This window comes from Rutidosis leptorrhynchoides, chromosome 3 (genome assembly GCF_046630445.1).
Source record: "Rutidosis leptorrhynchoides isolate AG116_Rl617_1_P2 chromosome 3, CSIRO_AGI_Rlap_v1, whole genome shotgun sequence".
In the NCBI taxonomy this organism is placed as follows: Eukaryota; Viridiplantae; Streptophyta; class Magnoliopsida; order Asterales; family Asteraceae; genus Rutidosis; species Rutidosis leptorrhynchoides.
This window is the reverse complement of record NC_092335.1, coordinates 416,665,810-416,737,898: the sequence shown is the minus strand read 5'-3', so window position 1 is coordinate 416,737,898 and position 72,089 is coordinate 416,665,810. Positions and strand designations below refer to the sequence as shown.

Genomic DNA, 72,089 nt, shown 5'->3' with positions numbered 1-72,089 from the left:
GACTTTTGTCTATCTTGTGCCGCTTTAAGTCGAGCCTGAATTATCTCAATCTTACAATTCGTCTTCAAAACCAAATCGGAGCTCCCGATCTCTCTTTGACCCACTTCTCCCCAATAAATGGGAGTTCAACACCTACGCCCATAAAGCATCTCATACGGTGGCATTCTAATACTAGTGTGGTAACTATTATTGTACGAGAATTCCACCAATGGCAAGTGCTCATCCCAACTTCCACCAAAATCAATAATACACGCCCTTAACATATCCTCCAACGTTTGGTTCGTACGCTCGGTTTGACCGTCCGTTTGAGGATGATACGCCGTGCTCATTTTCAATTGAGTACCCATATCTTCATGAAACTTGTTCCAAAATCGGGACGTTAAACGAGTATCTCGATCCGAAATAATAGATATAGGAACTGTGATGACCCGGGAATTTCCGACTAAATTTAAACTTAATCTTTATATGATTTTGATACGATAAGCAAAGCCTGTAATGTTGAGTCTCGAAAGTTTTTGAAACTATATTCATACGATCAATTACCTTTGACTAATCCCGACGATTCACGAACAATTATGTATAAATAAATATGTATATATATAAATGTAAATATGGGTGTATATATATATATTTAAATATATATATATATATATATATATATATATATATATATATATATATATATATATATATATATATATATATATATATATCATAATACTAAAATACCCTTTAATCAATTAGAATGAAAAATGTAAAATAATAAATAAAATAAGTAAGTTACTATTATGATGAATATATATAAATATATATGATTTATACTAATAATTAATTGTAATATGTAAAATATATATAAATATTAAATAAGTGTTATCAAATAATGTAATATTATATAATTGTAATATTAATGTATTAATTTACAAGTTAAACTATAGTTGTTATATTAATGACTTCATTATTATTATTAATATTAATATTAGTATTATATCATTATATATATATATTACATAGATATGAAATTCGATACATTTTATTTGTTATAATATTATTAATGCTAATATTATTATTATCATTATTAATATCAATATTATTAGAATTATTAGAAGAAATATGATTTTGGTTATTATTATAGATATCATTATTACTCATTATTATTAAACTTATTATTATCATTAGAATTATCATTTTTTTATATTATCATATTATTATTTTTAATATCTTTATCAGTAATAATAATAATATTATTATTATTAATTAGTATTATTGTTATTAATATTATAATTATTATTATTATTTGTAATATTGTTATTAAGATATTAATTATTAATATATATATATATAATAAAATATAAAATATATTATACAGATGATTCCAAATCAGTTAATATCGTGATCAACTTTTGATATGTTTGTTTTTATCTCTAAATTCTTTCTAGCCAGATTTTAATCCATAATTCAAGGGAAATTCGTACAAATCACGATCACCCTTTATTTATTTTTTTCATTATATTTTGTTTCTGTCAGAATCCTGTCTCTAATCTGTTAGACGTCCAATTCAGACACTATATTACAATTTTGATCGTATTGTTACTGCTTTGCTTCTTAAATCACGTTATATAAATCATTGACTGCAATACAAGAGTTAAAAACCAAAAATTTAAAAGAAAAAGCTTCATTACCTCTGTTCTTGACTCAAATTACTCTTAACTCGATTTTGTATAAATTTTAAAAATCTATCAATGCAATTGTGTTAGGAATCATCAACTAAAACTATCTGTGAAGTTTCATATTCTAATTCTTGATATCGAGCAAGAATTTTTGAGTCAAAGTTTTTAAGGAAAAAAGTCAAATTGTTGTTCTTGAGCAAATTCGAATTCAATGTTATGTTTTGAATTTAATTGATGGTTCCTAAAGCTTCTAAAAACGATTTACAATCTACTTCATGTAGAAAACTTCTGTTATTATGACCTTAAACTCAAAATCAATGATCAAGTTGTCTTCATGTTCAGCGACGGGTTTTACATTTTTTTTTTATTTTTTTTTTTTCGTTTTCTAAAGAATAACATCACTAAACCTGGATGTTCTAATTAGTGCAACAAACCAAAGGTTGTTTTGTAATTGAATCACTGATATGAATTAATCGAGGTCGACTGATTTGTTATGAGAAGTAGAAGATAAAGGGAAAACAGATAGTATAGTATATATAAATTGAATGGAGTATTTAATCAAGAAAGACAGAAATGGTTCATTGGTTCATGGTGTTGTCGGGGAGTTAGAGGTCTTGGGTTCGAGACCCGGTAGGGGTGTTTAATTCTTTTTGAGACTCATTTCATTAAGGTAGTTCTTCAAACATTTTAACTATTATGTTATTATTATTATTATTATATTATTAATTATTATTGTTATTTGTATTATTATCATTAGTTATTATTATTATCACATGTATTGTAATTGTTATTAATATTAACACTAAAATAAGTATTAGTTATCATATTTATGATTAGGATATTATTATTATTATTATTATTATTATTATTATTATTATTATTATTGTTATTATTATTATTATTATCATTATTATTATGCTATTCATTATTAGTAATATCATGATTATCATTATAAGTTATATTATTATCATTACTAAGTATATTTATTACTAATATTACTATCATTCCCGGTATTATTATTATGTAGTAATATTATTAATGTTATCATAGTATTATTTTAAGTATTACTAAAAATATAATTTTTACCATTTTAGTATTAGTATCAAAATTATGATTTCGATTATTATCATTAGGAAAATGATACAAATTATTATTATTTTTTTTTTGTAAATATGATTATTAATATCTTTTTATAAATAATAGAATTGTAATATTAACATATGTAATATTATTTATATTATCACGTGTATTATTATTATGTAATTATTAAAAATCAATATCAAAACTATCATTAACAGTAAAATTAATATTTTTACAAGTATTATTAATAATATCATTGTTATTATCATTAATAGAGTTATTGTTAACATAAGTATATTACTAATGTTATTATCATTATTTTTACTAATATTAACTTAGTATAATTAGAACTACTGTTTTGATAAACAAATTAATACATACATAAATATATATATTTAACACATATAACATAACAAAAATTTAATATTTATATATATATATATATATATATATATATATACATAATGAACATATAACACACACACACACACACACACACACACACATATATATATATATATATATATATATATATATACACACACACACACACACACACATATATATATATATATATATATATATATATATATATATATGTATATATATATATATATATATATATATATATATATATATTTATATATTACTAACATGAAAATGATATATCTAATACAATTATACATATATATATATATATATATATATATATATATATATATATATATATATATATATATATATATATATATATATATATATATATATATATATATATATATATATATATATATATATATATATATATATATATATATATATATATATGTGTGTGTGTTCAATTACAACTATAAATATTAATAAATATACAAATGATATAGGTTCGTGAATCCAAGGCCAACCCTATACTTGTTCAATGTCGTTCTATGTATTTTTACTACAAAATACATTAGGTGAGTTTCATTTGATCCCCTTTTACTCTTTACATTTTTGGGGCTAAGAATACATGCAAATGTTTTATTAACTGTTTTACAATAAATACATTAGGTGAGTTTCATTTGCTCCCTTTTTAAATGCTTTTGCAATATATATTTTTGGGACTGAGAATACATGCGCTGCTTTATAACTGTTTTACGAAATAGACACAAGTAAATGAAACTACATTCTATGGTTGAATTATTAAACCGAATATGCCCCTTTATATTAAGTCTGGTAATCTAAGAATTAGGGAACAGACACCCTAATTGACGCGAACTCTAAAGATAGATCTATCGGGCCCAACAAGCCCCATCCAAAGTATCGGATGCTTTAGTACTTCAAAATTTATATCATGTCCGAAGGAGGATCCCAGAATGATGGGGATATTCTTATATGTATATTGTGAATGTCGGTTACCAGGTGTTCAATCCATATGAATGATTTTTGTCTCTATGCATGGGACGTATGTTTATGAGAATTGGAAATTCTGAAATCTTGTGGTCTATTAAAATTATGAAATGATTCTTTATGATAAACTAATGAACTCACCAACCTTTTGGTTGACACTTGAAAGCATGATTATTCTCAGGTACGAAAGAAATCTTCCACTGTGCATTTGCTCATTTTAGAAACATTACTTGGAGTCATTCTTGGCATTTTTCAAAAGATGTTGCATTCGAGTCGTCGAGTTCATCAAGATTAATATTAAGTTAATTATAGTTAGATATATTCTGAAATGGTATGCTTGACGTCAATTTTCGTTGTAAAGAAAGATTGTCTTTTAAAATTGAATGCAATGTCTTTTAAAATTGAATGCAATGTCTGAAATGGGAGCTCCTGTTTTGTTTGTCAAGAAGAAAGATGGTACATTCAGGTTGTGTATCGACTACCGAGAGTTGAACAAACTTACCATCAAGAACCGCTACCCACTATCGAGAATTGACGACTTATTTGATCAACTACAAGGCTCGTCTGTTTATTCAAAGATTGACTTACGTTCCGGGTATCATCAAATGCGGGTGAAAGAAGATGATATTCCAAAGACTGCTTTCAGAACACGTTACGGTCATTACGAGTTTATGGTCATGTCGTTTGGTTTAACTAATGCACCAGCTGTGTTCATGGACCTTATGAACTGAGTGTGTGGACCATACCTTGACAAGTTTGTCATTGTTTTCATTGATGACATACTTATTTACTCAAAGAATGACCAAGAACATGGTGAACATTTGAGAAAGGTGTTAGAAGTATTGAGGAAGGAAGAATTGTACGCTAAGTTTTCAAAGTGTGCATTTTGGTTGGAAGAAGTTCAATTCCTCGGTCACATAGTGAACAAAGAAGGTATTAAGGTGGATCCGACAAAGATAGAAACTGTTGAAAAGTGGGAAACCCCGAAAACTCCGAAACACATAAGCCAGTTTTTAGGACTAGCTGGTTACTACAGAAGGTTCATCCAAGACTTTTCTAGAATAGCAAAACCCTTGACTGCATTAACGCATAAAGGGAAGAAATCTGAATGGAATGATGAACAAGAGAAAGCGTTTCAGTTATTGAAGAAAAAGCTAACTACGGCACCTATATTGTCATTGCCTGAAGGGAATGATGATTTTGTGATTTATTGTGACGCATCAAAGCAAGGTCTCGGTTGTGTATTAATGCAACGAACGAAGGTGATTGCTTATGCGTCTAGACAATTGAAGATTCACGAACAAAATTATACGACGCATTATTTGGAATTAGGCGCGGTTGTTTTTTGCATTAAAGACTTGGAGGCACTACTTATATGGGGTCAAAAGTAGTATATATACCGACCACAAAAGTCTTCAACACATATTTAATCAGAAACAACTGAATATGAGGCAGCGTAGGTGGATTGAATTATTGAATGATTACGACTTTGAGATTCGTTACCACCCGGGGAAGGCAAATGTGGTAGCCGATGCCTTAAGCAGGAAGGACAGAGAACCCATTCGAGTAAAATCTATGAATATAATGATTCATAATAACCTTACTACTCAAATAAAGGAGGCGCAACAAGGAGTTTTAAAAGAGGGAAATTTAAAGGATGAAATACCCAAAGGATCGGAGAAGCATCTTAATATTCGGGAAGACGGAATCCGGTATAGGGCTGAAAGGATTTGGGTACCAAAATTTGGAGATATGAGAGAAATGGTACTTAGAGAAGCTCATAAAACCAGATACTCAATACATCCTGGAACGGGGAAGATGTACAAGGATCTCAAGAAACATTTTTGGTGGCCGGGTATGAAAGCCGATGTTGCTAAATACGTAGGAGAATGTTTGACGTGTTCTAAGGTCAAAGCTGAGCATCAGAAACCATCAGGTCTACTTCAACAACCCGAAATCCCGGAATGGAAATGGGAAAACATTACCATAGATTTCATCACTAAATTGCCAAGGACTGCAAGTGGTTTTAATACTATTTGGGTAATAGTTGATCGTCTCACCAAATCAGCACATTTCCTGCCAATAAGAGAAGATGACAAGATGGAGAAGTTAGCACGACTGTATTTGAAGGAAGTCGTCTCCAGACATGGAATACCAATCTCTATTATCTCTGATAGGGATGGCAGATTTATTTCAAGATTCTGGCAGACATTACAGCAAGCATTAGGAACTCGTCTAGACATGAGTACTGCCTATCATCCACAAACTGATGGGCAAAGCGAAAGGACGATACAAACGCTTGAAGACATGCTACGAGCATGTGTTATTGATTTCGGAAATAGTTGGGATCGACATCTACCGTTAGCAGAATTTTTCTACAACAACAGCTACCATTCAAGCATTGAGATGGCGCCGTTTGAAGCACTTTATGGTAGAAAGTGCAGGTCTCCGATTTGTTGGAGTGAAGTGGGGGATAGACAGATTACGGGTCCGAAGATTATACAAGAAACTACCGAGAAGATCATCCAAATTCAACAACGGTTGAAAACCGCCCAAAGTCGACAAAAGAGCTACGCTGACATTAAAAGAAAAGATATAGAATTTGAAATTGGAGAGATGGTCATGCTTAAAGTTGCACCTTGGAAAGGCGTTGTTCGATTTGGTAAACGAGGGAAATTAAATCCAAGGTATATTGGACCATTCAAGATTATTGATCGTGTCGGACCAGTAGCTTACCGACTTGAGTTACCTCAACAACTCGCGGCTGTACATAACACTTTCCACATCTCGAATTTGAAGAAATGTTTTACTAAAGAAGATCTCACTATTCCATTAGATGAAATCCAAATCAACGAAAAACTTCAATTCATCGAAGAACCCGTCGAAATAATGGATCGTGAGGTTAAAAGACTTAAGCAAAACAAGATACCAATTGTTAAGGTTCGATGGAATGCTAGTAGAGGACCCGAGTTCACCTGGGAGTGTGAAGATTAGATGAAGAAGAAATACCCGCATCTATTTCCAGAAGATTCGTCAACACCTTCAACAGCTTAAAATTTCGGGACGAAATTTATTTAACGGGTAGGTACTGTAGTGACCCGAAATTTTCCATGTTTATATATATTAATTGAGATTGATATTTACATGATTAAATGTTTCCAACATGTTAAGCAATCAAACTTGTTAAGACTTGATTAATTGAAATATGTTTCATATAGACAATTGACCACCCACGTTGACCGGTGATTCACGAACGTTAAAACTTGTAAAAACTATATGATGACATATATATGGATATATATATATATAGTTAACATGATACTATGATAAGTAAACATATCATTAAGTATATTAACACTGAACTACATATGTAAAAACAAGACTACTAACTTAATGATTTTTAAACGAGACATATATGTAACGATTATCGTTGTAAAGACATTTAATGTATATATATCATATTAAGAGATATTCATACATGATAATATCATGATAATATAATAATTTAAAATCTATTTTGATATTATAAACATTGGGTTAACAACATTTAACAAGATCGTTAACCTAAAGGTTTCAAAACAACACTTACATGTAACGACTAACGATGACTTAACGACTCAGTTAAAATGTATATACATGTAGTGTTTTAATATGTATTTATACACTTTTGAAAGACTTCAATACACTTATCAAAATACTTCTACTTAACAAAAATGCTTACAATTACATCCTCGTTCAGTTTCATCAACAATTCTACTCGTATGCACCCGTATTCGTACTCGTACAATACATAGCTTTTAGATGTATGTACTATTGGTATATACACTCCAATGATCAGCTATTAGCAGCCCATATGAGTCACCTAACACATGTGGGAACCATCATTTGGCAACTAGCATGAAATATCTCATAAAATTACAAAAATATGAGTAATCATTCATGACTTATTTACATGAAAACAAAATTACATATCCTTTATATCTAATCCATACACCAACGACCAAAAACACCTACAAACACTTTCATTCTTCAATTTTCTTCATCTAATTGATCTCTCTCAAGTTCTATCTTCAAGTTCTAAGTGTTCTTCATATATTCTACAAGTTCTAGTTACATAAAATCAAGAATACTTTCAAGTTTGCTAGCTCACTTCCAATCTTGTAAGGTGATCATCCAACCTCAAGAAATCTTTGTTTCTTACAGTAGGTTATCATTCTAATACAAGGTAATAATCATATTCAAACTTTGGTTCAATTTCTATAACTATAACAATCTTATTTCAAGTGATGATCTTACTTGAACTTGTTTTCGTGTCATGATTCTGCTTCAAGAACTTCGAGCCATCCAAGGATCCGTTGAAGATAGATCCATTTTTCTCTTTTCCAGTAGGTTTATCTAAGGAACTTAAGGTAGTAATGATGTTCATAACATCATTCGATTCATACATATAAAGCTATCTTATTCGAAGGTTTAAACTTGTAATCACTAGAACATAGTTTAGTTAATTCTAAACTTGTTCACAAACAAAAGTTAATCCTTCTAACTTGACTTTTAAAATCAACTAAACACATGTTCTATATCTATATGATATGCTAACTTAATGATTTAAAACCGGGAAACACGAAAAACACCGTAAAACCGGATTTACGCCGTCGTAGTAACACCGCGGGCTGTTTTGGGTTAGTTAATTAAAAACTATGATAAACTTTGATTTAAAAGTTGTTATTCTGAGAAAATGATTGTTATTATGAACATGAAACTATATCCAAAAATTATGGTTAAACTCAAAGTGGAAGTATGTTTTCTAAAATGGTCATCTAGACGTCGTTCTTTCGACTGAAATGACTACCTTTACAAAAACGACTTGTAACTTATTTTTCTGACAATAAACCTATAATTTTTCTGTTTATATTCATAAAATAGAGTTTAATATGAAACCATAGCAATTTGATTCACTCAAAACGGATTTAAAATGAAGAAGTTATGGGTAAAACAAGATTGGATAATTTTTCTCATTTTAGCTACTTGAAAATTGGTAACAAATCTATTCCAACCATAACTTAATCAACTTGTGTTGTATATTATGTAATCTTGAGATACCATAGACACGTATACAATGTTTCGACCTATCATGTCGACACATCTATATATATTTCGGAACAACCATAGACACTCTATATGTCAATGTTGGAGTTAGCTATACAGGGTTGAGGTTGATTCCAAAATATATATAGTTTGAGTTGTGATCAATACTGAGATACGTATACACTGGGTCGTGGATTGATTCAAGATAATATTTATCGATTTATTTCTGTACATCTAACTGTGGACAACTAGTTGTAGGTTACAAACGAGGACAGCTGACTTAATAAACTTAAAACATCAAAATATATTAAAAGTGTTGTAAATATATTTTGAGCATAATTTGATATATATGTATATATTGTTATAGGTTCGTGAATCAACCAGTGGCTAAGTCTTACTTCCCGACGAAGTAAAAATCTGTGAAAGTGAGTTATAGTCCCACTTTTAAAATCTAATATTTTTGGGATGAGAATACATGCAGGTTTTATAAATAATTTACAAAATAGACACAAGTACGTGAAACTACATTCTATGGTTGAATTATCGAAATCGAATATGCCCCTTTTTATTAAGTCTGGTAATCTAAGAATTAGGGAACAGACACCCTAATTGACGCGAATCCTAAAGATAGATCTATTGGGCCTAACAAACCCCATCCAAAGTACCAGATGCTTTAGTACTTCGAAATTTATATCATATCCGAAGGGTGTCCCGGAATGATGGGGATATCCTTATATATGCATCTTGTTAATGTCGGTTACCAGGTGTTCACCATATGAATAATTTTTATCTCTATGTATGGGATGTGTATTGAAATATGAAATCTTGTGGTCTATTATTATGATTTGATATATATAGGTTAAACCTATAACTCACCAACATTTTTGTTGATGTTTTAAGCATGTTTATTCTCAGGTGATTATTAAGAGCTTCCGCTGTCGCATACTTAAATAAGGACGAGATTTGGAGTCCATGCTTGTATGATATTGTGTAAAAACTGCATTCAAGAAACTTATTTTGTTGTAACATATTTGTATTGTAAACCATTATGTAATGGTCGTGTGTAAACAGGATATTTTAGATTATCATTATTTGATAATCTACGTAAATAATTTTAAACCTTTATTGATGAAATAAAGGTTATGGTTTGTTTTAAAATGAATGCAGTCTTTGAAAAATGTCTCATATAGAGGTCAAAACCTCGCAACGAAATCAATTAATATGGAACGTTTTTAATCAATAAGAACGGGACATTTCAGTTGGTATCCGAGCGTTGGTCTTAGAGAACCAGAATTTTGCATTAGTATGTCTTATCGAGTTTGTTAAGATGCATTAGTGAGTCTGGACTTCGACCGTGTTTACTTAAAAAATGATTGCTTAACAAATTTTGTTGGAAACTATATATTTTTAACATGTGAATATTATGTGATATATTAATCTCTTAACGCGTTTGATATTATGTGATAGATGTCTACCTCTAGAACAAGTCCCATTGACTCACCTAATAATAATGAAGAGTCAAATGTAAATTGGAATGATTCGTAGACTGATTCACAAGTTCCCGAAGAGGAACCGGAAGAAGAGTCGGAACCGGAAGAAGAATCGGAACCGGAAGAAGAATCGGAACCTGATGAAGAAATAGAACCGGTGGGGGAAATAATAAAATGGTTAAGTAAAAGAAAATCCTCAACCAACCGACCAAGATTAATTATGGTCAATGGTGTTTCCGCCAAGGAAGCAAAATATTGGGAGGATTACCAATTCTCCGATGAATCGGATTTCGACGAGAATTCCGATGATGTTATAGAAATTACCCCAACTGAATTTAAAAAGGCAAAAGAAAATAATAAGGGAAAGGGCATAAAAATAGAGAAATCTAATTCCAACCCCGATGAACTTTATATGTATCGTCAACCCCCGAAGTCCTTAAGTTTCAACAATGACCCGGGAACCTCTAAACCACCAGGTTTTTCTAAACCAATGTGGAAAACGACGGCTCGTATTAGGGGAACATCATATATCCCTAGAAACTTGGCAAAACGAACCAAAACCAAAGAAGAAGAAACAAGCGAGTCGGAATAAGATAGTTGTATTCGTGTGGTGTAATATATGTAATATAGTGTGCTTATACTTTATGATATATGTAAAAATTGCTTGTATTAATAAGTATTTTTTTTTTTTTGAATCTAACTCTTGTCTATTTTACAGTATAAAAACACAAAATGGATAGACAACCCAATATTTTAAGAGACCTACCCGGAGACATGATTGATGAAATCTTGTCTAGAGTCGGTCAGAATTCTTCGGCACAACTATATAAAGCGAGATCAGTTTGTAAGACATTCGAAGAACGTTCCAAGAATGCCTTGGTTTATAAAAGGCTTTCGTTCGAAAGATGGGGGATATCACATTGGGAAATCCATAAGTTACGATGTGTTTACTTTGACGCATATATTGCGGGGAACCCAAATGCTATTTTACGCAATGGGTTAAGAAATTATTTTGACTCAATATATCCGAATATTGGACTTCGTGATTTAGAAAAAGCGGCTAACATGCAACATAAAGAAGCATGTTATGCTTACGGATTAGTAATGTTCGCTTCTCACCAAAGTGAGAACAAGAACATCGGGCTACAACTATTAAACAAAACGTTCCCACAAGTGACGGAGTCGGTAATTGGGGTAAGAAATGAGGTTTTTAGATTGTTACGGGACTGTTGGACATTACGTAACCCTCGTCCCTTTGACAACATTACAACACGCTGTCTTATCAACAGCCATAACGGTTATGTTCCACAAGACCAAGGATGGGAAGTAATCCTAGTAAAACCAGAATGCATGACTTGTTTCTGGACGTATAAATTACGTGTCTTTATTGCCTTTGCTGAACGACTTGTGTACTAGCTAGAATTATCTTCACAACCATCTTGTATCAAATTTATTGTGTGATATATTTCATGCTATATGTAAAATAAGCGGTATTGTAAGTTTGTAAAATATTGTGTAAAAGTTTGAACGCGAAATATTATTATAATCAGTTTTTCATATAGAATTGTAGTAGTTGAATTGTATATTAGCTACTAAGTATGAACTTAACGGGTAGGTACTACCCGAATTTAAACTTATAAAACGCTAATATGAAGAAAAAGCTTTTATAAATGAGTTCATATTATGCTACGAAATACTATTAACTACTCTTAATATTCTGTATGATTAACTTGTTCCATTTGACTATTTTGAAGGAAATGGCACCGACTACTCGACACACCGTGAATATGAATGAAGAGGAATTCCGTACTTTTCTAGTTTCAAACATAGCCGCAGTACAGGCTGCGCTACATACCAACAATAACCTTGGATCTAGCAGTACAAGAAATCGTGTAGGATGCACCAACAAAGAATTCACTGCCTGCAAACCTTTGGAATTTGATGGAACCGAAGGACCGATCGGATTGAAACGGTGGACCGAGAAGGTCGAATCGGTGTTTGCCATAAGTAAGTGTACTGAAGAGGACAAAGTGAAGTACGCTACGCATACCTTCACAGGTTCTGCGTTAACATGGGAGAATACCTATCTAGAGCAAGTGGGACAAGACGATGCGTACGCACTACCGTGGTCATTCAAGCACTTGATGAATGAGAAGTACCGTCCCAGAACCGAGGTCAATAAGCTCAAGACAGAACTTAGAGGGTTACGTGTAGTGACCCGAACTTTTCCATGTTTATATATATTAATTGAGATTGATATTTATATGATTAAATGTTTCCAACATGTTAAGCAATCAAACTTGTTAAGACTTGATTAATTGAAATATGTTTCATATAGACAATTGACCACCCAAGTTGACCGGTGATTCACGAACGTTAAAGCTTGTAAAAACTATATGATGACATATATATGGATATATATATATAGTTAACATGATACTATGATAAGTAAACATATCATTAAGTATATTAACAATGAACTACATATGTAAAAACAAGACTACTAACTTAATGATTTTTAAACGAGACATATATGTAACGATTATCGTTGTAAAGACATTTAATGTATATATATCATATTAAGAGATATTCATACATGATAATATCATGATAATATAATAATTTAAAATCTCATTTGATATTATAAATATTGGGTTAACAACATTTAACAAGATCGTTAACCTAAAGGTTTCAAAACAACACTTACATGTAACGACTAACGATGACTTAACGACTCAGTTAAAATGTATATACATGTAGTGTTTTAATATGTATTTATACACTTTTGAAAGACTTCAATACACTTATAAAAATACTTCTACTTAACAAAAATGCTTACAATTACATCCTCGTTCAGTTTCATCAACAATTCTACTCGTATGCACCCGTATTCGTACTCGTACAATACACAGCTTTTAGATGTATGTACTATTGGTATATATACTCCAATGATCAGCTCTTAGCATCCCATGTGAGTCACCTAACACATGCGGGAACCATCATTTGGCAACTAGCATGAAATATCTCATAAAATTACAAAAATATGAGTAATCATTCATGACTTATTTACATGAAAACAAAATTACATATCCTTTATATCTAATCCATACACCAACGATAAAAAACACCTACAAACACTTTCATTCTTAAATTTTCTTCATCTAATTGATCTCTCTCAAGTTCTATCTTCAAGTTCTAAGTGTTCTTCATATATTCTACAAGTTCTAGTTACATAAAATCAATAATACTTTCAAGTTTGCTAGCTCACTTCCAATCTTGTAAGGTGATCATCCAACCTCAAGAAATCTTTGTTTCTTACAGTAGGTTATCATTCTAATACAAGGTAATAATCATATTCAAACTTTGGTTCAATTTCTATAACTATCACAATCTTATTTCAAGTGATGATCTTACTTGAACTTGTTTTCGTGTCATGATTCTGCTTCAAGAACTTCGAGCCATCCAAGGATCCGTTGAAGCTAGATCCATTTTTCTCTTTTCCAGTAGGTTTATCCAAGGAACTTAAGGTAGTAATGATGTTCATAACATCATTCGATTCATACATATAAAGCTATCTTATTCGAAGGTTTAAACTTGTAATCACTAGAACATAGTTTAGTTAATTCTAAACTTGTTCGAAACAAAAGTTAATCCTTCTAACTTGACTTTTAAAATAAACTAAACACATGTTCTATATCTATATGATATGCTAACTTAATGATTTAAAACCTGGAAACACGAAAAACACCGTAAAACCGGATTTACGCCGTCGTAGTAACACCGCGGACTGTTTTGGGTTAGTTAATTAAAAACTATGATAAACTTTGATTTAAAAGTTGTTATTCTGAGAAAATAATTTTTATTATGAACATGAAACTATATCCAAAAATTATGGTTAAACTCAAAGTGGAAGTATGTTTTCTAAAATGGTCATCTAGACGTCGTTCTTTCGACTGAAATGACTACCTTTACAAAAATGACTTGTAACTTATTTTTCCGACTATAAACCTATACTTTTTATGTTTAGATTCATAAAATAGATTTCAATATGAAACCATAGCAATTTGATTCACTCAAAACGGATATAAAATGAAGAAGTTATGGGTAAAACAAGATTGGATAATTTTTCTCATTTTAGCTACGTGAAAATTGGTAACAAATCTATTCCAACCATAACTTAATCAACTTGTATTGTATATTATGTAATCTTGAGATACCATAGACACGTATACAATGTTTCGACCTATCATGTCGACACATCTATATATATTTCGGAACAACCATAGACACTCTATATGTGAATGTTGGAGTTAGCTATACAGGGTTGAGGTTGATTCCAAAATATATATAGTTTGAGTTGTGATCAATACTGAGATACGTATACATTGGGTCGTGGATTGATTCAAGATAATATTTATCGATTTATTTCTGTACATCTAACTGTGGACAACTAGTTGTAGGTTACTAACGAGGACAGCTGACTTAATAAACTTAAAACATCAAAATATATTAAAAGTGTTGTAAATATATTTTGAACATACTTTGATATATATGTATATATTGTTATAGGTTCGTGAATCAACCAGTGGCCAAGTCTTACTTCCCGACGAAGTAAAAATCTGTGAAAGTAAGTTATAGTCCCACTTTTAAAATCTAATATTTTTGGGATGAGAATACATGCAGGTTTTATAAATGATTTACAAAATAGACACAAGTACGTGAAACTACATTCTATGGTTGAATTATCGAAATCGAATATGCCCCTTTTTATTAAGTCTGGTAATCTAAGAATTAGGGAACAGAAACCCTAATTGACGCGAATCCTAAAGATAGATCTATTGGGCCTAACAAACCCCATCCAAAGTACCGGATGCTTTAGTACTTCGAAAATTATATCATATCCGAAGGGTGTCCCGGAATGATGGGGATATTCTTATATATGCATCTTGTTAATGTCGGTTACCAGGTGTTCACCATATGAATGATTTTTATCTCTATGTATGGGATGTGTATTGAAATATGAAATCTTGTGGTCTATTATTATGATTTGATATATATAGGTTAAACCTATAACTCACCAACATTTTTGTTGACGTTTTAAGCATGTTTATTCTCAGGTGATTATTAAGAGCTTCCGCTGTCGCATACTTAAATAAGGACGAGATTTGGAGTCCATGCTTGTATGATATTGTGTAAAAACTGCATTCAAGAAACTTATTTTGTTGTAACATATTTGTATTGTAAACCATTATGTAATGGTCGTGTGTAAACAGGATATTTTAGATTATCATTTTTTGATAATCTACGTAAAGCTTTTTAAACCTTTATTGATGAAATAAAGGTTATGGTTTGTTTTAAAATGAATGCAGTCTTTGAAAAACGTCTCATATAGAGGTCAAAACCTCGCAACGAAATCAATTAATATGGAACGTTTTTTATCAATAAGAACGGGACATTTCAGTTGGTATCCGAGCGTTGGTCTTAGAGAACCAGAATTTTGCATTAGTGTGTCTTATCGAGTTTGTTAGGATGCATTAGTGAGTCTGGACTTCGACCGTGTTTACTTGAAAAATGATTGCTTAACAAATTTTGTTGGAAACTATATATTTTTAACATGTGAATATTATGTGATATATTAATCTCTTAACGCGTTTGATATTATGTGATAGATGTCTACCTCTAGAACAAGTCCCATTGACTCACCTAATAATAATGAAGAGTCAAATGTAAATTGGAATGATTCGTGAACTGATTCACAAGTTCCCGAAGAGGAACCGGAAGAAGAGTCGGAACCAGAAGAAGAATCGGAACCGGAAGAAGAATCGAAACCGGATGAAGAAATAGAACCGGTGGGGGAAATAATAAAATGGTTAAGTAAAAGAAAATCCTCAACCAACCGACCAAGGTTAATTATGGTCAATGGTGTTTCCGCCAAGGAAGCAAAATATTGGGAGGATTACCAATTCTCCGATGAATCGGATTCCGACGAGAATTCCGATGATGTTATAGAAATTACCCCAACTGAATTTAAAAAGGCAAAAGAAAATAATAAGAGAAAGGGCATAAAAATAGAGAAATCTAATTCCAACCCCGATGAACTTTATATGTATCGTCAACCCCCGAAGTCCTTAAGTTGTAACAATGACCCGGGAACCTCTAAACCACCAGGTTTTTCTAAACCAATGTGGATAACGACAGCTCGTATTAGGGGAACATCATATATCCCTAGAAACTTGGCAAAACGAACCAAAACCGAAGAAGAAGAAACAAGCGAGTCGGAATAAGATAGTTGTATTCGTGTGGTGTAATATATGTAATATAGTGTGCTTATGCTTTATGATATATGTAAAAATTGCTTGTATTAATAAGTATTTTTTTTTTTGAATCTAACTTTTGTCTATTTTACAGTATAAAAACACAAAATGGATAGACAACCCAATATTTTAAGAGACCTACCCAGAGACATGATTGATGAAATCTTGTCTAGAGTCGGTCAGAATTCTTCAGCACAACTATTTAAGGCGAGATCAGTTTGTAAGACATTCGAAGAACATTCCAAGAGTGCCTTGGTTTATAAAAGGCTTTCGTTCGAAAGATGGGGGATATCACATTGGGAAATCCATAAGTTACGATGTGTTTACTTTGACGCATATATTGCGGGGAACCCAAATGCTATTTTACGCAATGGGTTAAGAAATTATTTTGACTCAATATATCCGAATATTGGACTTCGTGATTTAGAAAAAGCGGCTAACATGCAACGTAAAGAAGCATGTTATGCTTACGGATTAGTAATGTTCGCTTCTCACCAAAGTGAGAACAAGAACATCGGGCTACAACTATTAAACAAAACGTTCCCACAAGTGACGGAGTCGGTAATTGGGGTAAGAAATGAGGTTTTTAGATTGTTACGGGACTGTTGGACATTACGTAACCCTCATCCCTTTGACGACGTTACAACATGCTGTCTTATCAACGGCCATAACGGTTATGTTCCACAAGACCAAGGATGGGAAGTAATCCTAGTAAAACCAGAATGCATGACTTGTTTCTGGACATATGAATTACGTGTCTTTATTGCCTTTGTGGAACGACTTGTGTACTAGCTAGAATTATTTTCACAACCATCTTGTATCAAATTTATTGTGTGCTATATTTCATGCTATATGTAAAATAAGCGGTATTGTAAGTTTGTAAAATATTGTGTAAAAGTTTGAACGCGAAATATTATTATAATCAGTTTTTCATATAGAATTGTAGTAGTTGGATTGTATATTAGCTACTAAGTATGAACTTAACGGGTAGGTACTACCCGAATTTAAACTTATAAAACGCTAATATGAAGAAAAAGCTTTTATAAATGAGTTCATATTATGCTACGAAATACTATTAACTACTCTTAATATTCTGTATGATTAACTTGTTCCATTTGACTATTTTGAAGGAAATGGCACCGACTACTCGACACACCGTGAATATGAATGAAGAGGAATTCCGTACTTTTCTAGCTTCAAACATAGCCGCAGTACAGGCTGCGCTACATACCAACAATAACCTTGGATCTAGCAGTACAGGAAATCGTGTAGGATGCACCTACAAAGAATTCACTGCCTGCAAACCTTTAGAATTTGATGGAACCGAAGGATCGATCGGATTGAAACGGTAGACCGAGAAGGTCGAATCGGTGTTTGCCATAAGTAAGTGTACTGAAGAGGACAAAGTAAAGTACGCTACGCATACCTTCACAGGTTCTGCGTTAACATGGTGGAATACCTATCTAGAGCAAGTGGGACAAGACGATGCGTACGCACTACCGTGGTCAGCATTCAAGCGCTTGATGAACGAGAAGTACCGTCCCAGAACCGAGGTCAATAAGCTCAAGACAGAACTTAGAGGGTTACGAACCCAAGGATTTGATATTACCACGTACGAAAGACGATTCACAGAATTGTGCCTATTGTGTCCGGGAGCATTCGAAGATGAGGAAGAGAAGATCGACGCGTTTGTGAAAGGATTACCGGAAAGAATCCAAGAAGATATAAGTTCACACGAGCCCGTCTCCATACAACAGGCATGTAGAATGGCTCACAAACTAGTGAACCAGATTGAAGAAAGAATTAAAGAACAGACTGCTGAAGAGGCCAATGTGAAGCAAGTCAAAAGAAAGTGGGAGGAAAACGGTGATAAGAATCACCAATACAACAACAACAGTAATTACAACAATAATCGCAACAATTATCCCAACAATCGTAACATCAATCGCAACTACAACAAACGGCCCAACAACAACAACAACAACAACAACAACAACAACAACAACAGCAACTACAACAATCATCCCAACAACAATAATAACCGCAACAACAACAACAACAATCAGAAGCAGCTATGCCAAAGGTGTGAAAAGTATCACTCGGGGTTCTGCACCAAATTTTGCAACAAGTGTAAAAGAAATGGTCATAGCGCGGCGAAGTGTGAGGTCTACAGACCAGGGGTTAATAGAACGAAAGGAACAAATGGTGTCGGAACGAGTAATGGCGGAGCAAGTAGTGTCGGAGCAAGTTATGCCAATGTAGTTTGTTATAAATGTGGAAAACCGGGCCACATTATTAGAAATTGCCCGAACCAGGAGAACACGAATGGACAAGGCCGCGGAAGAGTTTTCAATATTAATGCAGCAGAGGCACAGGAAGACCCGGAGCTTGTTACGGGTACGTTTCTTATTGACAATAAATCTGCTTACGTTTTATTTGATTCGGGTGCGGATAGAAGCTATATGAGTAGAGATTTTTGTGCTAAATTAAGTTGTCCATTGACGCCTTTGGATAGTAAATTTTTACTCGAATTAGCAAATGGTAAATTAATTTCAGCAGATAATATATGTCGGAATCGAGAAATTAAACTGGTTAGCGAAACATTTAAGATTGATTTGATACCAGTAGAGTTAGGGAGTTTTGATGTGATAATCGGTATGGACTGGTTGAAAGAAGTGAAAGCAGAGATCGTTTGTTACAAAAATGCAATTTGCATTATACGAGAAAAAGGAAAACCCTTAATGGTGTACGGAGAAAAGGGCAACACGAAGCTACATCTTATTAGTAATTTGAAGGCACAAAAACTAATAAGAAAAGGTTGCTATGCTGTTCTAGCACACGTCGAGAAAGTACAAACTAAAGAAAAGAGCATCAATGATGTTCCCGTTGTAAAAGAATTTCCCGATGTATTTCCGAAAGAATTACCGGGATTACTCCCACATCGATCCGTTGAATTTCAAATAGATCTTGTACCAGGAGCTGCACCAATAGCTCGTGCTCCTTACAGACTCGCACCCAGCGAGATGAAAGAACTGCAAAGCCAATTACAAGAACTTTTAGAGCGTGGTTTCATTCGACCAAGCACATCACCGTGGGGAGCTCCTGTTTTGTTTGTCAAGAAGAAAGATGGTACATTCAGGTTGTGTATCGACTACCGAGAGTTGAACAAACTTACCATCAAGAACCGCTACCCACTACCGAGAATTGACGACTTATTTGATCAACTACAAGGCTCGTCTGTTTATTCAAAGATTGACTTACGTTCCGGGTATCATCAAATGCGGGTGAAAGAAGATGATATTCCAAAGACTGCTTTCAGAACACGTTACGGTCATTACGAGTTTATGGTCATGCCGTTTGGTTTAACTAATGCACCAGCTATATTCATGGACCTTATGAACCGAGTGTGTGGACCATACCTTGACAAGTTTGTCATTGTTTTCATTGATGACATACTTATTTACTCAAAGAATGACCAAGAACACGGTGAACATTTGAGAAAGGTGTTAGAAGTATTGAGGAAGGAAGAATTGTACGGTAAGTTTTCAAAATGTGCATTTTGGTTGGAAGAAGTTCAATTCCTCGGTCACATAGTGAACAAAGAAGGTATTAAGGTGGATCCGGCAAAGATAGAAACTGTTGAAAAGTGGGAAACCCCGAAAACTCCGAAACACATACGCCAGTTTTTAGGACTAGCTGGTTACTACAGAAGGTTCATCCAAGACTTTTCCAGAATAGCAAAACCCTTGACTGCATTAACGCATAAAGGGAAGAAATTTGAATGGAATGATGAACAAGAGAAAGCGTTTCAGTTATTGAAAAAAAAGCTAACTACGGCACCTATATTGTCATTGCCTGAAGGGAATGATGATTTTGTGATTTATTGTGACGCATCAAAGCAAGGTCTCGGTTGTGTATTAATGCAACGAACGAAGGTGATTGCTTATGCGTCTAGACAATTGAAGATTCACGAACAAAATTATACGACGCATGATTTGGAATTAGGCGCGGTTGTTTTTGCATTAAAGACTTGGAGGCACTACTTATATGGGGTCAAAAGTATTATATATACCGACCACAAAAGTCTTCAACACATATTTAATCAGAAACAACTAAATATGAGGCAGCGTAGGTGGATTGAATTGTTGAATGATTACGACTTTGAGATTCGTTACCACCCGGGGAAGGCAAATGTGGTAGCCGATGCCTTGAGCAGGAAGGACAGAGAACCCATTCGAGTAAAATCTATGAATATAATGATTCATAATAACCTTACTACTCAAATAAAGGAGGCGCAACAAGGAGTTTTAAAAGAGGGAAATTTAAAGGATGAAATACCCAAGGGATCGGAGAAGCATCTTAATATACAGGAAGACGGAACCCGGTATAGGGCTGAAAGGATTTGGGTACCAAAATTTGGAGATATAAGAGAAATGGTACTTAGAGAAGCTCATAAAACCAGATACTCAATACATCCTGGAACGGGGAAGATGTACAAGGATCTCAAGAAACATTTTTGGTGGCCGGGTATGAAAGCCGATGTTGCTAAATATGTAGGAGAATGTTTGACGTGTTCTAAGGTCAAAGCTGAGCATCAGAAACCATCAGGTCTACTTCAACAACCCGAAATCCCGGAATGGAAATGGGAAAACATTACCATGGATTTCATCACTAAATTGCCAAGGACTGCAAGTGGTTTTGATACTATTTGGGTAATAGTTGATCGTCTCACCAAATCAGCACACTTCCTGCCAATAAGAGAAGATGACAAGATGGAGAAGTTAGCACGACTGTATTTGAAGGAAGTCGTCTCCAGACATGAAATACCAATCTCTATTATCTCTGATAGGGATGGCAGATTTATTTCAAGATTCTAGCAGACATTACATCAAGCATTTGGAACTCGTCTAGACATGAGTACCGCCTATCATCCACAAACTGATGGGCAGAGCGAAAGGACGATACAAACGCTTGAAGACATGCTACGAGCATGTGTTATTGATTTCGGAAACAGTTGGGATCGACATCTACCATTAGCAGAATTTTCCTACAACAACAGCTACCATTCAAGCATTGAGATGGCGCCGTTTGAAGCACTTTATGGTAGAAAGTGCAGGTCTCCGATTTGTTGGAGTGAAGTGGGGGGTAGACAGATTACGGGTCCGGAGATTATACAAGAAACTACCGAGAAGATCATCCAAATTCAACAACGGTTGAAAACCGCCCAAAGTCGACAAAAGAGCTACGCTGACATTAAAAGAAAAGATATAGAATTTGAAATTGGAGAGATGGTCATGCTTAAAGTTGCACCTTGGAAAGGCGTTGTTCGATTTGGTAAACGAGGGAAATTAAATCCAAGGTATATTGGACCATTCAAGATTATTGATCGTGTCGGACCAGTAGCTTACCGACTTGAGTTACCTCAACAACTCGCGGCTGTACATAACACTTTCCACGTCTCGAATTTGAAGAAATGTTTTGCTAAAGAAGATCTCACTATTCCGTTAGATGAAATCCAAATCAACGAAAAACTTCAATTCATCGAAGAACCCGTCGAAATAATGGATCGCAAGGTTAAAAGACTTAAGCAAAACAAGATACCAATTGTTAAGGTTCGATGGAATGCTCGTAGAGGACCCGAGTTCACCTGGGAGCATGAAGATCAGATGAAGAAGAAATACCCGCATCTATTTCCAGAAGATTCGTCAACACCTTCAACAGCTTAAAATTTCGGGACGAAATTTATTTAACGGGTAGGTACTGTAGTGACCCGAACTTTTCCATGTTTATATATATTAATTGAGATTGATATTTACATGATTAAATGTTTCCAACATGTTAATCAATCAAACTTGTTAAGACTTGATTAATTGAAATATGTTTCATATAGACAATTGACCACCCAAGTTGACAGGTGATTAACGAACGTTAAAGCTTGTAAAAACTATATGATGACATATATATGGATATATATATAGTTAATATGATACTATGATAAGTAAACATATCATTAAGTATATTAACAATGAACTACATATGTAAAAACAAGACTACTAACTTAATGATTTTTAAACGAGACATATATGTAACGATTATCGTTGTAAAGACATTTAATGTATATATATCATATTAAGAGATATTCATACATGATAATATCATGATAATATAATAATTTAAAATCTCATTTGATATTATAAATATTGGGTTAACAACATTTAACAAGATCGTTAACCTAAAGGTTTCAAAACAACACTTACATGTAACGACTAACGATGACTTAACGACTCAGTTAAAATGTATATACATGTAGTGTTTTAATATGTATTTATACACTTTCGAAAGACTTCAATACACTTATCAAAATACTTCTACTTAACAAAAATGCTTACAATTACATCCTCGTTCAGTTTCATCAACAATTCTACTCGTATGCACCCGTATTCGTACTCGTACAATACATAGCTTTTAGATGTATGTACTATTGGTATATATACTCCAATGATCAGCTCTTAGCAGCCCATGTGAGTCACCTAACACATGTGGGAACCATCATTTGGCAACTAGCATGAAATATCTCATAAAATTACAAAAATATGAGTAATCATTCATGACTTATTTACATGAAAACAAAATTACATATCCTTTATATCTAATCCATACACCAACGACCAAAAACACCTACAAACACTTTCATTCTTCAATTTTCTTCATCTAATTGATCTCTCTCAAGTTCTATCTTCAAGTTCTAAGTGTTCTTCATATATTCTACAAGTTCTAGTTACATAAAATCAAGAATACTTTCAAGTTTGCTAGCTCACTTCCAATCTTGTAAGGTGATCATCCAACCTCAAGAAATATTTGTTTCTTACAGTAGGTTATCATTCTAATACAAGGTAATAATCATATTCAAACTTTGGTTCAATTTCTATAACTATCACAATCTTATTTCAAGTGATGATCTTACTTGAACTTGTTTTCGTGTCATGATTCTGCTTCAAGAACTTCGAGCCATCCAAGGATCCATTGAAGCTAGATCCATTTTTCTCTTTTCCAGTAGGTTTATCCAAGGAACTTAAGGTAGTAATGATGTTCATAACATCATTCGATTCATATATATAAAGCTATCTTATTCGAAGGTTTAAACTTGTAATCACTAGAACATAGTTTAGTTAATTCTAAACTTGTTCGCAAACAAAAGTTAATCCTTCTAACTTGACTTTTAAAATCAACTAAACACATGTTCTATATCTATATGATATGCTAACTTAATGATTTAAAACCTGGAAACACGAAAAACACCGTAAAACCGGATTTACGCCGTCGTAGTAACACCGCGGGCTGTTTTGGGTTAGTTAATTAAAAACTATGATAAGCTTTGATTTAAAAGTTGTTATTCTGAGAAAATAATTTTTATTATGAACATGAAACTATATCCAAAAATTATGGTTAAACTCAAAGTGGAAGTATGTTTTCTAAAATGGTCATCTAGACGTCGTTCTTTCGACTGAAATGACTACCTTTACAAAAACGACTTGTAACTTATTTTTCCGACTATAAACCTATACTTTTTATGTTTATATTCATAAAATAGAGTTCAATATGAAACCATAGCAATTTGATTCACTCAAAACGGATATAAAATGAAGAAGTTATGGGTAAAACAAGATTGGATAATTTTTCTCATTTTAGCTACGTGAAAATTGGTAACAAATCTATTCCAACCATAACTTAATCAACTTGTATTGTATATTATGTAATCTTGAGATACCATAGGCACGTATACAATGTTTCGACCTATCATGTCGACACATCTATATATATTTCGGAACAACCATAGACACTCTATATGTGAATGTTGGAGTTAGCTATACAGGGTTGAGGTTGATTCCAAAATATATATATAGTTTGAGTTGTGATCAATACTGAGATACGTATACACTGGGTCGTGGATTGATTCAAGATAATATTTATCGATTTATTTCTGTACATCTAACTGTGGACAACTAGTTGTAGGTTACTAACGAGGACAGCTGACTTAATAAACTTAAAACAACAAAATATATTAAAAGTGTTGTAAATATATTTTGAACATACTTTGATATATATGTATATATTGTTATAGGTTCGTGAATCAACCAGTGGCCAAGTCTTACTTCCCGACGAAGTAAAAATCTGTGAAAGTGAGTTATAGTCCCACTTTTAAAATCTAATATTTTTGGGATGAGAATACATGCAGGTTTTATAAATGATTTACAAAATAGACACAAGTACGTGAAACTACATTCTATGGTTGAATTATCGAAATCGAATATGCCCCTTTTTATTAAGTCTGGTAATCTAAGAATTAGGGAACAGACACTGTGTTCACCATATGAATGATTTTTATCTCTATGTATGGGATGTGTATTGAAATATGAAATCTTGTGGTCTATTATTATGATTTGATATATATAGGTTAAACCTATAACTCACCAACATTTTTGTTGACGTTTTAAGCATGTTTATTCTCAGGTGATTATTAAGAGCTTCCGCTGTCGCATACTTAAATAAGGACGAGATTTGGAGTCCATGCTTGTATGATATTGTGTAAAAACTGCATTCAAGAAACTTATTTTGTTGTAACATATTTGTATTGTAAACCATTATGTAATGGTCGTGTGTAAACAGGATATTTTAGATTATCATTTTTTGATAATCTACGTAAAGCTTTTTAAACCTTTATTGATGAAATAAAGGTTATGGTTTGTTTTAAAATGAATGCAGTCTTTGAAAAACGTCTCATATAGAGGTCAAAACCTCGCAACGAAATCAATTAATATGGAACGTTTTTAATCAATAAGAACGGGGCATTTCATTACGAACCCAAGGATTTGATATTACCACGTACGAAAGACGATTCACAGAATTGTGCCTATTGTGTCCGGGAGCATTTGAAGATGAGGAAGAGAAGATCGACGCGTTTGTGAAAGGATTACCGGAAAGAATCCAAGAAGATATAAGTTCACACGAGCCCGCCTCCATACAACAGGCATGTAGAATGGCTCACAAACTAGTGAACCAGATTGAAGAAAGAATTAAAGAACAGACTGCTGAAGAGGCCAATGTGAAGCAAGTCAAAAGAAAGTGGGAGGAAAACGGTGATAAGAATCACCAATACAACAATAACAGCAATTACAACAATAATCGCAAAAATTATCCCAACAATCGCAACATCAATCGCAACTACAACAAACGGCCCAACAACAACAACAACAACAACAACAACAACAACAACAATCATCCCAACAACAATAATGACCGCAACAACAACAACAATCAGAAGCAGTTATGCCAAAGGTGTGAAAAGTATCACTCGGGGTTCTGCACCAAATTTTGCAACAAGTGTAAAAGAAATGGTCATAGCGCGGCAAAGTGTGAGGTCTACGGACCAGGGGTTAATAGAACGAAAGGAACAAATGGTGTCGGAACGAGTAATGGCGGAGCAAGTAGTGTCGGAGCAAGTTATGCCAATGTAGTTTGTTATAAATGTGGAAAACCGGGCCACATTATTAGAAATTGCCCGAACCAGGAGAACACGAATGGACAAGGCCGCGGAAGAGTTTTCAATATTAATGCGGCAGAGGCACAGGAAGACCCGGAGCTTGTTACGGGTACGTTTCTTATTGACAATAAATCTGCTTACGTTTTATTTGATTTGGGTGCGGATAGAATCTATATGAGTAGAGATTTTTGTGCTAAATTAAGTTGTCCATTGACACCTTTGGATAGTAAATTTTTACTCGAATTATCAGATGGTAAATTAATTTCAGCAGATAATATATGTCGGAATCGAGAAATTAAACTGGTTAGCGAAACATTTAAGATTGATTTGATACCAGTAGAGTTAGGGAGTTTTGATGTGATAATCGGTATGGACTGGTTGAAAGAAGTGAAAGCAGAGATCGTTTGTTACAAAAATGCAATTAGCATTATACGAGAAAAAGGAAAACCCTTAATGGTGTACGGAGAAAAGAGCAACACGAAGCTACATCTTATTAGTAATTTGAAGGCACAAAAACTAATAAGAAAAGGTTGCTATGCTGTTCTAGCACACGTCGAGAAAGTACAAACTGAAGAAAAGAGCATCAGTAATGTTCCCATTGCAAAAGAATTTCTCGATGTATTTCCGAAAGAATTACCGGGATTACCCCCACATCGATCCGTTGAATTTCAAATAGATCTTGTACCAGGAGCTGCACCAATAGCTCGTGCTCCTTACAGACTCGCACCCAGCGAGATGAAAGAACTGCAAAGCCAATTAAAAGAACTTTTAGAGCGTGGTTTCATTCGACCAAGCACATCACCGTGGGGAGCTCCTGTTTTGTTTGTCAAGAAGAAAGATGGTACATTCAGGTTGTGTATCGACTACCGAGAGTTGAACAAACTTACCATCAAGAACCGCTACCCACTACCGAGAATCGACGACTTATTTGATCAACTACAAGGCTCGTCTGTTTATTCAAAGATTGACTTACGTTCCGGGTATCATCAAATGCGGGTGAAAGAAGATGATATTCCAAAGACTGCTTTCAAAACACGTTACGGTCATTACGAGTTTATGGTCATGCCGTTTGGTTTAACTAATGCACCAGCTGTGTTCATGGACCTTATGAACCGAGTGTGTGGACCATACCTTGACAAGTTTGTCATTGTTTTCATTGATGACATACTTATTTACTCAAAGAATGACCAAGAACACGGTGAACATTTGAGAAAGGTGTTAGAAGTATTGAGGAAGGAAGAATTGTACGCTAAGTTTTCAAAGTGTGCATTTTGGTTGGAAGAAGTTCAATTCCTCGGTCACATAGTGAACAAAGAAGGTATTAAGGTGGATCCGGCAAAGATAGAAACTGTTGAAAAGTGGGAAACCCCGAAAACTCCGAAACACATACGCCAGTTTTTAGGACTAGCTGGTTACTACAGAAGGTTCATCCAAGACTTTTCCAGAATAGCAAAACCCTTGACTGCATTAACGCATAAAGGGAAGAAATCTGAATGGAATGATGAACAAGAGAAAGCGTTTCAGTTATTGAAGAAAAAGCTAACTACGGCACCTATATTGTCATTGCCTGAAGGGAATGATGATTTTGTGATTTATTGTGACGCATCAAAGCAAGGTCTCGGTTGTGTATTAATGCAACGAACGAAGGTGATTGCTTATGCGTCTAGACAATTGAAGATTCACGAACAAAATTATACGACACATGATTTGGAATTAGGCGCGGTTGTTTTTGCATTAAAGACTTGGAGGCACTACTTATATGGGGTCAAAAGTATTATATATACCGACCACAAAAGTCTTCAACATATATTTAATCAGAAACAACTGAATATGAGGCAGCGTAGGTGGATTGAATTATTGAATGATTACGACTTTGAGATTCGTTACTACCCGGGGAAGGCAAATGTGGTAGCCGATACCTTGAGCAGGAAGGACAGAGAACCCATTCGAGTAAAATCTATGAATATAATGATTCATAATAACCTTACTACTCAAATAAAGGAGGCGCAACAAGGAGTTTTAAAAGAGGGAAATTTAAAGGATGAAATACCCAAAGGATCGGAGAAGCATCTTAATATTCGGGAAGACGGAACCCGGTATAGGGCTGAAAGGATTTGGGTACCAAAATTTGGAGATATGAGAGAAATGGTACTTAGAGAAGCTCATAAAACCAGATACTCAATACATCCTGGAACGGGGAGGATGTACAAGGATCTCAAGAAACATTTTTGGTGGCCGGGTATGAAAGCCGATGTTGCTAAATACGTAGAAGAATGTTTGACGTGTTCTAAGGTCAAAGCTGAGCATCAGAAACCATCAGGTCTACTTCAACAACCCGAAATCCCGGAATGGAAATGGGAAAACATTACCATAGATTTCATCACTAAATTTCCAAGGACTGCAAGTGGTTTTAATACTATTTGGGTAATAGTTGATCGTCTCACCAAATCAGCACATTTCTTGCCAATAAGAGAAGATGACAAGATGGAGAAGTTAGCACGACTGTATTTGAAGGAAGTCATCTCCAGACATGGAATACCAATCTCTATTATCTCTGATAGGGATGGCAGATTTATTTCAAGATTCTGGCAGACATTACAGCAAGTATTAGGAACTCGTCTAGACATGAGTACTGCCTATCATCCACAAACTGATGGGCAGAGTGAAAGGAGGATACAAATGCTTGAAGACATGCTACGAGCATGTGTTATTGATTTCGGAAACAGTTGGGATCGACATCTACCGTTAGCAGAATTTTCCTACAACAACAGCTACCATTCAAGCATTGAGATGGTGCCGTTTGAAGCACTTTATGGTAGAAAGTGCAGGTCTCCAAATTGTTGGAGTGAAGTGGGGGATAGACAGATTACGGGTCCGGAGATTATACAAGAAACTACCGAGAAGATCATCCAAATTCAACAACGGTTGAAAACCGCCCAAAGTCGACAAAAGAGCTACGCTGACATTAAAAGAAAAGATATAGAATTTGAAATTGGATAGATGGTCATGCTTAAAGTTGCACCTTGGAAAGGCGTTGTTCGATTTGGTAAACGAGGGAAATTAAATCCAAGGTATATTGGACCATTCAAGATTATTGATCGTGTCGGACCAGTAGCTTACCGACTTGAGTTACCTCAACAACTCGCAGCTGTACATAACACTTTCCACGTCTCGAATTTGAAGAAATGTTTTGCTAAAGAAGATCTCACTATTCCATTAGATGAAATCCAAATCAACGAAAAACTTCAATTCATCGAAGAACCCGTCGAAATAATGGATCGTGAGGTTAAAAGACTTAAGCAAAACAAGATACCAATTGTTAAGGTTCGATGGAATGCTCGTAGAGGACCCGAGTTCACCTGGGAGCGTGAAGATCAGATGAAGAAGAAATACCCGTATCTATTTCCAGAATATTCGTCAACACCTTCAACAGCTTAAAATTTCGGGACGAAATTTATTTAACGGGTAGGTACTGTAGTGACCCGAAATTTTCCATGTTTATATATATTAATTGAGATTGATATTTACATGATTAAATGTTTCCAACATGTTAAGCAATCAAACTTGTTAAGACTTGATTAATTGAAATATGTTTCATATAGACAATTGACCACCCAAGTTGACCGGTGATTCACGAATGTTAAAACTTGTAAAAACTATATGATGACATATATATGGATATATATATAGTTAACATGATACTATGATAAGTAAATATATCATTAAGTATATTAACAATGAACTACATATGTAAAAACAAGACTACTAACTTAATGATTTTTAAACGAGACATATATGTAACGATTATCGTTGTAAAGACATTTAATGTATATATATCATATTAAGAGATATTCATACATGATAATATCATGATAATATAATAATTTAAAATCTCATTTGATATTATAAACATTGGGTTAACAACATTTAACAAGATCGTTAACCTAAAGGTTTCAAAACAACACTTACATGTAACGATTAACGATGACTTAACGACTCAGTTAAAATGTATATACATGTAGTGTTTTAATATGTATTTATAAACTTTTGAAAGACTTCAATACACTTATCAAAATACTTCTACTTAACAAAAATGCTTACAATTACATCCTCGTTCAGTTTCATCAACAATTCTACTCGTATGCACCCGTATTTGTACTCGTACAATACACAGCTTTTAGATGTATGTACTATTGGTATATACACTCCAATGATCAGCTCTTAGCAGCCCATGTGAGTCACCTAACACATGTGGGAACCATCATTTGGCAACTAGCATGAAATATCTCATAAAATTACAAAAATATGAGTAATCATTCATGACTTATTTACATGAAAATAAAATTACATATCCTTTATATCTAATCCATACACCAACGACCAAAAACACCTAAAAACACTTTCATTCTTCAATTTTATTCATCTAATTGATCTCTCTCAAGTTCTATCTTCAAGTTCTAAGTGTTCTTCATATATTCTACAAGTTCTAGTTACATAAAATCAAGAATACTTTCAAGTTTGCTAGCTCACTTCCAATCTTGTAAGGTGATCATCCAACCTCAAGAAATCTTTGTTTCTTACAGTAGGTTATCATTCTAATACAAGGTAATAATCATATTCAAACTTTGGTTCAATTTCTATAACTATAACAATCTTATTTCAAGTGATGATCTTACTTGAACTTGTTTTCGTGTCATGATTCTGCTTCAAGAACTTCGAGCTATCCAAGGATCCGTTGAAGCTAGATCCATTTTTCTCTTTTACAGTAGGTTTATCCAAGGAACTTAAGGTAGTAATGATGTTCATAACATCATTCGATTCATACATATAAAGCTATCTTATTCGAAGGTTTAAACTTGTAATCACTAGAACATAGTTTAGTTAATTCTAAACTTGTTCGCAAACAAAAGTTAATCCTTCTAACTTGACTTTTAAAATCAACTAAACACATGTTCTATATCTATATGATATGCTAACTTAATGATTTAAAACCTGAAAACACGAAAAACACCGTAAAACCGAATTTACGCCGTCGTAGTAACACCGCGGGCTGTTTTGGGTTAGTTAATTAAAAACTATGATAAACTTTGATTTAAAAGTTGTTATTCTGAGAAAATGATTGTTGTTATGAACATGAAACTATATCCAAAAATTATGGTTAAACTCAAAGTGGAAGTATGTTTTCTAAAATGGTCATCTAGACGTCGTTCTTTCGACTGAAATGACTACCTTTACAAAAACGACTTGTAACTTATTTTTCCGACTATAAACCTATAATTTTTCTGTTTAGATTCATAAAATAGAGTTTAATATGAAACCATAGCAATTTGATTCACTCAAAACGGATTTAAAATGAAGAAGTTATGGGTAAAACAAGATTGGATAATTTTTCTCATTTTAGCTACGTGAAAATTGGTAACAAATCTATTCCAACCATAACTTAATCAACTTGTATTGTATATTATGTAATCTTGAGATACCATAGACATGTATACAATGTTTCGACCTATCATGTCGACACATCTATATATATTTCGGAACAACCATAGACACTCTATATGTGAATGTTGGAGTTAGCTATACAGGGTTGAGGTTGATTCCAAAATATATATAGTTTGAGTTGTGATCAATACTGAGATACGTATACACTAGGTCGTGGATTGATTCAAGATAATATTTATCGATTTATTTCTGTACATCTAACTGTGAACAACTAGTTGTAGGTTACTAACGAGGACAGCTGACTTAATAAACTTAAAACATCAAAATATATTAAAAGTGTTGTAAATATATTTTGAACATACTTTGATATATATGTATATATTGTTATAGGTTCGTGAATCAACCAGTGGCCAAGTCTTACTTCCCGATGAAGTAAAAATCTGTGAAAGTGAGTTATAGTCCCACTTTTAAAATCTAATATTTTTGGGATGAGAATACATGCAGGTTTTATAAATGATTTACAAAATAGACACAAGTACGTGAAACTACATTCTATGGTTGAATTATCGAAATCGAATATGCCCCTTTTTATTAAGTCTGGTAATCTAAGAATTAGGGAACAGACACCCTAATTGACGCGAATCCTAAAGATAGATCTATTGGGCCTAACAAACCCCATCCAAAGTACCGGATGCTTTAGTACTTCGAAATTTATATCATATCCGAAGGGTGTCCCGGAATGATGGGGATATTCTTATATATGCATCTTGTTAATGTCGGTTACCAGGTGTTCACCATATGAATGATTTTTATCTCTATGTTTGGGATGTGTATTGAAATATGAAATCTTGTGGTCTATTATTATGATTTGATATATATAGGTTAAACCTATAACTCACCAACATTTTTTTGATGTTTTAAGCATGTTTATTCTCAGGTGATTATTAAGAGCTTCCGCTGTCGCATACTTAAATAAGGACGAGATTTGGAGTCCATGCTTGTATGATATTGTGTAAAAACTGCATTCAAGAAACTTATTTTGTTGTAACATATTTGTATTGTAAACCATTATGTAATGGTCGTGTGTAAACGGGATATTTTAGATTATCATTATTTGATAATCTACGTAAAGCTTTTTAAACCTTTATTGATGAAATAAAGGTTATGGTTTGTTTTAAAATGAATGCAGTCTTTGAAAAACGTCTCATATAGAGGTCAAAACCTCGCAACGAAATCAATTAATATGGAACGTTTTTTAATCAATAAGAACGGGACATTTCACGAACCAAGTCTTGCATTAGTATGTCTAACTGATAGTCGTTAGGATGAATTAGTGAGTCTGGACTTCGACCGTGTCTGCATGTCAAAAGTTTTGCTTATCATTTTTGTCGGAAATCATCTGCTTATCATCCTTAGAAAATTAACTGCTCATTATTCTTAGTCTAGACATATCATATTGCAATGATTGCATGAATAGTGTATAGACAAAATTCATATCTTAGCGTATCTGTTATTGTTACCTTTGCCTGACAGATTCCGTAGATTCCTCTGTAACTTATGAGATTTTAGTATTATATATGCATATGTAAATTATGTACTGCAGGATACTAATCTAAATCATATAATCTATTTCTTATCGAAAATCCTTCATCTGATCGTACGAGATGAATCCCTCAACCAGTTCGAGTCCCTCAGATTTCGATAGTTATTCCGATAGTTATTCTGACATCTATTCTGACATGGATATTCACCTAAGCTCCGAAAGCGGTGTCACCAGAATGAATCAATCAATCAGCCATCCCCAATTCATCTGATGAGTTCGTAGTCTACTTAATCATTGGAGACAAGTAGAAGCGATCCCTTTCATCCGCCATATTGTCCTCTTGACGATGAACCTGAAGCACTTATCGGCAAATCTGTTCGAGACACCATTTTCTCTCATTTCCAGAGTATCTCGTCACGATTATATACTATCTCAGAATCTAAACCTTATTCATTCACTAGTTCCTACCGACCATCATCCTGGAGTAATAAGTTAACAAGTTTCGCGCACGAAAGGAAGCTTTGGAAAATATGGTGCAAAACGTACCAGCTTCAACAATATCACCGGCACCAACAGTATCATCAATATCAATACCAGTACCACCAACAACCCAAGCTTCAACATCACATACCTCAACATCTTATTCTGTACCTCGAGTATAATCATTGTTCTACATGACGTTCTACATCTTCGTTCTTCATGACGATTATGTAATCTCTAATGTTTTAGAGATTACATATTCTTGTTTTAACGGTAAATCAAATGAGTTTAATATCATATTAACTCATTAAATCCATGATTACATCTAAAGAAAATATATATGTATATATGTTTTCATAAAGATTGTAATTAAAAATTCTTTTGTACAAACTGTTAATGGTGAAAATATTTTAACGGGTAGGTAATACTCGAGGAATATTTAGATTTCATATTAATAAGTACACTGTACATTCTTTCAAATCTGATTCAACAAGTCATTTACTATCCTATTTACATCCACCGATGCACGTATCCTTCACCACAGAATAACCATTTTTATTCAATTTCATATTTGGATTTTAACCTATCAGAATCCGACAAGTGGCATAATGAAGAAAATATTGGACAAAATAAAATTTGTTAGAAACAAACAATTTAACTATGGGAAATTTTGTTAAGAATCCACGCTAATTGTTCCTAGCTAATTGTTCCCAGCTAACTGATTACACTTTATTTATCGCAATTTACATTCTCGCAATTTTATTTATCATCATTTAATTTCTGTTATTTATTTTACGCACTTTATTTATCGTCATTTAATTTTTGTTATTTATTTTACGCACTTTAAATATCAGGACACGTATACAAGGTTTTGACATATCATATCGACGCATCTATATATTATTTGGAATAACCATAGACACTCTATATGCAGTAATGATCGAGTTCTCTATACAGGGTTGAGGTTGATTCTACAATAATATATATAGTTTGATTTGTGATCGAGTCTGAGACGAATACGGGTCACGATACGTAGTAATTAATTCGAATATATTATATATTAAACTATATATGAATTATTGAATTGCTAACTGTGGACTATCAACTGTGGACTACCAACAATGGACAATTAAAATGAATTAAAATATTGACTATAACATATGAAACTAAACAATTCTTCAAGTTTGCCACTTGATTTCGTCTTAAACATCATTTGTATCTTCACGATTACATTCTATGTTCAACCCTTTCATGATTCTTGAAAACACCTCAATCGAGAGGATGAACCAACCGCACTTCATTTACGGGAGAAAAGATTGATGCATATAGTTATGCACCTGAAAACACTCGGAACCTAAGTAAATGTTTAACACGTAGTTGTGCTAATTCCTTTAGCGTTATTATTACCGAAAATAACTTTACATCTGCTGTTCGAGATAGCCAGTTTTGTCACAGCTCCAGCAAGACAACTTCGACTTTTCGTACGAAACAACCTTATTATAACGTTGATATATACGCGTGCTCTTTTATTGTTACCGGGGAACCTTTTATTATATTCCACCATATTACCAACAGATGTACCAGCAACCTCGTCGCTCCTTGGTTTAAATCTCTCCGACAAATCAATAAATTTATCTATTGAAGTCTCATCATGTACTCATTCCGCACCTTGTAACGAGAATTGCCATACCAAATACCGAGAATCAACAATCAGTATTTTGAAATCTCGCAGCATGTCTATATCAACAGTTATATGAAACATATAACATTTATCTCTAGAATTATGATCTTCCATTCTAAAATTCTGAAAAAGCTGAAATACAGCAGCACAAACTGTACACGACCTTAACTGTCGAAAATTTGATGATAAAGAATGGAGTTTTGGAAACACTCAATAGAAAATTTAGTACTGGAAAGTGGATTATGCGAAACTATGAAGGAAGCCGTGGACAAATCACAAAGAATAAGTTTGACTTCAAAGAATCCAAATGATTATGTTTCTGATGAAATCTTTAGCGAATACCTTGCTTCCGAATCTAAACCCTTACGGATAAATCTTCTTCATCATCCATCGATATTATAAATTCCAAGATATCATCGTATCTTTCATTATAAATATCCCCCATATTTCTGAAGATATTTTCATAACTATTCTTATCTGAAATCAATAATCTATTCGTGCTATCAATGTTACATCATATTGAAACTATTAGTTTCTATATTCTGTAAACTTTCGAGCTTAAAATATGAATGTTTTTGAAGTACTGTTGGGAACTGATGCATGAGTTAGTATAATATAATGACACTTGATCAACGTGATTATATTACAGTAAGTCATGCTGAGTTTCTAATGAAACGTGATGATGGTTCACAATAGATTATACCATCATCATGTGTCATGTTACATAACTCTTTCATTCTACATAACTTCCGAACATATCAAGAAGAATATATTCTTGATAGTTCTATCGTCTGTATTTTTGATAAATTTGAAAATCAAATCGTGCTATCACGTTCCACCCTGCTTAGAACATTATAATCATTCAAAACTCTATATCTACAAATTCTGGACCATTATTCGCTTGACTTGGAGTCGGGAAAAGAAAACAAGAGCATGGAGCTCCGAAAAATAAAGGAAAATATAAAGCGGTTCATAAACATAGGAATTACAAACCGTGTATATCAATGTTTATCGCCACATAAAGACACGGGAGAATCAAAAACACTATAACCCCAAGGGCGAAGTAGAAGAAAACATATTCCTCTGGTGAAAGTTGGAAAAGGAGAATGATTGTGGCGATAGTCATGATAAGGACAAGGATCAGAACTGGATTAAGCATTTTCACAATCTTTTGGATGTATGAACTAAGAAAGAAAGTATAGGAATGGTGAGGATAATGGAACGGAAGAGCTTAATTTATAGTGGAAATATCATACAGAGTAATCGAGACAGATCACCGTATTTAATAATAGAGATCTTAATTTCCTTACTCGCCGAAGAATCAAATCTTTTAGATTTCGAAGATTTTCTTTAAATCCCTTAAATTCTGGAATTCAACCCTGACTACGTCAAAAGTTAAGACGCACCTTATTTTCTAAATTTAACCCTGTTTACGTCAAAAGCTAAGGAAAATCTTATTTTTCTTCAATTCACTCTTTTGCGATAGCTTCATTCGTATCCTTAGAATAATCAAATTATTTTATCATTATTATTCAATGATGATAAACCTCTAATTATCCACTCATATGGGTCATGAAAACATTTTTATTGTTAGCCATGACCACCGCACTCAAATTTCGGGACGAAATTTCTTTAACGGGTAGGTACTGTGATGACCCGAGAATTTCCGACTAAATTTAAACTTAATCTTTATATGATTTCGATACGATAAGTAAAGCCTGTAATGTTGAGTCTCGAAAGTTTTTGAAACTATATTCATACAATCAATTACCTTTGACTAATCCCGACGATTCATGAACAATTATGTATAAATAAATATGTATATATATAAATGTAAATATGGGTATATATATATATATATAATATATATATATATATATATATATATATATATATATATATATATATATATATATATATATATATATATATATATATATATATATATATATATATATCATAATACTAAAATACCCTTTAATCAATTAGAATGAAAAATGTAAAATAATAAATAAAATAAGTAAGTTACTATTATGATGAATATATAAAAATATATATGATTTATACTAATAATTAATTGTAATATGTAAAAAATATATAAATATTAAATAAGTGTTATCAAATAATATAATATTATATAATTTTAATATTAATGTATTAATTTACAAGTTAAACTATAGTTGTTATATTAATGATTTCATTATTATTATTAATATTAATATTAGTATTATATCATTATATATATATTACATAGATATGAAATTCGATACATTTTATTTGTTATAATATTATTAATACTAATATTATTGTTATCATTATTAATATCAATATTATTAGAATTATTAGAAGAAATATGATTTTGGTTATTATTATAGATATCATTATTACTCATTATTATTAAACTTATTATTATCATTAAAATTATCATTTTTTTATATTATCATATTATTATTTTTAATATCTTTATCAGTAACAATAATAATAATATTATTATTATTAATTAGTATTATTGTTATTAATATTATAATTATTATTATAATTATTTGTAATATTGTTATTAAGATATTAATTATTAATATATATATAAAATAAAATATAAAATATATTATACAGATGATTCCAAATCAGTGAATATCGTGATCAACTTTTGATATGTTTGTTTTTATCTCTAAATTCTTTCTAGCCAGATTTCAATCCATAATTCAAGGGAAATTCGTACAAATCACGATCACCCTTTATTTATTTTTTTCATTATATTTTGTTTCTGTCAGAATCATGTCTCTAATCTGTTAGACGTCCAATTCAGACACTATATTACAATTTTGATCGTATTGTTACTGCTTTACTTTCTAATCACGTTATATAAATCATTGACTGCAATACAAGAGTTAAAAACCAAAAATTTAAAAGAAAAAGCTTCATTACCTTTGTTCTTGACTGAAATTACTCTTAACTCGATTTTTTATAAATTTTAAAAATCTATCAATGCAGTTGTGTTAGGAATCATCAACTAAAACTATCTGTGAAGTTTCATATTCCAATTCTTGATATCGAGCAAGAATTTTTGAGTCAAAGTTTTTAAGGAAAAAAAGTCAAACTGTTGTTCTTGAGCAAATTTGAATTCAATGTTATGTTTTGAGTTTAATTGATGGTTCCTAAAGCTTCTAAAAACGATTTACAATCTACTTCATGTAGAAAACTTCTATTATTACGACCTTAAACTCAAAATCAATGATCAAGTTGTCTTCATGTTCAGCGACGGGTTTTACATTTTTTTTTATTTTTTTTCCCGTTTTCTAAAGAATAACATCACTAAACCTGGATGTTCTAATTAGTGCAACGAACTAAAGGTTGTTTTGTAATTGAATCACTGATATGAATTAATCGGGGTCGACTGAGTTGTTATGAGAAGTAGAAGATAAAGGGAAAACAGATAGTATAGTATATATAAATTGAATGGAGTATTTAATCAAGAAAGACAGAAACGGTTCATTGGTTCATGGTGTTGTCGGGGAGCTAGAGGTCTTGGGTTCGAGACCCGGTAGGGGTGTTTAATTCTTTTTGAGACTCATTTCATTAAGGTAGTTCTTCAAACATTTTAACTACTATGTTATTATTATTATTATTATTATTTATTATTATTGTTATTTGTATTATTATCATTAGTTATTATTATTATCACATGTATTGTAATTATTATTAATATTAACACTAAAATAAGTATTAGTTATCATATTTATGATTAGGATATTATTATTATTATTGTTATTATTATTATTATTATCATTATTATTATGCTATTCATTATTAGTAATATCATGATTATCATTATAAGTTATATTATTATCATTACTAAGTATATTTATTACTAATATTACTATCATTCCCGGTATTATTATTATGTAGTAATATTATTAATGTTATCACAGTATTATTTTAAGTATTACTAAAAATATAATTTTTACCATTTTAGTATTAGTATCAAAATTATGATTTCTATTATTATCATTAGGAAAATGATACAAATTATTATTATTATTTTTTGTAAATATGAGTATTAATATCTTTTTATAAATAATAGAATTGTAATATTAACATATGTATTATTATTTATATTATCACGTGTATTATTATTATGTAATTATTAAAAATCAATATCGAAACTATCATTAACAGTAAAATTAATATTTTTACAAGTATTATTAATAATATCATTGTTATTATCATTAATAGAGTTATTGTTAACATAAGTATATTACTAATGTTATTATCATTATTTTTACTAATATTAACTTAGTATAATTAGAACTACTGTTTTGATAAACAAATTAATACATACATAAATATATATATTTAACACATATAACATAACAAAAATTTAATATATATATATATATATATATATACATATATACATAATGAACATATAAAACATATATATATATACATATATATATATATATATATTACTAACATGAAAATGATATAACTAATACAATTATACACATATATATATATGTGTGTTCAATTACAACTATAAATATTAATAAATATACAAATGATATAGGTTCGTGAATCCAAGGCCAACCCTATACTTGTTCAATGTCGTTCTATGTATTTTTACTACAAAATACATTAGGTGAGTTTCATTTGATCCCCTTTTACTCTTTACATTTTTGGGGCTGAGAATACATGCAAATATTTTATTAACTGTTTTACAATAAATACATTAGGTGAGTTTCATTTGCTCCCTTTTTAAATGCTTTTGCAATATATATTTTTGGGACTAAGAATACATGCGCTGCTTTATAACTGTTTTACGAAATAGACACAAGTAAATGAAACTACATTCTATGGTTGAATTATTAAACCGAATATGCCCCTTTTTATTAAGTCTGGTAATCTAAGAATTAGGGAACAGACACCCTAATTGACGCGAACTCTAAAGATAGATCTATCGGGCCCAACAAGCCCCATCCAAAGTATCGGATGCTTTAGTACTTCAAAATTTATATCATGTCCGAAGGAGGATCCCGGAATGATGGGGATATTCTTATATGTATATTGTGAATGTCGGTTACCAGGTGTTCAATCCATATGAATGATTTTTGTCTCTATGCATGGGACGTATGTTTATGAGAATTGGAAATTCTGAAATCTTGTGGTCTATTAAAATTATGAAATGATTCTTTATGATAAACTAATGAACTCACAAACCTTTTGGTTGACACTTGAAATCATGATTATTCTCAGGTACGAACGAAATCTTCCGCTGTGCATTTGCTCATTTTAGAAACATTACTTGGAGTCATTCTTGGCATATTTCAAAAGACGTTGCATTCGAGTCGTCGAGTTCATCAAGATTAGTATTAAGTTAATTATAGTTGGATATATTCTGAAATGGTATGCTTGCCGTCAATTTTCGTTGTAAAAAAAGATTGTCTTTTAAAATTGAATGCAATGTCTGTAAAATGTAACATATAGAGGTCAAATACCTCGCGATGTACTCAACTGTTATGGATCGTTTATAATCGATATGGATTTTGTCCAGATGGATTAGGACGGGTTGCTTCAGGAACCCCATGTCCCGATATCACCTCCTTGATAAACAACTTGGATAAAGTCTCCGATGATATCGTTTCCCGAATGGGAAGAAACAAAGCACTTTTCGTCAATCAATCAACTATCACCCAAATCGTATCATATTGGGTTCTCGCCGTCTTCGGTAACTTAGTAATGAAGTCCATGGTAATGTGCTCCCATTTCCATTTCGGGACTTCCAAGGGTTGTAACTTACCGTACGGCTTTTGGTGTTCGGCTTTAACTTGTAAACACGTGACGCATTGTTCAACATACTTAACCACATCACGTTTCATACCGGGCCACCAATAATCTTTCTTCAAGTCATAGTACATCTTTGTTGCACCCGGATGAATGGAATACTTTGACTTATGTGCTTCATCTAGTAGCACTTGTCGGTTACCACCCATCTTAGGTACCCACACTCTTCCTTGAAACGACAATAAACCACGCGAGCCCATAGTAATGAACTCCGTTTTCCCCACAATCCGCTCTTCATGCTTGTTGTGAACATACGCTTCTATTTGAATCTCACCAAGCTTTACAAGGAAATCGTTAGTAATAATCATGCGTGTTGACTCTTTCGACTCAACGCATCCGCGACCACGTTCGCCTTTCCCGGATGGTAAAGTATCTCACAATCATAATCCTTTACCACATCCATCCACCTACGTTGACGATAATTCAAATCTCGTTGAGTAAAGAGATGTTTCAAACTCTTATGGTCCGAATAAATCGTACACTTGACACCATACAAGTAGTGGCGCCAAATTTTCAACGCATGAACCACCGCCGCCAATTCAAGATCGTGAGTCGGGTATCTCTTTTCGTGTTCCTTTAATTGTCGAGAGGCGTAAGCGATGACTTTACCTCTTTGCATCAAAACACACCCGAGCCCATTTAAAGAAGCATCACAATAAACCGTCATGTCTTCTACCCCTTCCGGCAACACTAACACCGGAGCTTGACACAATTTCTCTTTTAACAATTGAAAAGCGATTTCTTGCTCGTTCTCCCAATTGAACCTTACGTTCTTCCTCGTCAATTTAGTCAAAGGAGAAGCAATCTTAGAAAAGTCTTGGATGAACCGACGATAATAACCGGCCAATCCGAGAAAGCTTCGGATTTTCGTAGGCGTAGTCGGTTGTCCCCAACTCTTCACCGTTTCTATCTTCCCCGAGTCTACTTGAATTCCTTCTTGATTCACAATATGGCCAAGGAATTGAACTTCCCTTAGCCAAAATTCACATTTGGAGAATTTTGCATACAACTTCTCCTTCCGCAATGTCTTCAACACTTCACGCAAATGGTGCTCATGTTCCTTCATACTCTTAGAATAAACAAGTATGTCGTCGATGAACACAATTACCGACTTGTCCAACATAGGTTGGCACACTCGGTTCATAAGATCCATGAATGCCGCCGGTGCATTCGTAAGACCAAAAGGCATAACTACAAACTCAAAATGCCCATAACGTGTTCGGAAAGCCGTTTTCTCTATGTCTTCCTCATGGACCCGCACTTAATGATAGCCGGACCGTAAGTCAATCTTAGAAAAATACGTTGCACCTTGGAGTTGGTCAAACAAATCATCAATCCTAGGTAATGGATAGCGATTCTTGATCGTCACTTTGTTCAACTCCCGATAATCGATGCACATCCGCATACTACCATCTTTCTTTTTCACAAACAAGACCGGAGCACCCCATGGCGAGGTGCTCGGTCGAATGAAACCCTTTTCAAGCAACTCTTGGGTTTGATTTAACAACTCTTGCATTTCCGTTGGCGCTAAACGATAAGGATTTTTAGCAATGGGAGTAGCTCCCGGAACCAACTCAATGTGAAATTCTACTTGTCTTTCCGCCGGAACACCCGGTAACTCATCCGGAAAAACGTCTTCAAACTCATTAACCACCGGAATTTTATGAATGGTGGTGGCTCATCACGAGTATCAACTACATGGGCAAGATAACACACACCACCACTCTTGAGAAAACGTCGTGCCCGTGCATAAGTGCATAATGGTACGAGTCTCCTTCGTTTATCACCATGAATAATCAACTCTTCCCCACTTGGGGTCCTCACACGAATGAACTTATCATGGCATGCAATATCGGCCCTATAACGATCGAGCCAATCCATACCAACAACAATATCAAACTTACCCAAAGTCATCGGAATGAGATCGATTTTAAACATTTCGGTACCAAACACAACATTACAATCTTTACACACATCAACCCCTAGCACCGCCTTACCATCCGCTATTTCAACTTCTACCGGATGACTTAACTTAGCTAGCAGTTTGTTAATCTTAGACACAAATTGGGGCGACACAAAAGACAAATTAGCACCGCTATCAAATAATATCTTTGCCGGATTAGAGTTAACCATGAAAGTACCTGAGACAACCTCATTGGAATGCTTGGCCTCATCATTGGTCATCAAATAATTTCGCCCCTTAGCCGTGCCCGCCGCCTTCTCTAACCTCCTAACATGATCACCCCGCAAGTCGGGACACTCCAGCTTCTTATGCCCTTCTTTACCGCAATTAAAACAAGTGAGCTTGGTTGTGGATGATTGTTTTGGGCACTCACGAGCCATGTGCCCCCTTTGCCCACAATTGTAGCAAGCATAAGTAAAATCACCGGAAGCACCCTTCTTAACACTACCAACACTCTCGGAGCCCTTCTTGTGCTTCTTGTTAGAAAAGTTCGAATGACTAATAGCTTCAAACTTCTTTTTGCCGAAGGTAAAGCCACTCTTTCTCAAGATGAGTGACTCAAACCCTTTGGCCATATCAAACAACTCATCAAAACTCTTCACAACGTTCACACTAATCTTTTCTTGATAATTATCATTCAAGATTCGGTAAAAGTCTTCCTTCAACATCTTATCATTCCCGACATACTCCGGGCAAAATTGAGTTTTTGACAAGTAAACGGATTTAAGAGTATTCAAATCCATCGACCCTTGCCTCAAGGAACGCAACTCATCCTTAAGCCTAGTAAGATCGGCCGAAGTTCGGTACTCTTGGAAGAACTCCGTTTTGAACTCATCCCAAGTAAAATCCATGCATTGTTCCTCGTCATAAACTTAAATTTTTACATCCCACCATAGCTTCGCATCACCTCTTAGCATGCTACAACCATACCTTGTCTTTTTATCAATCGGGCATTCACAAGTTCGAAAGGCCCCCTCCATATCGGAGATCCATCGGGCACTCTTTAATGGGTCTCTTTCGCCCTCAAAAGTAGGTGGTTGAGCATCCTTAAAGTTCTTATAGAAAAAGTCACGTCTTCCCACATTATCTTCATGTAGGACGGCCTTAACTTGTTCTTTGACTACATTGACCAATTGCTCGTCAATTGAGTCTAGGAACATCTTCTTGATATCCACAAGGTACTCCGCCTTTTGACTTTTAAGAATGGCCTCAATCTTGGCCGTCAACTCGGCGTCCTCACTAGTGCCCCCATTTTCGGTGTCATGTCCATTTCTCATCTTCATTCTATAAAACGGAAAAGATTAAACAACGAACGAAACAAAAGGACATAACACGTATGCATATACGTATACCCCACACTACTCCATCTTACTCAACAATCGTCGTACATTACTTGTTTGACACGATTTGCACCCGTAACAATGTTAGCTAATCATTGTTACGCGAGCACGTCGCATTAACTTGCTAGTACAACGTCCATCTCGCTTGATGATTGCTAAACACAATACAAATCAATTAGCACGAGGTTAGTTCACATAACCAAAGCACTAACAATTCCCGATTAGACCCAAAGTCCTACAAGTCCCGCACAAAAGCGCATGCACAATAAAGTCTAAGTCTAGGCACCTATCTCAAGTCGCCTAAATCCCTTAGACCATGCTCTGATACCACTTGAAACAACCCAACCCGTATTCCATACGATAAATTTTTTTTTTAATAATACACATATACGCGCCAATTAAATATGTAAACCATTTCACACGTTTCGTTAAAACATACAACAAGTTTAGTGTTTACAAAAGACACAAAGGCCATTAACGAATGTGATACAAGTTTGACCAACACAAAAATGATAGTTTTAAACCAAACAACACATCGAGCATGGTTTGGGACTAAACTACCCAAAACGCTAGGCCAAATTCCAAAAGCTCCAACATAACATCATCAAGGGATACCTAGTGCCCAACAACCCCCTTTCCCTTGTCCACACCTGCATCTAAAAAGATAAACAACGAGAGGGGTAAGCTAATGTTTAGTGAGTGCAACAATTATACGTTTACATATACAACCTACTTACTTGCAATCACTTGCACATTTACCGCATACATGCTAGCAATATAAATAATCATACCATCCCAAGTATATTACCAAACCTTCCACCATACGAGCTAGCATAACAATAGCATATAGTTTAAACAATATAATATGCTACAATCCACACACAACCATGATTAACCAATCGAACGAGGGAACGGTGTTTAGAGACCTTCGGAGTTCATAACAACCATTAGTGCACTTAACACCTCGTACACTAACCCCACGGGTGGCATCTTAACACTTCGATACTTCACCCCGAGTGGCATCTTAACACCTCGATGCTTCACCCATCTATTCTACGGAGTGGTGCCTTAACACCTCGACACTTCACCCCTAGGTGGCATCTTAACACCTCGATGCTTCACCCGTCACGTGTGAAGTGGTGTCTTAACACCTCGACACTTCACAACTCATACTACACAAATAAATACATCATATATGCACGCATATAATTATTCCACTCACCTTAACACCTCGGTGGTGATTTAATGCTTCCGAAGGCTTCAAAGCAAAGTACCTATTACATAAGTACACATTCAATTACACAACTAGTGGAATTAACCACATTACACATACTTGAGCATTTAATGACCCGATTCGCATTAAATGACTCAACCACACCAAAACCGCCCTTAAATGGCCAAGACCCAACTTTAATCACTAAAGCTAGTGAATTAAAGTCTACTAACTTCAACTAACACAAACTTATGGCATTTCATACCCATTTCACCCAATTAGGTCAACTAGTACATTTTTGAACCATTTTAATTACTTAGACTCACAATCAAGTCAAACTCACCCATTAACACTTCTTTCATTAATCTAAAAGTGTATTAGTGACTAACAACACCATTTGACACTTACAACCTCAAATCACAAGACCAAAACCCTAGATTGTGGCTAGTAGGGTTTCATTATAACAACATAACCCAAATTCACCCATTTTACCCTCAGATGGGTCATACAAGTCTCTAGTAACCAAAACCCTAGCCATTAACCAATTAAAACTTAAACATAAAGTTAGAACTTACCAAGACTATCCTCTTGTAGCTAGTAACAAGGAGAACAACTTTAATTCTTGCTCCTAGGTTTGATTCACAAATCTCCAACTCCAAATCTTAAGTTTAATCTAAATGGGTTTTGTGTTTTGGGAGAGAAAATGGAAAGAAAAGAGAAAAGAAATTTCATTAAATGAACAAGTGGCTGAGATTTAATGCTCCCATCAGACTTACACGTCAAATTACTAATTTGCCCCTTAAATTCCCTTAAAATGAGCTAAGTCCGACACCAGTTCAGCAGAACTGTCGCAGCGCGGCCTTAATCGTCGCGGCGCGGCGTATAAAAGGAAAATAGACCCTTCTTAACTCAACTTCTAATCCAGATTTCCTTTGTTTGTCGCGTCGCGGCCCAGATCGTCGCGGCGCGACATTTGCCTATGCCTGAACAGTTCGACAACCTAAAACACATTTCGATTTTATTTAATTCGTACACTTAAATCCCGCTTCCTATATTCGCCTATCCCTCAACAATAGTCTCACAAGACTTAACGCTATCAAAACCCATGTATAAACTTGTATATGCACACATTATCAAGTATATATATACAATTACGCATAATCTAACGAGTTACAAACGTACAAATGATTAAGTATGTACCTTTCAATATGTACGGGAAAAACGGGATATTACACGAATGGAGATGGATCAGTTGGAGGAAGTAATATCGATAGGCTTTTTTTCTCTCGAATACGTGTTTTTCTTCCATGGGGATTATTTTCTTCTCTAGTTTCGTGAACCCTTACGTTAATTTTCTCAGTGTGATAAAAGGGTATTTTAGGGATGAGTGTTTTAACAATTGATTTATTACGTAATTTAATTAGGGGATAATTAATGGTCGTTGGATTAAGGGGTATCCTAACGTAATCTTTCAATCTAACGGTGATTAAGGGGGTTTTGAAAACATTTATTACGTAATCAAGACTCTCTTTTAATGTACAAAAATAAAGAGATAATGAGTTTGTTGTGTTTATCATATTGTGCTATTTGCTGGAGTATATACGTAGTTAATTTTGGTTTGACATAGTTATGAATAAGAATCATTTGTGTAGTTTAATAGATAGATTTTGCTCATTCCCTTGCTTGTGCATTGTATCATTTTGTTCTTTGCTTTGTATTATTACAGTTAATAACATACTCCCTCCGTCTCAAAATAATTGTCCTGTTGGACTTTTCAAAGTCAACTTATTAAGTTTTGACTTTAAATATTTGTTGGTTTTTGCTATAGAATATATGATGAAATTTATATAAATTGATTGATTTTCGAATGTTTTTTCATTTGGTATAACTTTCATTCGATATTATATAACACCAAGAAAGATATTTAACGTCAAAGTTGAAGAAAAAAGACTCAAAAAGTCAAAACAGGACAATTATTTTGGGACGGAGGGAGTAAAATATAAGGTTGTCAAATTTGACATGTCGTTATTTAGAATCTATTAATTGTGAAATTAGATTATACATGGTTAAAATCAAGGAATGTTTGAAATTAAATAGCTGTATTATATATTTATAGTTAATATATTGAGTTTATCTCGTGGCTGATTGTTGATTGCTTAAGAAAAGGAAGTCTCACGTTTTTTTATCGACTTCATCAACTCGTAGGACATCCCTAATTGTATCATTTATATGATTGGAAAGTAGGGAATGATTTTAATTAATTCAGGGTAATTTAGGGACATTATACAAGTAATTGTATTTATTAGTTAATAAATGAAGATGATTAATTTTGACCATTGGATTAAAGGGTAGGGTGAAGTCTTTTTTTAATCTAATGGTGATTAAGGGAATTTTGAAAATATTTGTTAGTTAATAAAGACCCTCTTTTAATATATAGTATGCTAGGAGGTAAGCGTTAAAAAAATATAGTTTTTTTTTTTTTTTTTGCAATGGCTCTCACACTAATATTCTATAATACCATCACTTTTAAACATTTGTCGATTTTACTTTCTACTAAAAGTAGAACCCAACTTTAGTAAAGGTTATGTGCAGATTAAGAAGTATTGTTCAATCTAAATTATGTTTACTTAAAAGGGTGACTTTCTACATCTTTATATTTCCCATCAACCGAGACCCACAAATGAAAGTGTATTTGTGAAGTCAATATCGACAAAACAAAAATTATTCACGAAAATTGGATCCACTTTCTTGGAGTTGTAGATATATTTCGAGATATTCTAAACCTTTTCTTCTCTATTTATTGTCCCTTTTAACCATTTCTTTTTGAGATCATAAACTCATTAGTCAAAACAATGAAGGGCCAGCGAAAGATGGTGTGTGGTGCTACACAAACACTTGGTTTATTGGCATTCATCTATTTGTTATACACTCAATCCTTCGCATTCGACAATGCCGTAAACCCCTTCAAGTATTGCTTCGGTAAGTTCTAGTTTTCGGCTACTATTTACAATTCGTATATATTGGTTCTTGTCGATAAAAGAGGTACGCTTCATGTTTCATCAATCATGCAGGCAACCAAAAAACGTCTAAGTGGAATGCAACATTTCAAAAGGTTGATTTTCTTGGACATAAAATACATCCAGCCCTTAAATCACTCATGGGTTAGTTCTCATTACACATACAACTAGGAGCGTAGTTAGAAAATTATTTAGACATTTTTATAGTATAAATAGATAACATTTTTCTATTCAGTTTTTCGTGTGTTCAGGTCGCTTGACGTTGTTTATTTTAATCTTTAAATGTAGCTCCGTCACTGATTACACCATTGACACCGCCAAAACCAAGGCGGACGGTGATGCCACTTGCCACCACTGCACCATAGATTTAGAATGTTATTGTTTTATTGGTTTATTTAATTTTATGCAAAGAAAAAGACATGCTCAGTTAACAAAGTGAAAAATATATTAAAGCTTTACACTCCAAAAGACATAGATTTGTCAGTAAGATACTCTATCTAATAACGTATGGGTTTTTGTGAGCGTGACATTTTTATAATAACGAATCTCTATCGGGTGTGTGTGATTCACATTTAAATTTGAATATAGTACAACTACTTTCTATTTTTTTAAGGGCCCTTATTTTAATTTCTATCAAACACTTATTTATTTTATTTTTTCGGACAAATAGATAAACTGCATTAAAATCCATAAAAATTACAGGAGACGATGGTGCACAAAGGCTAGAAACACGAGGCTTCACATGTGAATCTGCGTTCAACTGTACACTTTGTGTTGCAAGTAACCCTATAAAGATTGATACTAAAACAATGCAAATTTACTTGCATTCACAATTCAATTTGAATAATCACACCGGTTTATTAGATAACGAAGAAGAAAAAGTTGTACAAATCCGACCTTATGCGTGGAAACAACTTGATTTCTTGAATGTAACTACTTTAAAGTTCGTACACGAATCATCATCACAAAATTCGAGAAAAGATTGTGACTACAATCACGAAGTGCCAGCAATCTTGTTTTCTACAGGCGGATTCATCATGACAGGAAACATATTCCATGAATTTAATGATATCATAATCCCATTATTCATCACTTCATTCCTTTTTAAGTCACAAGTTCAATTCGTTCTAGTTGATTACAACCCTTCCTTTGTCAAGAAGTTTAGTAACGTGTTCTCGAGCTTATCACATTACAAATTGTTGGATCTAATGGCCAATACTAGCGTACATTGCTTTCCAAGCGTGGTTGTTGGTCTCAAGTTCCATAAGCACTTATCCATAAACTCATCCGAAGTACCTAAAGGGAACTCGATGATTGACTTCAAAAAATTTCTAGGAAAGATTTACGGTTTAAAGATAATGATTGATGATTTGGGGATGTATCGTAATAAGGAACCCCTATTGCTTCTTATTTCTCGTAGGAAAACGAGGTCGTTTTTGAACGAGGACGAAATTGTGGACATGATGGAAGAATTAGGATTTGATGTAGTGGTGGTAAGAAGTAACAAAAAGATGTCAAATTTGGATAAGTTTTCAAAGTTAGTGAGCTCGTGTAGTGTTCTAGTGGCTGCTCATGGAGCCGGGCTAACGAACCAACTGTTTATGTCGAATGGGTCGGTGTTGGTGCAAGTGGTGCCCTTAGGGTTAGAGTGGGCTTCTACGGTTTATTATGGTGAACCGGCGGTTGATTTAGGGTTGTATTACTTGGAATACAAGATTAGATTGAATGAGAGTTCACTTAGTGACTTATACGGGCCTAATGACCCGGTTATTTTGGATCCAGGATCCATATTTGCAAAGGGGTACTTTGTTGCAAAAGAAATGTATTTGGATAAACAAAATATAAGGGTTGATGTAAATAGGTTTAAGGCAACTCTTATGGAAGCTCGTAGAATTATTGGACATACAACTCCTTTGAACACACGATGATGCTTAGATATTTGAGTAATGTATGAATTTAAATTACACTCTCTGGCCATACTAATTGTTCGGTATCCTTTTTTAAGAGTTTAAATTAATCGTTCACTTTTCATAAATAAATAAAACAAGAGCTAAACTTTTTTATACCTTTAATATTTGTATGTAAGATCAAATATATAAAAAGTAATGTGAAAAACTGTAAACAAATAAAAATACAATACAATGTTTTTTTTAAACTGTGTTCTAGTCCGGTGACAATTATATATAGGGACGGAAGAAGTATTTTTATTTCCTTAACTGTTATTTGTTGATACGAATGCTATGTTACAATCATTAACAATCCGCGAGAGATTTCTTTGTGCTCTATAAAAAAAAAAAAAAAAAAAAAAAAAAAAAAAAAAAAAATTAATTGGGCTGTATAGAATTGGGCTGGAAGTTGGACTAGGCACAACAATAGTGTCTTACTTGATTGCAATAGTAACAAATGCCATTTCATTGACTGATACAACATTCAAGTTAACGTTTTTATCTTTTTCTCCTTTGAACAAAGTCACTGACGTGTCTACATTGAGATATTACTCTCCTGATAATATACATGACATGTGTTGGAAGGAAATCGCATTGGAAAAACTCTCCTTTGAGAATCGAATTTTTTGACCTTAATTTCGCATCCATCGAATATCAGGAGAAAAAGGGTACGACTGAGTTTTTTTATCTTTAAATAAAACTATATGTAATGCCATTAAAACATGCATAAATCAATAGGAATGAGTATGCAATGATCTAAAGTTCAAATATATTAGTTATTGAACATCTTATAAAGGATGAAGAAATTGATACATGACTAGTCCGTTTAGAATGATTACACATTTACAGTGGCATCTAATAAGTTTGAATTAAAAGTGCTTTCAAAATTCAAATACACTTTTTGTGACTTCTAAATAATTCATTCCGTTAGATCACTTGTTACCGGATTGTGTGGGGTAAAGGTGCTCGAAACATAGAAAGAAAAAGCACTTAACATATACTTAACATATACTGTATATATTTTCATCAAAAAGAAATAAAAGTTAAAATCAAAAAGTTTTATTTATATTTATATATAAAAAAACTACAAACATAGTTAGGTTCTCAACTATAGAAGCTCGGAAATATTTACATGATAATGGAGCTAAATTACTACTCCCTCCATTTCAGATTAATTGTCCCCAAATAAAAAACACGCAGTTTAAGAAATATCATTATCACACTATACTTTTTCTGTACTTTTTTCTAACTTTACAGTTTTTGTGACGACCCGGAAATTTCCGACCAAATTTAAACTTAATATTCATATGATCTCGACACGATATGCAAAGTCCATTAAACTGAATCCCAAAATTTTGAACTAATTACATGGATACATTTAACCTTTGACTGTGCTCGAAGATTCACGAACTATTGTCTGAAAATAAATATGAATGTAAGTATATGTATATTAATTTGAAATCATAAAATATAATTTAACCATTAGAAATAAATATGTAAAATAAGATACAAAATAATTAAGTAATTTAAAAAGAAACTATATATATATATATGAAAATGATTTCTATATAATTGATAATTATTTGCATATAATATTATATTAATATATATAAATATTAAATATTAAATGTATGTTATTATGTATAAATGTTATGTAATTATTAAATCTTACATAAAGTAATATTTATAATATTAATATATTACAAGTTAAGATAAATGTTATATTAATCTTACTATTATTACATTCATTAAAATTAACATCGGTATTATTAATGTTATTGTTTTTAATATGAAATTTGATACATGTAACTTGTTGTACCTTAATTAATACTTGTATTATTATTACCTCTATCATTAAAAATCATTATTTTTATTATCATTAACATTAATAATAATATAATTATCATTTTTATATAAAATTATTATTTTTCATTAATATTAGTATTAGTATTAATGAACTATCTTAATATTAACATATTTAAAATTTGTGATATCATTATTATTATTATAAGAACTATCTTAATATTATCATTATCATTATCAGTATTATTATTATTAAAACTTATTATCATTATTAATAATTTATTTAAAGCTACCATTAAAACAAAAATTATTATGATTATTAGTATTATCAATACCATTATTATTAAAAATATTATCATTAAAAATAATTACTTTGTTATCATGATCGTTACCATTTTTATAAATATCATTATAAATATCATTATTTATTAACATTAATATTAGTATTATTGATATTATTAATATTATCTCTATTAATATTATTAGAGCTATTTTGATTAATATTGTTATTATTATTATTTTCTCTTGTTATAAATATCAGTATTTTATTATTTCCAATAAAACTAATAATATTATTATTAATATATTTATCTATATTTATTAATTATTAGTATTAATATTAATTATAAATAAAAACTGTATACTGAAATTGACTTTCTGTGTTACATCTTCATCATCGACTTTTATAGATCGGTACTACCTGTCTGATAAAGTTAATTAAACGAATCTCTATTAACTATAAGACAATTCATCAAAACCCAAATTCAGTTACAAATCGATTTCACTTTTATATTTATATTTTTTTTCTTCTGATTTCTGTTTTACTTGTGGAATCTGTCGACCATTAGCCTATTAAGATACAAGCTGGACAAATTATTGATACGTGATAAATTCTTCAACATCACATTATAAAACCACTACAACAATTAAGAAAACAAAAACAAATTTGTTTATATATATATATATATATATATATATATATATATATATATATATATATATATATATATATATATATATATATATATATATATATATATATATCGATACTCTATTCTTTATAACTCTTAAGCAACAGCTCGAATTCAATCGATTTTTCAAAAAGTAACAATACAGTTCTGTTAGGAATAATCCAAGCAAACTATCTGTAAATTTTCATTCTTCAATTCTTCTTATTTAATTCGAATTGTGAAGTCAAAGTTTAATTACAAAAAAGTCAACTAAATTGTTCATCTTAAAATTCGAATACAGTTTGATGTTTATGGAATAATTGATGATCCATAAAGATTCTATTAATGATTTAAGACACAATTCATGTTGAAATTTTAATCTAAAACAATCTAAAATGTGAAACTCGATTTATACTTCATGGTGTTCATAACTGTGACACGCAATAGCTTAAATTTGAATGATAATTAAAAATGTAATAATGCAGTCTTGTTTAAAATCTTTCACTTAATCTATATGGAAAGTTTCAGATTCCAAATTTTTCTATCGAATTCGAATTTTGGAGTCAAAGGTAAATTGTAAAAATCAAACTGTTTGAACATTAATCAAATTCGAAATTGTTTGGACGTATCAGGTTCAATTGAGGACTCCTAAATTTTCTAAGAGTGATTTGAGATATAATTCGTGTTATCATCTTTGTCTATAACATCCATGAATTTGGATTTGAAGTTTAGGTTTCACGTTCATATATATATATAAGCTGCAACAATTTTTTTTTAAATATCTATCTGTTTTAATTCCAGTAATTAAACTAAAATCAGTGTTACATCTTTTATAAATTCTAAAACTAGTTAAGAAATTTGTAGTTGTTAGTGTCGATCCCTGGTTTGATCGCTTTGATTAGTGCAGACGAAGAAGAAACTAAATAGAAAATAAATAGACTTAAATTAATTTGGTTTTGAAATAAATCAGGAAAATGGCAGCAGCTCAGTTGGTTAGGGTGTTTATCGAGTGAACGGGAGGTCACGGGTTCGAGCCCGGCAGTGGCCTATTTAATTTTTTTTAATATGTTTAAAAGGTAGTTTACTTTTATATTATTATTATTATTATTATTATTATTATTATTATTATTATTATTTTTATTGTTATTGTCATTAATATTATTACTATGATTGTTCTAATTATTATTATTGTTATCATTAATACTAATGCAAGTAATAAATATTATTCATAATTACAAAAATAAGAATATTATCAATATTGTTAATATAAGTATTAGTATTATTAAGTAGTATGAATATTACTACTATCAATATTATCATTTTTATTATTACTAGTATCATTATATTATTATTAAAATAACTATTAGTTATATAAAACTATAAGTAATATATATAACATAACCAAATTTAATATTTTTATATACAAAAAGAATATACGAGACATATATATATTATTAATATAAGAATGATATAACTAATAACTTATAAATATAAATTTAATTGATTACGATTATATATATATATATATATATATATATATATATATATATATATATATATATATATATATATATATATATATATTAATGAATATACAAATGATATAGGTTCGTGAATCTGAGGCCAACCCTGCATTGTTCAGTTTCGTCATATGTATTTTTACTACAAAATACAGTATTGTGAGTTTCATTTGCTCCATTTTTAAATGCTTTTGCAATATATATTTTTGGGATTGAGAATACATGCGCTGCTTTTATAAATGCTTTACGAAATAGACACAAGTGATCGAAACTACATTCTATGGTTGGATTATCAAACCGAATATGCCCCTTTTTAGCTTGGTAGCCTAAAAATTGGTGTTTATTATAATTGCCACCAATTGACGCGAATCCTAAAGATAGATCTATCGGGCCCAACAAGCCCCATCCGGGTTACGGATGCTTTAGTACTTCGATTTATCATGTCCGATGAGAGTCCCGGAATGATGAGGATATTCTATATGCATCTTGTTAAGGTCAGTTACCAGGTGTTCACCATATGAATGAATTTTAATTCGCGAGTTACGCGTGACAATATATGAGATCTTGTGGTCTATTAAATTGATGAAAATGAATGATTGTGATAAACTAATGAACTCACCAACCTTTTGATTGACACTTTAAAGCATGTTTATTCTCAGGTATGAAAGAAATCTTCCGCTGTGCATTTGCTCATTTTAGAGATATTACTTGGAGTCATTCATGACATATTTCAAAAGACGTTGCATTCAAGTCGTTGAATTCATCAAGATTATTGTTAAGTCGTTTATAGTTGGATATATTATGAAATGGTATACATGCCTGTCAACTTTCAATGAAATGAAAGTTTGTCTTTTAAATTCGAATGCAATGTTTGTAAAATGTATTATATATAGGTCAAGTACCTCGCGATGTAACCAATTGTAATGTATTCGTCCAGATGGATTAGGACGGGTCGTTATAGGTGGTATCAGAGTGGTGGTCTTAGCGAACCAGGTCTTGCATTAATGTGTCTAACTAGTAGTTGTTTGGATGCATTAATGAGTCTGGACTTCGACCGTGTCTGTATGTCAAAAGTTTTGCTTATCATTTCTAGTCAGAAATCATCTGCTTATCATTCGTAGGAAATTACCTGCTTATCATTCTTAGTCTAGACATGTCTTACTGCCTCTATTTCATAGACAGTGTATAGATAAATTCATATCTTATCGTATCTGTTATTGTTATCTTTGCCAGACAACTTCTGTAGATTCCTCTGTAACTTATGGGATTTTAGTATTATATATGCATATGTAAATTATGTAGTGCAGGGTACTAATCTACATCCTATAATCTATTTCTTATCAAAAATCTTTCATCTGATCGTACGAGATGAATCCTTCAAGCAGTTCGAGTCCCTCAGATTCCGATAGCTATTCCGAAAGCTATTCCGACATGGATGTTCACCTAAGCTCCGGAAGCAGCGTCACCAGAATGAATCAACCAATCAGCCATCCCCAATTCATCTGATGGGTTCGTAGTCGACTTAATCAATGGAGACGTGAAGAAGGTGATCCCTTGCATCCACCACATTGCCCTCTTGGCGATGAACCTGAAGCACTTATCTGCGAACCTGTTCGAGACACTACTTTCTCTCTCATTTCCCGAATATCTCGCCACGATTATATTCTATCTAAAATTCTAAACCTTATTCATCCGCTCGTTCCAATCACCAAACATCCCGGAGTAATCGAAGAAGTTAACGAGCTTCGCGCCCGAGTTGTAGCCTTGTAAAATATGGTGCAAAACGTACCAGCTTCAGCAACATCACGGCACCAACAGTACCACCAACAACCCAAGTTTCAACATCACACGCCTCAACATCTCATTCTGTACCTCGAGTATAATCATCGTTCTACGTATCGTTCTACATCAATTATCTTCGTTCTTCATGGCGATTATGTAATCTCTAATGTTTTAGAGATTATGTACTCTAATTCTAGCCGTAAATCTGATGAGTTTAATATAACATTGACTCATTAAATCCATGATTACGTCTGAAGAAAATATATATGTATATATGTTTTCATAAAGATTGTAATTAAAATTTTTATTGTACAAACAGTTAATAGTGAAAATATTTTAACGGGTAGGTAATACCCGAGGAATATTTAGATTTTGCATTAATAAGTTACACTGTACATTCTTCGAATCTGATTCAACAAGTCATTTACTATTCTACTTACAACCACAGCTATAAGAATCCGTTCACCGCAGAATAACCATTTCCATTCGATTTCATATTTGGATTTTGACTTATCAGAGTCCAACAAGTGGCATAATGAAGAAAACATTTGACAAAATAAAATTTGTTAAAAACAAACAAATTAACTACGAGAAATTTTGTTAAGAATTCACGCTAACAAAATCCTAGCTAACTGTTCCTAGCTAACTGTTAATTCCGTATTACATTTTATTTATCGCAATTTAATTATTGCAATTTATTTTATCGCAATTTAATTTTCACAATTTTATTTATTGTCATTTAATTTTTGTTATTTACTTTACGCACTTAATTTATCGTCATTTAATTTCTATTATTTATTTTACGCACTTTAAATATCGGGACACGTATACAAGGTTTTGACATATCATATCGACGCATCTATATATATTATTTGGAATCACCATAGACACTCTATATGCTGTAATGCTAGAGTTCGCTATACAGGGTTGAGGTTGATTCTCAAATAATATATATACTTTGAGTTGTGATCGAGTCTGAGACATGTACACGGGTCACGATACGTATTAATTAATTCGAATATTATTTATTAAACTATATATGAATTATTGGACTGTTAACTGTGGACTATCGGCTGTGGACTAATAACATTGGACAATTAAAATGAATTAAAATATTGATTATAACATATGAAACTAAACATTTCTTCAAGTTTGCCACTTGATTTCATCTTAAACCTCATTTGTATCTTGACGATTACAAACCTCGTTCAAACCTTTCATGATTCTTGAAAACATCTCAATCGAGAGGATGAACCAACCGAACTTCATCTACGGAAGAAAATATTGATGCATATAGTTATGCACCTGAAAACTCTTGGAAACTGAGTAAATATTTAACACGTGGCTGTGCTAATTCCTTAGTGTTATTATTACCCAAAATAACTTGGTAATCCCTTTTAAATTAGCCAATTTTGTCACAGCTCCAACATAACAACTTCGACTTTTCATTCGAATAAGTCTTATTATAACTTTGATATATATGATTGCCCTTTCATCATCGTTACCGGAGAACCTTTTATATTCCACCATAGTACCATCAGCGTTTAATCATCTAAAAACACAATTCTCCTGAAACCACCTCGGATTGATAATTGATGATTCAGATATCGTAGTATTAAATGCAGAGGTAACAGAAAAATTGTAGATGGTCTAAACGGCCAAAAGTTTGATGATAAAGAAGGAAGTGTTAGGAACGCTCGATAGAAAATTTGGTACTGAAAAACAGATTGAGCAAACCATGAAGGAGACCAAGGCCAAATACAAGGACCATACCATATATTCAAAGAAACCAGGTAATTCTGGATCCGATGAAACCATCAACGAATATCTTGCTCCGTACTCATGTTAAAATCTTGCGGAAAATATTTCTTCATCAACCATCGAACTTAGAAATTCCAAAATATCATCCGAAATTATATACCTCTTCGTGCTTCCTGTGTTTCATTATATTGTAAACTTCTGTAAAATCTAAGTTTAATTTATGAATGAATTCTGAAGAAATGTAAAGAAATTGATGCATGAATTAGTATAATATAATGACACTTGATCAACGTGATTATATTACAGTAAGTCATGCTGAGTTTCTAATGGGACATGATGATTCACAGATCATAACGTCATCATGTGCCATGTTACATAACTCTTTCATTCTGCTAAACTACTGAACATATCAAGAAAGTATATTCTTGATAGTTCTATTCTCAATGATTCAGGTAATTTGACAAATAAAATCGTGCGATTATGTTCTTTCTTGTTTAGAACATTAAGTTCAATCGAGGTTCCATACTTATGAATTCTGGACCGTTACTCGCTTTACTAGGGTCGAGAAGATAATAAAAAGGCAAAGAGCTCTAAAATATAAGAGAAAATATAAAGCCCAATAACAACACGGAGGTTACAAATCGTGGATATTAATACGAATAGTAATATAAAGACGTGGTATAATTAAGAATAGTATCACCCCAAGGTAATAGTAGAAGTAAACAGATTTTTCTGGTGGAATATTGAAAAGAAGGATGACAGAAATGATAATTAGGAAAATATCAAGGATTAGAACTGGATTAAGCATTTTCACAATCTTTTGGATGTATGAACTAAGAAAGAAAGTATAGGAATGGTGAGAATAATGGAACGGAAGAGCTTAATTTATAATGGGAATATCAGACAGAGTAATCTAGGCAGATCGCCATATTTAATTATGGAAGATCTTAATTTCCTTATTCGCCGAAGAATCAAATCTGTTAGATTTCGAAAATTTTCTTTAAATCCCTTGAATTTCGGAATTCAACCATGACTAGTCAAAAGTTATAATGAAACATGTCTTTCTCATTTCACTATTTAGTGATAGCTTCACTCGTACTTTTCGAGTAATCGAATTATCTTATCCATATCACTCAACAGTAATAAAACTCTATTTATCAGCTCATATGTGTCATAAAGACATATTTATTATCAGCCATGACGACCCCAATCAAATTTCGAGATGAAATTTCTTTAACGGGTAGGTACTGTGATGACCCGGAAATTTCCGACCAAATTTAAACTTAATATTCATATGATCTCGACACGATAAGCAAAGTCCATTAAACTGAATCCCAAAATTTTGAACTAATTACATGGATACATTTAACCTTTGACTGTGCTAGAAAATTCACGAACTATTGTCTGAAAATAAATATGAATGTAAGTATATGTATATTAATTTGAAATCATAAAATATAATTTAACCATTAAAAATAAATATGTAAAATAAGATACAAAATAATTAAGTAATTTAAAAAGAAACTATATATATATATATATGAAAATGATTTCTATATAATTGATAATTATTTGCATATAATATTATATTAATATATATAAATATTAAATATTAAATGTATGTTTTTATGTATAAATGTTATGTAATTATTAAATCTTACATAAACTAATATTTATAATATTAATATATTACAAGTTAAGATAAATATTATATTAATCTTACTATTATTACTTTCATTAAAATTAACATTGGTATTATTAATGTTATTGTTTTAATATGAAATTTGATACATGTAACTTGTTGTATCTTAATTAATACTTGTATTATTATTACCTCTATCATTAAAAATCATTATTTTTATTATCATTAACATTAATAATAATATAATTATCATTTTTATATAAAATTATTGTTTTTCATTAATATTAGTATTAGTATCATATCTATTGGTATTATTAACATATTTAAAATTTGTGATATCATTATTATTATTATAAGAACTATCTTAATATTATCATTATCATTATCAGTATTATTATTATTAAAACTTATTATCATTATTAATAATTTATTTAAAGCTACCATTAAAACAAAAAGTATTATGATTATTAGTATTATCAATACCATTATTATTAAAAATATTATCATTAAAAATAATTACTTTGTTATCATGATCATTACCATTTTTATAAATATCATTATAAATATCATTATTTATTAACATTAATATTAGTATTATTGATATTATTAATATTATCTCTATTAATATTATTAGAGCTATTTTAATTAATATTGTTATTATTATTATTTTCTCTTGTTATAAATATCAGTATTTTATTATTTCCAATAATACTAATAATATTATTATTAATATATTTATATATATTTATTAATTATTAGTATTAATATTATTTATAAATAAAAACTGTATACTGAAATTGACTTTTTGTGTTACATCTTCATCATCGACTTTTATAGATTGGTACTACCTGTCTGATAAAGTTAATTAAACGAATCTCTATTGACTATAAGACAATTCATCAAAACCCAAATCGATTTCACTTTTATATTTATATTATTTTTTTTCTGATTTCTATTTTACTTGTAGAATCTGTCGACCATTAGCCTATTAAGATACAAGCTGGACAAATTATTGATACGTGATAAATTCTTCAACTTCACATTATAAAACCACTACAGCAATTAAGAAAATAAAAACGGATTTGTTTATATATATATATCGATACTCTGTTCTTTATAACTCTTAAGCAACAACTCGAATTCAATCGATTTTTCAAAAAGTAACAATGCAGTTCTGTTAGGAATAATCCAAGCAAACTATCTGTAAGTTTTCATTCTTCAATTCTTCTTATTTAATTCGAATTGTGAAGTCAAAGTTTAATTACAAAAAAGTCAACTAAATTGTTCATCTTAAAATTCGAATACAGTTTGATGTTTATGGAACAATTGATGATCCATAAAGATTCTATTAATGATTTAAGACACAATTCATGTTGAAATTTTAATCTAAAACAATCTAAAATGTGAAACTCGATTTATACTTCATGGTGTTCATAACTGTGACACAAAATAGCTTGAATTTGAATGATAATTAAAAATGTAATATTGCAGTCTTGTTTAAAATCTTTCACTTAATCTATATGGAAAGTTTCAGATTCCAAATTTTTCTATAGAATTCGAATTTTGGAGTCAAAGGTAAATTGTAAAAAGTAAAACTGTTTGAACATTAATCAAATTCGAAATTGTTTGGACTTATCAGGTTCAATTGAGGACTCCTAAAGTTTCTAAGAGTGATTTGAGATATAATTCATGTTATCATCTTTGTCTATAACATCCTTGAATTTGGATTTGAAGTTTAGGTTTCACGTTCATATATATATAAGCTGCAATAATTTTTTTTTAAATATCTGTCTGTTTTAATCCCAGTAATTAAACTCAAATCAGTGTTACATCTTTTATAAATCCTAAAACTAGTTAAGAAATTTGTAGCTGTTAGTGTCGATCCCTGGTTTGATCGATTTGATTAGTGCAGATGAAGAAGAAACTAAATAGAAAATAAATAGACTTAAATTAATTTGGTTTTGAAATAAATCCGGAAAATGGCAGCAGCTCGGTTGGTTTGGGTGTTTATCGGGTGAACGGTAGGTCACGGGTTCGAGCCCGGCAGTGGCCTATTTTTTTTTTTTTTTTTTTTTTTGAATATGTTTAAAAGGTAGTTTACTTTTATATTATTATTATTATTATTATTATTATTATTATTATTATTATTATTATTATTATTATTATTATTATTCTTATTCTTATTCTTATTCTTATTCTTATTCTTATTATTATTATTATTATTATTATTATTATTATTATTATTATTATTATTATTATTATTATTATTATTATTATTATTATTTTTATTGTTATTGTCATTAATATTATTACTATGATTGTTCTAATTATTATTATTGTTATCATTAATACTAATGCAAGTAATAAATATTATTCATAATTACAAAAATAAGAATATTATCAATATTGTTAATATAAGTATTAGTATTATTAAGTAGTATGAATATTACTACTATCAATATTATCATTTTTATTATTACTAGTATCATTATTATTATTAAAATAACTATTAGTTATATAAAACTATAAGTAATATATATAACATAACCAAATTTAATATTTTTATATACAAAAAGAATATACGAGACATATATATATTATTAATATAAGAATGATATAACTAATAACTTATAAATATAAATTTAATTGATTACGATTATATATATATTAATGAATATACAAATGATATAGGTTCGTGAATCCGAGGCCAACCCTGCATTGTTCAGTTTCGTCATATGTATTTTTACTACAAAATAAAGTATTGTGAGTTTCATTTGCTCCCTTTTTAAATGCTTTTGCAATATATATTTTTGGGACTGAGAATACATGCGCTGCTTTTATAAATGCTTTACAAAATAGACACAAGTGATCGAAACTACATTCTATGGTTGGATTATCAAACCGAATATGCCCCTTTTTAGCTTGGTAGCCTAAGAATTGGTGTTTATTATAATTGCCACCAATTGACGCGAATCCTAAAGATAGATCTATCGAGCCCAACAAGCCCCATCCGGGTTACGGATGCTTTAGTACTTCGATTTATCATGTCCGATGAGAGTCCCGGAATGATGGGGATATTCTATATGCATCTTGTTAAGGTCGGTTACCAGGTGTTCACCATATGAATGAATTTTAATTCGCGAGTTACGCGTGACAATATATGGGATCTTGTGGTCTATTAAATTGATGAAAATGAATGATTGTGATAAACTAATGAACTCACCAACCTTTTGGTTGACACTTTAAAGCATGTTTATTCTCAGGTATGAAAGAAATCTTCCGCTGTGCATTTGCTCATTTTAGAGATATTATTTGGAGTCATTCATGACATATTTCAAAAGACGTTGCATTCAAGTCGTTGAATTCATCAAGATTATTGTTAAGTCATTTATAGTTGGATATATTATGAAATGGTATGCATGCTTGTCAACTTTCAATGAAATGAAAGTTTGTCTTTTAAATTCGAATGCAATGTTTGTAAAATGTATTATATAGAGGTCAAGTACCTCGCGATGTAACCAATTGTAATGTATTTGTCCAGATGGATTAGGACGGGTCGTTATAGTTTTACCCCCAATCAATTAATTAGAAAGCCCTCTAACTTTTGTAATTTAAATAATTCACTAGGGACAATTTTTAAAATTTCGCTAAATTTACTTTCCATTTTTGAAAGTGGACAATTAATTTGGGACAGCCTAAAAAGGAATACTGGACAATTAATCTGGGACGGATGAAGTATATGAAATAAGGGAAATCGGTCAAAATACCTCATTTTTAAAAGCCTTTAACAATATGCCCTCAAAAAATAGAAATTACAAGAAATGTCATCTATCCACGTACCCTGCACCACGCATGATGCGTGTATCTTGGTACGTGATGCTTGCTTACGAGAAAATGACCGAAACGGACACTTTTACTCGCGAACACGCACCATGCACCAAGCCCCATGCACTGTGTGTGGTGCATGGTGCATGGTGCACGGTGCTTGGTGTTTGGTGCTTGTTGGGGAAGAACTTTAAATGACCATATCTTTTGACGCGTAGTTCCGATTTAGATACCATTTTTTTAATCATGTATTTTTTTCGAGATCTATCCGTTGGGAAACAGCCGAAGGCGGTTTGCCCCAAATTTTTTCGAAAGACATTCTCGAAGACCTTCAATTTTTCCGTTTTCGTTGATTTTGATTTTTTAACATATTTTGACCGTTCATTATTTGCTGTAAAACATACTAATTTGTGATACGTTAAATTTATCACCATTATTGACTAAAAGTATACGATACCCCTCAATCAATTTGAATAAACGTCACATTTTGCAAATCGAGCATTTACAAAGTTATTAAAAAATGCAGCTGCAAATCAGGTCTATTTTCAAAATTATTTTTGTAACTTTACAAACGTTCCAACGGATAGATCTCGATAACATACAAATTTTCCAAAAAAAAAAAGTGACTAAATCGGAGTTACGAGTCAAAATATATGGTTATTCAAAGTTTTCCCTAACAAACACCAAGCACCATGCACCATGTACGGTGCGTGGTACTTGGTGTGTATTCACGAGTAAAAGTGTATGTTTCTATCATTTTTCGTAACCACGCATCACGCACCAAGATACACGCATCATGCGTGGTGTAGGATGCGTGGATAGGGACATTTCTTGTCATTTTCATTTTTTGATGGCATATTGTTGAAGACTTTTGAAAATGGGAGTATTTTGACCAATTCCTCATGAAATGATGTTATATGGGTCACTACTTATATGGAGCCAAATACTTTGTGTAGCTATACTGATGTAGGATTCATTAAATATAACATTCGGTCATCACTTGTTGAGTTGCATGACTATTTTGGAGATAAATTGAAACTATGTCACCTATTCGTGATGATGATGATGATGATGATAATAATAATCTATCTATCTATCTATTTTATATATAATAATCTTAGTCATCCATTAAATTAATAATTAATGATATAAATCCTTAATTTTCTCCTAATCTTTTTAGGGCGGCTTTTTCTTAAAATTTAGAGTCCCAAGTTTATTTATCATCAGGTTCCATCCACTAATTTGATCTGATTGAGCGTTCAACATTAATCGATATCTGTTGTAGATCAAATATAACAGGATGAAAACCCTACCTTCGTTCATGTCTCCGGCGTGTACCGAAACAATTTCAGTATACCTGCTCAAACCAATTGTGAAGTCATACGATCTCTATACAGGTTTGTAATCTTCAATTTCCATATACGAATTTCACTATAGGTTTGTTATTGTTTTATGTAATTCACTTACACTTAGTTATTTGATTCATGATGGTCCTGTGCTTCAAAGCGATTTGCATAAATGTTTATTTGATTCCGCCTGAAAACTTATGGTAATTGGGGTTTGGGAAACAACGTATATTCGTTCACATTATTATTCCTAAAATTATGGTTCTATGGCTGAATGCGGTGAAAGAGTATTGATTAACCATGGCACCAACATAGTATTTCATTTTCATTAGACCTAATATATGATTAAATTGTATCACACCAATCTTCTTTCACAAGCAGTATCTCAAAATAGGGCTTTAATCATTTTCTGATAGGGCTTTGTCATCATCAGGGCAAAGGAGACCAAATGTGATTTTTTAAAATTTGTTTAAGGTTTTGTAACTCTTAATTTTTTGTTGATAGACATGTTTCGAATTTGTAACTTACACAATGAGTTGCATATTATAATGTATTTCAAACTCACTAATTTGAGTTGAGTAGCGGGTCAAAAGCCATTTGGGTTAAAACGGGTCATAAAATGTTCACGTTGAAATGGGTTATCTTAGCCCGGGTCAAACTGCATCAAGTCGGATAGACACACACACTTTGAATTCCTCTTTAAAAGTTTATGAATTGGTAATGCTTTAGTTAAGATTATAGAAACAATATTATAATAATATGATTATCAATTATCAATTAGTTGGCCCGTTTGCTACTGTTCCTATGACAATTTCGATAAGTCTAATTTTTTGGTTCATTTTCAATATGTACGGAAGTTCCGGTGTGCTATTGGGCAAAATAAAAAGTGGTTCATTAGCTATAAATATAACTAATTAGTATAGATGACTTAAAAATATAGTAACTAAATTATGCATGAATATGTAAAAATATATTAAGTAAATTTGCATCTTGGCATAAACTGTATCATCTGATATGTTTGCATATTAGCTATGTTGTTATAATCTAAATCTTAATCTTAATCTTAATTTATGTTTCTGGTTTAAATAAGATGTAAATGTAATTTGAAACTTAACCGAAGTGATCTGCTAATACTAGATCAATAGCTTCTCATTCTTGTGTTTGTATATCAATGACCCTCTATTACAGAACTCAATTTTTGCTATCATTTGAAATGCTGACATGTTAAGTTGTTTGAAATTCCAGCTGGACCTATGATTTCATGTTGAAGAATGCCAATTTGGGCAGTTAACACAAATAAGGTACTTTTTTTTATCCCATGCTAGCCACATCACTTTATGGATTTATGCCAATCTTTTCTGACATGACTAACATCCTCTCATTATAATGAAAAATTTATGAAGGTGTGCTCAGGAAAGGTGAATTCTTAACAAAAGGTGATTATATCTCACTTTTCAATGAAATTTAAGATATGTCATGTACCACGTAGTGTGCTTTATTTTAAAAGTCAACTAACCAAGGTTAAGATAAGCTAAAATTTTCTTGTCTGATGTAACTTTGTTTCTTTGTCATTGGGTAACTGAGGCGTTTTCCGGTTATGACATGTTTGCAGTTGTACAGATAAAATGTGTATATGTGTTAGTTTATAATTAAAATTATTTGTCATTCATCTTTTCTTTATGTACATGATATGTATTTTCCTTTTTCATAATTTTCTAATGCTTGCCATTAGGTCTAAGAAGGTGATAGCTGAAATTACAATTGTCCGGAGGTTCACCAAGCTTCTTAATAATGCCAATTGAATTAAATCTTAATTATTTAATAGCCACGATCTTCTTCATATCACATTGATAGATTTGAACTTTTACAAACAAACCAAGTATAACCAACTTAAATCTCAGTAATTCATATACTATGTGAATATCAAGTTTGTAGTAATTTGGCAGTGTTCGGAACATATTAGGTACTTTTATTAAATAAATGTACCATGTGTCCTATATGTACATAATTGGAGTTAGTGTGTTACAATATTCACTCTAATCTAATCTTATGATAATACTTTTAGGGTTGTGTCACTGTTCAGTTTAGAATGGACTCTGTGATTTACTCCGTAATATTTAACATATACTAACATATTTAACTAGCAAGTTGTGTTTTAACAATGGCCCGTTTCTAATATTACAGAAAGATATTTCTTGAGCGGGCATTTGACCTTCGTGAAGAACCTGAGAATGTTGCATCAGACGTATCAAGTCTGTTCACCAAGATTGGTACAAACCTTAGATATTAATGAATTTATATCAGTATCAATATCTTTATTTAAAAGGTGCCGGAATATGTGTTAATTCAGTTATTATGTTAATTGATTCAGAGCGCAAGGACAAAATCGAAATTCTTGTGCAACAATTTCAATCTCAATCATAAGTCACTAAAGTTACACATTCATGAATAAAAATAAACATGTCAACTGATTCTCTCAATTTATTTTTAGGGTTTCTGCCCTAAAATTTGTTCAAAGATTTTTGTTCCTGTCAATTTATAATCTCATCTAATCGCATATCATCAATAATCGACCGTATAATCGAAATTTAGGTATTTATTTTTAACCTTAATTCATTCAATCATTCATGTCAGCATTAGTATTGAAGTTAATTATTTATTTTTAACTTCTCATTTGTTATTAAAAGCATTTATTTTTTTGATCTAAGGAAAAGTTGGTCTTAATGCAGCTGAATCACAGCACTTAATGGATGGTCCAGGTGCTGTAAATGATATTTCACACTTCTGTTTGCTGGCTCAAGGCCAATGGCTCTCAAAAGGTTTAACATTCTTTCTAATTCATAACCCTTGATGCATCTGACCCGCCCATGTTGACACATCTGGGATACAATTTAATCATACATGAAAACGAGTTATCCTTGTAGTGGCAACACCATGGTAGGAGAATTAGTCTATATTTTATATTCAGGGATTTTGTTACAATGATTAGGTACTTAATCTTCCATTTCTCATTTTGTTACACTCAAAAATTGAAACAACGATTAAGTGCGGATTTTGTGTGTATTGTAGGCCGAAGAAGCGGCAGGAAGTATTAATTTTAATGGAGTGATTACTGTTCGAACTAATTGCCTCATGGTTTGTTCATGAATAACAAACTCATGAAAAGCGTTGAGGTAATACATTGCTATTTTCTATTTTGTTTTCATTATTTGATGGTTCTAGAAATTATTTTATGAGACAATAAAGGCTAACGAATTTTAGATGAACCTTATAGGTTATGAAGAGCCTAACGGGTAACGGAAAGCAATTGAAGATCAACCGGGCATCAGTTAAATCGGCCTAGATTGTTTTTAAATTATCGTATGTTAAAAAAATTCGTTTGATTCTTCGGCTTTATAATTGAGTTTAAAAATTGATGATTGATTAGTACCGTGTTTGAGAATTTTCTTTGTTTTTAATCTGGCTTCATATTTGAGTTCTAATTTGGATTCGGTGTGTTCTTCACTTGTAAATGGTTTCCGTTTTTAAGTTTCTTGTGTGATCTATATATATTGTAAGTACTTGGTTAATTATTAGTTATAATTGATATCAATTTCCACCTATTTCAGCCAATTATGTACCCTTTTGAATATGATAATTGATAGGAGTTTTGAAGATAACTTCTATAATGAAAGTTCGACTACATCAAAATAGAAATGGTTCACATTTACATGGCAAAGATGTAGTACTGATTAAATGTTTTATTTACTTAATGCTGTCGGTTTCATGAATTTGTTAACTTTTATGATAAAATTTGCGAGTTCCGTGACATATATCTACCAGGGGACAAAATGGCGAGTTGTTGAGGGGTGAACTCATTTTCATAGAAGCTCACAAAACTTTGTTTAGCACACTTGGGCACTAGCAGGTGTTGATACCATTGAGATGCCTGGATACAGCATAATTGGTTATCCACATGTACAAAGATCATTTGCATGACTTCATAACTAAGATGTTAGTAAAGAGCTCACAATAACATTGCACATGTAAGTACTTGATTGTTTGTAGCTGAGAGGTTAAGGGTTGGAGAAAAACATTCTATCTTGTAGTGTTTGAAAGTTGCACCCTTAGTGTATGAAAAACAGAACTTATTCAAATGAATTCACAATCTTAGAGTGAATGTAAATGTACATATTCATCTACAATAATTATTTATCAATTTACAATCTAAAACTTGATTAATCTTCATCTTTTCATTGTATGTGAATACAAATGAACTTTAAACTACTTGCAAGATGTTTTCATTAGATATTCAATTTAATTACGTCGGATACTAAAATTTTTCTTTCATAATCCCGCGAATTCGCGGGTATTAAACTAGTAATTGTTGGCCACATGTTGGTTTTTTATGCAAACATCGAAGGCATTCTATGAAAATATCGTAGGTCGACTTGGAATTGTGTATGGATCTAAATATTGTTTTAAACAAAGGGATTGTGTGGCAATGAATAAGTTCAAGGAAAAGTCGGCAATTGGAGAGTTCGAATTTACCTCATCAACTAAGTTGAATTTTAGAAATGAAAAATCAAAGAAAGATGCTTACTTGTATGGTAAAGGTCTTATCAATGTCAAAGTCCAGTTCTAGATAAAGTAAAACGCATCAAGAAAACTAATCATACCTTTATGTTTAACAAACTTTTGAAGGTGTTCCAATACGGAAAAGAGAAAAAGTAAATGGCTATACTTGAATTCGAACAACTATCTTTGAACGAAACGAAAGACACATTGTTATGCTCAGTCTATCAAGCTCTTCTCCCCTCTATAAAAGAAAGACACATTCAAAGCTGGAAGAATTGAACTTCGCCAATCAAGAGCTAAAAAATCAAGTGATTCACCGAACCTTAATTTTAATATTCAAGATGATTCTGCTATTCAAGAAGGTGATCATCGAGATATATATATATATATATATATATATATATATATATATATATATATATATATATATATATATATATATATACTATCATTAGAATATAATTATATGCAGCTTAATACTTATCTTTTGTGAGTTTGTATTGTAAACTACTTTCTTTGGAGTAATCAAAGAAATAGTATAATTCACCTTGAGGAATTTGTGATCTTGTGATAATAACATCATCATGCTTAGTGATTCAAATTCCTTGAAGTGACTTAGGAGGTTAATCAAATTTCCAGTGGGAAATTTGTTCCTTTCACAAGGTGAAGGCAAGTGTGATATAAATAGTCTTCGGGGTGATCAAAGATAGTACGTGTTGGTGTGGCGTATTGAAGATCACTTATTGTAAATGAATCTCCACTGTAGTTTGGAGTATAGCTTAATGAAGCTAACTATCGACAAAGTGTTTTAAGGAGTGGATTAAGGAGAATTTAGTTAACATCATTCTCAACCATTATAAATCATTATGTTTGTGTTCTTTACATTTGCTTTACATTAACAAGTAATAAACACAATTGCTTTCGCATTAAAAATTACACATTGATTTGAAAACCGATAAAAAGTTGGAAAAAGTTTTAACAAAATTGATTAAGAACTATTCAAACCCACCTCCACCTCTTCTAGTTTTTACAAAATCTTTTAACCTAAACCCACCACAATCATACAAAATCATCATCATCAACAAAAATCTACTTATAAATTTCCACATCATACTTGTTCATATACATACATCTTCTTAAATTTGTTTTTATGCATAACCATAGTGTAAACAACTCATATTACACTAAACCATCCCAAGGTAGCCCAAGTAGTTGGGGCCCTGAGATCCTTGCAAGAGGTCTCAGGTTCAATTCTTGGGGTGGCCAGAGAAGGGTTGGAAACAGCCAGGGAGTATTCCTGATGGGCTGCGTACACTAGAGTATGGGGTCGGATTACTCGCCCTTCCCGGATAACCCGAACAGGGAAAACCTTACAACTTTTAAAAAACTCATATTACACTAACTAAACATAAATATTCATAAATTTCATTATAATCTACTAAATTCATACCTTGATTATTATAGAGTTCTTAGAAACCCCCAAATTAAATACAATAAGAAAAAATGATGAATTAGTTGATTCCACTACAGAAGATAGGTTTAATACCTTTTAGTTTGGGAATTTCATGGAAGATCTAAGCTTGAATTTTGTTCTTCCTCTTCCATGACTTGACTCAATCGAAACCCACACACACTCCTACTTTCTTAATTTTTGATGGAAAATGAATTATTTCAAACTTTTTCCCTTATTTACTTGGCCAATATTTACACCCTATACCCTCTCTTGCAGCACTAGTTTTAAAAAAGGTCCTTCCAGTGGCAGATCTTGAACAAATGTAATGAGGGGGCCAAAAGTTTCAAAACATGAATTGCGGAGTCTCGTTTTGCTTTATATAGTTCAACGATTTTATACTTGAAAAATAAATAATGTATTA

General features: G+C 32.1%; 1 protein-coding gene across 1 annotated transcript; it reads left to right on the top strand.

The window, feature by feature from the left end:
* The first annotated feature begins 48,918 nt into the window (after nucleotides 1-48,918).
* Nucleotides 48,919-51,011, top strand: LOC139901419 (xylan glycosyltransferase MUCI21-like). Its single transcript, XM_071884137.1, has 4 exons — nucleotides 48,919-49,045; nucleotides 49,138-49,227; nucleotides 49,335-49,418; nucleotides 49,786-51,011. The coding sequence occupies exons 1-4, from the start codon at nucleotides 48,919-48,921 to the stop codon at nucleotides 51,009-51,011; spliced, it is 1,527 nt and encodes a 508-aa protein (XP_071740238.1).
* Nucleotides 51,012-72,089: the final 21,078 nt, after the last annotated feature.

Excerpts from the sequence above, each read along its gene's own strand:
- LOC139901419 (XM_071884137.1), top strand. The coding sequence starts at position 48,919 with ATGAAGGGCCAGCGAAAGATGGTGTGTGGTGCTACACAAACACTTGGT. Across the intron at positions 49,046-49,137 it reads CCCCTTCAAGTATTGCTTCG|GCAACCAAAAAACGTCTAAG; the intron begins GTAAGTTCTAGT and ends TCAATCATGCAG. Across the intron at positions 49,419-49,785 it reads CGCCAAAACCAAGGCGGACG|GAGACGATGGTGCACAAAGG; the intron begins GTGATGCCACTT and ends TAAAAATTACAG.